Below are 55,551 nucleotides of genomic sequence, written 5' to 3' on the forward strand. Positions count from 1 at the left end.
TTGATTTTCCAACACATCTTGACATCCACTTTGTAGTTCAATCCTACCCACCAGAAATAGAAAAATACTCTACATGAGCTGGTTTAAGACATAAAAGACTATGACTTTTATCAATATTTGAGCATCAATGCTTGTGGTACTTCAGTTCTCCAGGATGACGCACAAATAAATCACCATGACTATTTGCCTTAATTATTTAGAGTACATGTAGTGAACAAAAAATAACCAGATGTTTCATCTTCTTTCTTTGAAAATTGTTATATATGGCAAAGATTATAAACTGATTAACAACTGATAATAAATGAATATGTAGATCTAATTATCAGTATTTACATATAGGAAAGATTAAGTGTAGTTTTCATTGTAACATCTCAGTTGGTTAACATAAGAAAACATAAAATATATTTGTCTGAGAAAAAGCTTAAAATTTGTGAATTTGTTTCAAGAACAATGTCTAAATACATTTCACAATGATACATTTCAGTGTTATAACAAACAGGTATAGCATTACAGTGACAATCTTACAGGCAGTCAACATCATTGATCAGCATATGTCATAAGCAGCTGTTGCTTGAAAGTTTTTCTTATTCACATGCTTCAGCATTTCATAACACAGTCACAGTACACAAATATTACATTCTTAGAATACTACAAATATAAATTAGGTACAATATGTGATACCAAATTTTAGCAATCAGTTGACCATTTTCTTCTCTTCATTTCAGTTGAATACAATCAACCTCCTCTGTTACAGGCATGGAACATGTCCTCACATCCATCTCATCCACACTTTTCCTGGGAGTGTATGTTGACCTCCAGTGAAGCAGTACAATTTTTTTCAGGTACTTCACCGTGTTGTTCTTGACACTGACGAAACAGAAGGTATTGATCATGCTGTTGCTCATGGCGATGCACTCAATGATGTAGAAGGCCACCAGAGAGTTCCTCTGGCGGGAGATGAGAGTCGGGTGAAAATCCCGCAGGATGGTAAAGCCATAATACGGTGCCCAGCATAATATATATGCCATCAAGATTCCAATTAGGACCATCACTGTCTTACGCCGACAACGCAACCTCTTCCTGATCTGTTCCGTCTGGAAACCCGGTACACTCTTAAACCATAGCTCACGAGAAATTTGGGCATAACACATTGCCATGACAATCACTGGAGCAACAAACTCCACAGCAAAAATAAACAAGAAGTAGGACCTGTAGTAGGCTTGCTGGTCCACAGGCCAGATCTGGGCACAGAAAACTTTGTGAGTGTTTGGGGTGCCACTGTGAGGGTACATGGTTTCAGAGGCGAAGTACGCAGAGGGAATTGATATGAGAATGGGAACAATCCATATCCCTGTTATCAAGCAATATGCAGTTTGGTACTTCATTCTAGGCTTCAGGGGATGAACTATAGCCATGTACCTGAAAGAGCAAAGATATGATATTACATCAAGGAGGCAGGGAAGGAATCTTTATAATGATGCAGGGTGCTATGTGAAGTCCACTTCAGACACCTATGAAAGATTAAAGTTCAATACACCGTGTTGCATTAACAAGTGATTTAAATTTTTCATATTGGTAGAAGGCCATTTTCATAGATTATTTTTTGCTGGTCTGGAGGTGACAAATGGGGCTGTCCATGGCTGACTACAACAGTGATGAAGTAACCTATCTGGTCTGATCCAGTGTTAGTGTTTCTCTATTAACCATTCTTCTTTCAAAAGTGATTGTTCACAAAGATCTTCTATTAAATAGCTGGCTGGACAAAATAAGCTATCAGAACTTGTAGTTTTTATTTATTTATATTTTCCTCCTTTTTATTTTTAAATGTATAGAAATATCAATTCAATTTATAAGTGTGTCTTGTTTATATTACTCTGATTCCAGAATCAATATACATTTGCAATAGACAATTTGACCTTGGTCTATTAGTTCAATGTGAACACATTACCAGAGTGACTGTTGCCATTACATAACCATCAGGGGCTAGTTTTAACATCAAAAATGTAATTGTTCTGTTTCAAGAAAAAAAACCCACTTAATTTAACAAACATGAAAACAAAATGAAAATTATACATGGATTCTACTTGCAAACATCTATCAATGTTAGCTGTGACCTCACTGGTGATGTCAACAACACAGCTAGCCAATGTAATCACCAAATGGATAGCCTTCCACTTTCAGTTTGTTTAATAAATAAATTATCTGATCTGGAGCAATACACATCCTCTGGATCTTCTTCTTCTCCTTTCGGTTTTTCTCTTCAGGGGTCACCACAGCGAATCAGTTGCCTCCATCTAACCCTGTCTTCTGCATCCTCTTCTCTCACACCAATTACCTTCATGTCGTCTTCCACTACATCCATAAACCTCCTCTTTGGTCTTCCTCTAGGCCTCCTGCCTGGCAGTTCAAAACTCATCACCTGTCAATAGACTTCCATCCCTATCCTTACTCACCCAAACCTGTCCTTCCCATCTCTGTCTCTCTGTCTTGCCAACCTGTATAGATCAGTCTCTCCCTCCTTACTGTGTGCTCCCACCACCACTCCTATAGGTCACCCTATGTTCCTGCCTCTTCTGGAAGAAAGTATTCACTACAGCCATTTCCATCCTTTTTTCAAAGTCAACTACCATCTGTCCTTCTGCATTCCTCTCCTGGATACCAAACCTGCCTATCACCTCCTCATCACCTCTGTTTCCTACACCAACATGTCCATTGAAGTCTGCACCAACAACAACTCACTTCTAGGCATGCTCTGCATCACTTCATCAAAGTCCAACCGGAATTTCTCCTTCTCCTACAGCTCACATCCTACCTGTGGAGCATACCCACTAAGAACATTGAACATCACACCTTCGATTTCTACCTTCAGACTCATCACTCTATCCAACACTCTTTTTACCTTCAGGACATTCCTAACAAACTCCTTCAAGATAACCCCTACTCCATTTCTCTTTCCATCTACACCATGATAGAACAACTTGAACCCTGCTCCTGAACTTCTAACCTTGTTACCTTTCCACCTGGTCTCCTGGACACAGAGTACATCTACCTTCCTCTGCTGCATCATGTCAACCAACTCTCAGATATTTTTGTCTTTTCATAACAAGAAAAGCACAGGTGTTCTTAACATCATTAAAGATTCTAGTAACATGACAATGTAACAGCGAAGAATAGTAAATCAGCATGAAGAAAAGTAAAGGCATTTGTTATATCCTGCTTCAAAGCTGTGATGTATTGTAATTGTCAGTGTTCGTGTGTTCGTCCGTCCATCCATCCGTTTGCGGTCCACCAAATATCTTCGCAACCATTGCAGATTGAAAGATGAAACAAAAAGCACATTACTCGGGCGACAAAGGGGATGAAAAGGAGATGATGGCCTTGACCTTGAAAAACTAGGTCAAGGTCAAATTTCAACTTTTGTACAATCAAGAAGCCAGATAAGACAGAAAGACAAATGGAAAAAGCAAGTGTAAGACCATAGATTAAAGCTAGTGCTTTGATCTATGAAAGTAGGTCAGTTAACTAGCTTTGATCTTTAACCTATGCAAGTAGGGCATGGTCAAATTTAGAATTCAGGGGTGTCGCGGGATGTTGCAGTTTATGAGTGCCTTGGTTCTTGTTTGTTTATGCACAATAAGAGTATGATCCGCTATGATTTAATTTCTAATCAAAATCACTAAAACTGTACTATATATATATATATATATATATATATATATATATATATATATATATATATATATATATATATATAAACCTCACTTCTTGTGAGGTTGAAAATTCTGTTGTTCTGAAAGAATTTGCTGGATTTCTCTGTTGAATAAAGTGACCTGCAATTTCACATATAACTTGTACCCCAGACATACCTTGTCCTGATTATGTTCCTAGTCCTACTTTTCTCAGTGTTATATAGCACTTCTCATTCCTCTGTTTTATGTCTTTTTCGTCTCCTCTATCCTTCACCTATCTTTCCTCAGACCTTGCAATTGATAATAAATGCCATCTTAAGACTTCTCACTGTTGGTTGATTTTTTTTTTTGAACAATGAAGTGCCTTGTCAAATAAATGCTTGAAGGGACACACTCACAGGTGCATAAAATATGAAAGAAATAAAGTATCGACTCACCTGTCAACTGCAATGGCAAGCAATGCATTGGTGGACACGTACAGTGACACAGTCCGGAGATAGTTGACAGATGCACACAGGACCAATCCATGATCCCAGGAAAGCTGTTTCACCACATAGTAGTCCACCAGAAATGGGCAACATACCATGGCCACAATAAAGTCCGAGATTGCCAAGTTAGCAATGAGCAAGTTGGTGAGGTTGCGAAACTTTTTGTATCGTGTCAAAGTGGCAATGAATATGAAGTTCCCCAACCCACAGACAAGCATGATGCATACAAGAACCAGGCCAATAACAATTGTGGCCACGTAGAAGGCTTGGCCTTGTGTAGTGTCAGGGATCTCATCAGGAGGGACGCCATAATCCATATCGTAGCTGTAATGATTCAGCTTGTCTGTTAGGAGGCTCTCTTGCATATCTGTATCAGCTACTACTGTGTGGCTGATGTTGGAGCCCTCCATGTCTTCTCTTATTTTTGGATTTCAACAATCTTGTGTATGATTATTTAATTCAACAAGCGTAGTGTTTTTTGTTTTTTCGTTTGTTTGTTATTTGAGTCTGGTTTTAATTACTTTACAATGCCAATTTAATTATTATGTTGTTTGTGTGAAGTCAAACATTTGAACAGGATGAAATCTTTTTGTGGATTCATTATAAGAGCACTTTTACCTGGAAGAGAAAAATTGCATTATTCATAGAGTCGGGTTCCATGACAGCAGGATATGAAAATCAAGAGACATTACATGATGGCAGTGCTCCAGGCACCGTCGTGACACGAAGGATGTTTGTGTCATGATGTGCCATGTCTGTGACTGTATTTCATTGGTTGAAGTCACTGTATTTACTGGCCTTTATGTGATGTATTACAACCTTGTCACTTTAAGTCAGCATCAGTGCACTCAGCGTGATGTCAGGTTTAAAGTAATCACTGCTGTGCCATGAGGTAATGCAAACCTATCATTTCGAATAATTTCCAAGTAGAAACGAGAAATTATCCTAATATATATCAAGAATTTTAAAGACATTACACATGATTGCCAAACAGTGCACACATACTGGAAATGTGAAAGCGATAGCAAGATATGGTAATAATTCAGTTATATATTCTGTTAGTAATTCTCTTTAAAAAATAAATGTAATGAATGCTTAAGTAGACAGCCATTCTATTTATAATTAAGTTCAAAACAGAACGTCTGTAGAAATTGAACGACACAAGAATCAGGCTCTATTCCCTTGTAAAATGAAGTGTGAAGCTCTAATAACTACTCGCAGTCTGAAGAAGGACACTGACAGTGAATTTAAATTAAATGGAATAAAAGAAAAATACTTCACAAGTGAAATCTGAAACATTTCTTTCACAAGTCCATAAAAACATGAGAAAATAAAAAAATCACTGAATTAAAACAAAATACATACCAGCGAGCGTGGCAGAAAGTTCCTCCACTTTTCAGATCAGAAAGACAAAAACGGGGCTCTGAATAGTCGAAAAATCCCGGCGGTGCAGACGGAACGTTTTCCCACCAGCTTTCCTGAACAGTGTCTGCGACGACAGTCCGCTCCACTCGCGTTTATTCTAACGAAGAAAAGTTACCTCCGTTTCTTCTGATCTTCGATTGAGGAAACAACGCGCGATGGAGAAAACAAATGGATTGTCTTTCGGGCGTGAGAGAGGAAGATCCGAAAAATGAGCACATGTCTTGCCAATAAATGAATGTATGTACATTCAGTGTACGCATTACGTACTGCGTAAAAAAATCTTCAAGACAGGAGGATTAAAGTAGTGATGCAGCGAACGCCTACTGGTTTATGTTACATTCAGGGGTGATAAATTATTCACTAAATTTGTTAATTTTAGCCATCAAAGTGTTTGCTGACCAGACCTCTGCTTTGATCACACTATGTGTTCCTAATATATCAAGTCTGCTGAACTTAATTAGAAATAAGTCATGCTTCTAATTAGAATGGCAGCACAAATGAATAACTGAAGAACTCTTGGCACATCTATTTTTACAGCAAATGTACAAGAGCGCAATGGGAATAAATTTAATTCTGCTTGTCAAAGGGGTGAAAAATTAATTTAGTTATTTTTTAAATTCTTTTTAAAAGAATATACTTCTTTGAGACAATCATTTATAATAATAATAAAAATTGAAATAATATTTATTCAGTTATGATCACCATATATTTTTACAGAAGACAACTATTATTTACAGCGCAGTCAAGTACAAATATTTTTATATAGATTAAGAATGTCACAATTAACCAGACTCCTCGTGGATCAGCAAACCTAAACTGTACGTCATCTCACAAAACTTTATGAGTATAGACACCATCCATCTACCTTTATAGAAAATTAAAAAGGAATACAAACAGAAAAGAATAGGACAGCTGTACTGATCATAAAGGAGGAGAAAACAAACCCAAACTAAATGCAGCATACAAAACTGAAAGTAGGAGTGGAGAAAGAGACATCTCGTATTGATTTTTTCCCTTAATCCGCCCTGACCATTTGTATTCGAAGAGGTAGCAGAGGGCATTCTGAGTCAGCCACATGTGCACATCATTAAAAGCAGAGTGAACACTATCATTGTGTTTACAATGTACTGTTGTATCCAATAGTTGTGAGTAGAGGGTGACTAAAGTTGTATTTAAACCAATTACTAATTTACAGTTAGCATACATTGGCCCTCATGAAAGCAACCAGTCACAAACTATTTTTAAGAATACCCATAATATGTATTCAGCAAAAATTTTCAATCTCTGCAGTGACTGTCAGCATATTATCTTAGTTTCCATTTTAATAAACCTTTCCTTGAAAATGTAAGATTGTGAATCAATGCCATATTGTGATAGAAACCACAGTGTTTTTTTTCAGAACAGCATTACTTATTTCTTCAATAGCTGTGAGATGGCTCTTTAGGTCACTTCACAATGAGTGTGTTCAACTGCCAGAAATGGTCATAAGAAATATAAGTGAGGCAACAAACATTCTCTTCCATCATCTAAAACAGACACAGAATCCTTCTTCCCAAGATAATGAATGTACTGGGGTGTCCCAAGCTCACAAGAGATACAAAATCTGCTTTTTCATATCCTTTTAGGTTTTATTATTCTTTAAATATTAGCAAGTCTTGTTCAGCCTTGCTTGCATCAGTCACAGGAGCCCAGAGGGCGTGACCAGCAGAATAAAGACCAGCCTGTCATTTCCAACTCTCTCTGGACAGTTTTCTAATCTCGCCCAGACCTGGGATTTACTACCACTCGTACCCAATGCATATACATAAAAAAAGAAAAAGAAGGAGAAAAAAGGAGAAGGGGGGTGTGACTCTGGTGTTTCATCTGTGAAAAGGACACGCATAAGACCTGTGATCTACGGCTTCAGCATGTGGGTGGACAGAATGTTACCAATTTTTATTGGTGATAACATTTTGGTGGAATAAGTTGCAATGGCAGGAAATCCATATAAATATATCAACGTCTGAGCAGTGGCAGTGGTTTTTCTAACACTTCAACAGCTTGGGACATATAAGTATTGCAACTTCAAATACTCTGACAGTGTTTGATCACATAGTTATTGAGCTACTTAAACTCTTTATCTGTATTTTCTGTTGTTTATCTTGTTCTGTTCTCATCAGATGCCCTTTTCTAACTAGCTATCAAGCATTAGCTGGTGGATTCACTTCAGAATTAATTGGGCACCGTTGGAAAAAATATTCATTATTTTTTCTTAAACATTAGCATCCAAATTAATATTAATGTTAGTGCTGAACTGATTGCATCACATCAGCAAACATGAATATTTTCCTAAAATTTAAAGTGTTTTGTGTATTTTTGACATCATAAATTGAATCACAATTACTACCTAGCGAAAAACCATTCTCCACAGGCCACGCAAACAGCCCGACAAACAGCTCAACACAATTTTTCCTGTCTGTTCTGGACCACCATCCTATCTGTACTGAACCAGGATCTATAAAGCAGCTGACTAAGAGTCAAAATAATGGTGTGTGACAACCCAGTGCTTTTGCAGCCTAGTCAGTTGTTTGTTTTTGTGGTTCTGCTTTGTCATCAACACCGGGGCTTTTCTAATCTCTGTCACAAAGAAAAGAATATCCTCTGGAAGGCCCCAGGCTCACAACCTGAACATTCACAGCCAGGGGGAGTTCTGTGGGGCTATTTCGCCACCAGTGTGGTGCAGCATTTAGTCTACCATGAGAGAGCCAAGGGTAAGCACCCAAGTTTTCACACAATAAAGGAACAGAAGACAACCAAGTAGTCTGGGGACACCATTGACCCACAAGCGAGAAACCCATCACCATGTTCAAGACCAGATACTTGCGCGAGGTGCGCAAGGAAAAATTTGAGCGCTCAGATCTTTTTGATGAGGAACCTGAGGACTCCGAGTCTTCCGCAGGAATCTCAGCCATCCATGGCTGGGAGAGCCTTCAGGAGCTCAACGGCCGCTTTGCTCGGTACATCAACAGGGCAAGAGTCCTTGAGCAGCGTAATGCAGTGTTCCGCAAGCAGCTAGAGACGCTGCAGCGGATGGAAGAGGCCAGTGGCCTAGAGCAAGCCTTCACAGAGCAGATTGAGGTCAACAGGCAGCGCATCCGAGAGCTCTTCACTGAGCGAGCCAAGCTGGAGCGAGAGCTGAGAGATGCTTGCCGCATGTTGGATGAATACACCACCAAGTAAGAGAGTAGTCGGTCTTTTATGTGTGGAAGGTCAAATTTAGAAGTGTGTGAAGTGTAAAGGTTTCAATTTTTATTATTCATTGTAAAATAAGGCAAAAAAAAAGAAAAGAAAAAATTGCTCTGGGCAAATCGGTGACTTGCAGCAAGAAGGTCCTGGGTTTGATTCCATCCAGGACATTTCTATGAGAACGTTCCTTGTTCTCCCTGTGTCTTCATGGGTTCTCTCCAGGATTTCTGGATTCTTTCCACCCCCAAAAACATGAAACTTGGGTGAATTGGACATGCTAAGTTTTCCATTGGTCTGAATGCAAGCATGAATATTCGTTTGTCTATATGAGGCGACTTGTTCAACCTCTCGCCTTATCTTGGATAAACGGTTGAAGACAAGGCAATCATGATCATCCCATCTTCATAAAAAAGATGAATTATTGGTAATTAATTACTGTAGTTCTTCCCGCATTAGCTTCTAGTTTGTGTTTAATCCGTATCCGCACTTTGTCAAGCCAACTTTATTGATTTAATACAAGATTTAATCAGGTAATCATAAAAGTACTTGAAATAAATGCATTCGGAATATTGTAATATTGTAATATTTAAATCAATGATCAGGTCAGTCAAACAGAAAGGAAATGCCTGTGTTAAATACAAAAGAGGTAAAGGAACTTATAATTGCAATGCTAATGTCAGCAGCATTGAAAGACTGAAGACAAACAGCATTTCTTTTCAGAAATATTCATCATGTTCTTCTGAATATTCTAGAAAACACAAAGGCCACCAGTTCAAGAGAGGTTATTTGCTCAGCAGACTGCAGCAATGGTTAAAACAGTTCAGGCCAATACAACTTATGCTGCAGCACACCAGAACATGACTCCCTTTCACTTCAGCCACAGTGAAATGGTGGTAGGACTCATCTAGGCCAAACACCAGAATTTTAGGAAGATAGGGGAACCATTTATTTCACCTATCAATTAAAAAATCAATTATTAATAGTCAGTTGTCGGCAGGCAGTGATGCTTTGTTAGATTACTGATGTGTTGAGAAATTTGTTGAGAGAATTGACTGGTTGTATCAACCGGTGAAGAAAGCTGGATTTCTAATTTTGTAGTTTCTGTGCAGGTAATACAAACAAATAAATGAGTTTGATCAACTCATTTATTCGCCCACAACACAAACTCATAATCAGACTCAGGTTGTTGAAGAAATGCATTAATGCACCGAAAGACTAGTTTAATACCTATTCTTGATTTATATGAGAATGTTATTGAGATGTTTTATGTTTCAGATATAGGAATGAATGTGATTATCAAGAACAGCTGCGCGGCACCTTGGAACACTTAAACAAGGTATTGTATGAACATGTGATACAATGATATAGCTGTCAAATATGTACACGGACATTTAAATACAAAATTATTTCTAAACTAATTTTTAAAAAGCTTTGAGTGAATTAATAGTATATTTTACTTCTCTTTATTTCACACACATTGATTTCAGGAATACAAGAAAAGTAAATTTTAATTTTATTGTATAATTGTCAAAAAAATGTCTCAATAATTCAAAATATCACTCAGTAGATACATCTCAGTTCTCTTTTTGTCTCGTCTCGTCTCGTCTCGTCTCTTCTCTTCTCTTCTCTTCTCGTCTCTTCTCTTCTCTCCTCTTCTCTTCTCTTCTCTTCTCTTCTCTTCTCTTCTCTTCTCTTCTCTTCTCTTCTCTTCTCTTCTCTTCTCTTCTCTTCTCTTCTCTTTCATTCAATTCCATTCTATTATATTCCCCTACAGGAGGCTGACGGTACTTTGTTGAGAAATTTAGAGTACCAAATCCAATCACAGTTCCTGCAAGATGACATCAACTCCACCAAAGAACGACACAAGAAAGTCAGTGGTGCTCATGATCTGTCTGTCTGTTTGTCTCTCTGTCTGTCTGTCTACGTGTTGTTTCTACTTATATATCTCTGTGTTGTGCTTGCTGGTGAAACAAGTCTCCCTTTTGAGTTGTTTATAGCAGTACTCTTATGTGATAATTAAATTCAATCTTAAATTGAGAATACGACATACATATAACATAAAATGTTACATATTACAGAAATCATTTTTTGTCTGTGGACGTGGGGAGAGTGTTGTGGAGATCATCAGAGTAATGAAATCAATATGGGATTAAGCTGGAGGAGACTGAACAACTACAGTATATTGATGCTCACATAATTCTTTTTAATGGCTTTTGGTCTTTAGGAAGTAAAACACACAGACTGCTTTAAAGTCTTGTCATAATTGTAGATTATGTAAATGGAAGTTTGATCTAAATTGTTTAATTTTGACATCTTTTACCAGCACAGTATGTCATGTCTATTAGTGATCCCCGGCCACTACTGCTAAAACAATGTAGAACAAAAATATGACATCCCTGAAAGATTCATACAGCAATGATTAAATTCAATTGATAAACAAAATTCAGACTGTCCTATATGACATGAAGAGTACTTTATATTCTTTTTTTTTTAAATATTTGATCTCACCAAAATATCGGACTTGTGGTCAGTGGAGCTTTGAGGTAAACCTCTGGAGGAAGTAAGTTCATCTTCTCGTTATAGTCCTAGGTCAGGATTGTAAACATTTAAGATACAAAACTCAATTGTTTTGTGCCATTTATCAATGTATTGTAGCTAAATGAAATCATTTCACTGGATGTTTTCATTCTCTGTCAGGCTTCAATTAGAAATACAAAGCATTGAATAATTTGTGAGCTGACTGTGAAAGATGAAAATGTCTGCATAATGGAATAAGTATAATTTACTTTGGTTTAACTTTCCCCCCTACAGAACCTTGCAGAGATCCAGACCTATGTAAACATTTTGCAGCAAATCAACCAGACACTTCCTCTTGTTCCCAATGTGTCACTGGGCATTTCTGAGGTAAAGGTCATGATTAATGTCTCGGCATGTGTGTGCGTGCGTGTTTGTGTGTCCTGTTTCTAGGGAGGAAAATTCTTAACATGCATGTACTGTAGGTCTGGGATAGATGAGATCACTGGCCTTTCGGTCCAGTTGGCCACCTGAACCTGAACCATTAATCTGTCTCTGGTGTGAGTGTGAATGTTCAAAAAGCGCAGCAGTCGAGCGGTCTAGTATCAGGACAGGGTGAATGACAATGAAGCCTATTCTGGGAAGAACATTTTTGTATACAAAATTATAACAACAATGATGCATTACATTGCTACCTGTGCTCAGTAATGACAAACTAAGCAGCTTAGCCAGGAAAACTTAACAACACAGCTAAGGACAATATCATTAAAGTTTATATCCCACCCTAGGGGGATACGTTGTAGTTCATCAGAAATAAAATAGTCTCTGTGTGATAGTTGGGGGGGTTTTTTGGAATTGGGAGAGGTTGGCATTTTTAACACCTTGAGTAAACTGCTGTCAAGTCACTTCACACTTCAGACAACACATTTTTTTTGCTAACAACATCAGAATGTGCTAATTTTTTTACGTGAAAGGGGTGTATATATATTTGTTTTTAAATGTACATCAGTTAAATTCAGAAAAATTGAAATCATTTTAACAATTTATAATAATTTTAATAATTTTCATTTCTTTTGAGAATTATATATACACCAGCTCTTTAGAAAGATCCAGGAAATCTGTTAGTTATTGCATTAATTATTTAAAAGTGCCAGAAGCATGCCTGCAAATTGGGAATTTCATTTCAACTTCATTAACATGGATTATGTGATACTGAATACATTTTGATATGACAGCTTCATGATTTGGACTAAATTTGAATATAGAGTTCAATTAGCACTAATGCTACATCTCAAAATGTTGATAATTAAAATTATGAGAATATAAAGCTATCATTAGCATATTAATTTAAATTCTTCCAAAGAAAGTCTCTGCTCTGAACAAATGTGCTTTCAACTAGCAGGTGCAATATGTGAATTTAAGAACAGTCCCTCATGTCAAAATCTTTGTATGATTTCATGGACTTTGTGTTGGTTTCATAAAGGAGCAAGAGAGGCTGCTGGCCCAGAGGAAAGTGCCTGGGCTGCAGAGTCAGCTGGAGGAATACAAGAGTGCCCTCTGTCAGCTGCAGGCCCAGAAACAACGGCTGAAGACTGAGGTGGGACTTGCTGTTGCCAAGACAACAAACAAGCTATTACATTTAGATTGCATACTGGACATTTTAAATTTCTATGTTTTAAAGTTGTATCAAAATTTTAACATTTGCTTAATTTTTTCTTCCTCTGGCTGCTTTGAGTCCACAAATATGAACAAAAGACATAACTGTTGTATTCACATATGTGCAATAATGCGTTCCACTGATTAGGATTTTCTATATATCGGTCATAAACCGTATTTAAACTGTGTAACTGCTTAAAATGTAATATATATTATGCATTTTCAGCTGCTTAAAATGTGATATGTAATATGTATGTATAATATGTATTTATATATGTATTATGTATTTTGATATGTATTATGCATTTTTAATCAATCAACATTTTTATACTTATTTGTACCTTGTACAGTATATTTAAGTGATTCTCAAGTCAAGTGTAAAAATTAAAAAGCTTTGTTTTTGTCTGGCTTTCAGACCTCAGTGTTGGAACAAACAATTAAGAACACACAGGACGGTTACGATGATGAGATTCAAATGCACAACGAGCAGATTGAATGTCTGAGGAAGGAGATTGAGGACGCTGAGAGATCCCTGGAGAAGTACACCACCGAATGTCGCCACCTGGCCATGTACCAGACATCTCTTGAGAATGAACTGGAGAGATATAAGAGGATCATCGAGAGTGAAGACAACAGGTAGGCTGCCGGGAAAACGACACACGTAAAAAATAAACAAAGACGTTTATTTGAACGTCGCTTCAGTGAGATACCTGCTGAGGAATGGAGTTCTATACTGAAGGTTTGGGTCGATTCTGTTTGTTTGTTTATTTGTTGGTTGGTTGTTGTTGTTGTTGTTTTTTTGTTGGTTTATTTGTATGTTTGATTGATTAACTTTTTAGATGTATTTTATATTTGTAAAAGCAATTTATATGCCTCTTGTATGGCCAAATTTGATGTATAAATGGACTTGATCATCATATCAGCTGCAGAAAAATTAGAAATAGTTTCAGAATTTGCTTTGTTCACAATGTCCCTCGTGCCAACGTTTCATTGTCAGTTGTCAAAATAATTTAAAGAAATTCACTTTCTTAATTTACCTTTAAAAAATGCCAAACATTATTTAGGTGCCATTATAGAATTTATGCTCGCTACATTTCCAAAACTCCAACCTGATTCATTTTAAATGAAAGCAATGCACAGTTCAAACCAGTAGATGGCACTGTGTAGCAAAAAATGTTTTCCATCCACTGTACTGCTCGAAACAAGCAGTTGATTGGTATTTTGATGTCAGAGTATCTGCAGTTTATTTCTTTGAAACATATCTGTCATTAATCTGTTCCATCTTTGACAAGAGCGAGCTGTCAGTTTCCTTCGCAGACGCGTTTTCATGACATAGCTGCTTCTTGGGTAACATTTGCTCTCTTTTCTCCAGGTTGAACTCAGCAATAATTGGCACTCCTATCACCCTGTTAACGACAAATTATCGCTACATTCACACACCCACTGCATCTAGCAGGGGAAGAGGTAAGCATACAGCTGGATTACATTAAGAATGACTATGGAGAGCAAATACAATCAGCTGCCATTCTTCAGGCAACTATGCTCAGGATTGCAAATCCAAAAAAAATCCTGGCCCGTCAAAAAATGTCTACTGCATTTTCATAGGTGCCAATTTCATTTTTCTATTTCCTCAGCTTACCACTTATAATTAAATCTTTGTCCAGATATCACTCAGACCATCCAGGATATCACCAGCATCAAGCCTCGCCAGAAGATTCTGACTAAGAAAGTCCTGAAGAAAAAAGAGCTTACCCCAAAAGATGTGATGGACAGTGGTCAGGAGGAGAGAGCTGGGGGAGTGACTGCAGAGACTCAAGATGATGAAGCAAAGAGAATTTCTGAGGAAGTGCATGAGGATGGGGTCAAGAGCAAAGAGCAGAGATCTGTCCTCACAGGAGTGTCTCCACAGGATGTTCCGGATGGTGCTCAGATCAGCAAAGCATTCGACACTCTTTGTAACATTGTCAGAGACAGAATGAGGAAGTACAAGAAACCAGAGCCAATTGCTGACTTCTACACCAAAGGCCGCTATGTCCTTGTCACTGGGGATGGCAGCTACCCAGATCCCTGCTTCTGCACCTCTACACCATCTGCCGGTCACATCTTTGTTACTATCAGAGATGGAATGATGCCTCCCTTTGAAATGTACAGGCACAAAACACCCTCTCCCCAACCTCCTCAGCCCATCATAGACCCAAGGCCTCTCAGTCCCACCCTGCCTTCTGATGGAGGAGCAGGAAAGGACGATAATAAGGGTGGAGGGGGTAAAAATGGCAATGGAGGGAAAGATAGGTTTAAAAATGGAGAGCATCACCATCACTCTAAGGAACCTAGCCCAGTCCCTCCACCTTCTGGCCCCAAAGATCCCACCCCAGGTTCCAGTCATCCGAAAAAAAGAAGGGATGACAATGGACCAAGTGGAGTGACTCCAAAACCTTCACCTCGTGGTGCCAGCACCAGCTCTAGCTCCAGCTCCAGTTCTGGCAGCTTCAGCCCAGATGCCATGAGTTACGAGAAGGTAGAGGTGGTGGAATCTGTGGAAAAGTTCTCCAATGACCGCAAGGTTAAAGGTTATGAGGAGACTTCTATGGTGATGGAGACCATGATTGAAAAGTCAAGCAAGAAGAAACACTGAAACCACTTCACCTGACAAGGGTTCAGATCTAGTCAGAGGACATTACAGATGTTGATCACACTTTAGAATGATTCAAACTACTGTAATAAGAACATTGCTTATGCGTCTCAGGCCAACCATGTCTCAAGACCAACACATTCCTGCTCTGATATACTCTGGTCTTCCATTTGCTTGCGGTCTTTGGTCTTCAAACCAGAACATATGGTTTGATAAGTACTGCCATTTTTGTTCGACTTGACACCCAGTGCTCATGACATGAGTCCTTTATTGTCTGAAAACTTGAGAGAATGAGAAACAAAGTGCCACAAATAATTAAAAAAAAACCCATAAGAATTTAAAAAAAAAAAAAACAGTTGTGCAACCCTTTGAACTGTCTTAGAACTCAGACTCTCCCCTCTAACTCATTTGTTTAATTAGATGCCATTACCTGCCCCAAGCACAATTCTGCTGTGCATTAATTTGGTTTGATACATTCAACAATAAATAAAAGATTTTTATCATCAATTGATGCCTCATATTTTAAGACAAATGCTGCATACCATGTACATCTCTCTCTCACACACACACACACACGCACACACGCACACACGCACACACGCACACACGCACACACACACACACACACACACACACACACACACACACACACACACACACACACACACACACACACACACACATTTAATGACTCATGAAGTATGATTCAATCTGTCTCCAGAACAGATAACCAAAAGAAAATCTAAAGAAAAGGTCTTGGGTGCAGAATGAGCAAGTAATGAGCTTTCATCTGAATGTATTAAGATATATAATACAAAAGACAATATAGGCCTATATGTGAATAATATATAAATACATTCTAAATATATTTAAAAATATAAGAATATTGGTGGGAATACATGTTGTTCCAATCACGTCCAGGACCACAAACACTTGCAAAAGAATGGGTCGCTCTCAGGAGTTCAGCGAATATTAATGTGGAATTGATAGGAAACCTGTGCAACAAATCCAGTCATGACATGTCCTCGCAACCGACAGCTGAGGACCGCAGTAGATTTAAAGCAACATAAGGAAAGACTGAAACTGTGCAAGTTATGTTCGGGATGGGTTCTGTTTATGCTCCACATTTCAGAATATGTTTTGCTTGAAAAGTCATCTCTGATCTCTGTCTAACTTAAATTATTTATCATTTTATCACTGCTTTTGAGTTTAACAAAGATTGGGGACTGGCATGTTACTATTAGTCAGCATGGTCAGTAGTGTATTGGTAATTACTCAAGTGCTTTAATAAATTGAATGGATTTATTACATCATACATCAAGGATTATGAAAGATAAGATGAGGACCACAGGCTGATAAAATGAGTCACATGTTTCTTTCCTTGTTTATATAAATGTTGAATATCACACAAAATATAAACCGAAAGAAATATCACTGCTCTGTTTTGCAAGATATTAAACTTTAAGTAGAATGACACAGAAAATCATTTACAGTCACAAACAGTTGAACAGCTGACAGATGGGACATGGGTAGTTAAAGCAAGAACATGAAAGAGTGGATTATATTTGGTTTATGTACAATTCTGTAGAGTGTAAAAATTCAGTTAATATAGTTTGCTCTCTCTATATAGAATGGATTTTTATTAAATGTTGTACTTTTGTGATGATTAGATTACAAGAAACATTCATTGAAGGTCAGGGGCTAATTGATACACCTCATAATAAAAAGCAGAGAAACGAGGGGGAAAGAGGTGGACAAAGGATAGGATAAGAAGAGAAGAACTGAAGAAATGCTGTGGGTGTTAGAGAAGGATAGAGCGAAGTTGCAGATGTAGAGAAAGATAAGAGAAGGTGACAGATTTGGCAACATGCAGATGGAATTTTAGTTGTTTTTACTCAGTAAGCTCTTCAGACTTCTCTCCACCGCCTCATCCAGCTCCTCTTCAAGCTCCTCCTTTTTGGACATCGCAAGTTTGGACTTATAATCACGCACAATCTGGTCTATATAAGGGGCACTTTGTGTTCCATGCAGCATGAGAGTCCACTCCTTCAGGACTCCGCGCTGTGGCTCCTCACCTCGAAATCCCACCTCCAGGACCCAGGTACCACGGGGGTCCTCACCCCAAGTGTGGGTTGTCATGAAGGGCCACTTGTCAAAGCCCACCTTGGAGTCATCGTCACGTGGCCTTCGACTAAGCAGGATGGATTTTGTGCCCATGGGTGAGGTCATGTTAATGTTGAGGTCACCACGGCGGCTGGCGTTGACAGTGACGACAGCCTGAACATGCTCCAGGTAGCGGACAAAGTTGTCCTTGTTCTGGCAGGCCTCAGTGTTAATGGTCAGCACCAGCTTGTTGCCAGACTGGATTTTACTGGAGAAGGAAAAACAGGTACAATGGGTCATATATGTGAGACCACATTAACAAAAACTAAAAACAATGAATAGATATGAAATTCCATAGTTGGATGGATTTGGGCTATCATTATCAATTAATTGGGCAGATATTTTTCAATAATTTCTTTTATTTAAGCTTTAAATTATTTCCAAACATCTATAAAGAGCTTATACTGTATTTTCCAAGTTTGAACAACTGCAGAATAATTTAGAATAATTTATAAATTGGACTGTTCCTATACTGTACAATGTATTATTACAGAAAACTGTCTAAAATCAGTTATCAATAATCTATATGTGTGCCATGTTATATACTGAACAAAATCTGAATTCTGGCTCCCTTTTAGTGTAAGAACTTTTATTTTCTTCATTTGTTTAGGCCAAACTGGCTTTTTTTCTGTACAGTGTGAAAGCCAGTCTCGGTAATATTGTTGCATTGTAGCCAGGAAGGCATCCAGCTGTTCATCTCCTTGGGTGATGGAAAGAATGATTGAGAACACAGCGGGGTAGGGGTGGTGCCAAAGGTTACGGGAAGGTTTAATAACATCATAAGAGGCTGAGGCTGCACCACTGGATGTCGGAACAGCGACAAGACAAAGAGAGTGATAGAGACAATTGGAAAGCATTCAGCTCCAAAGATGATTAACAGAGCACCATAGTGAGGACATTAGAGATTAGTACAGGGGTGAACATCTATTCGCTGATAAAGCAAATTACAGGCCCCAAAAAACAGAGTGATTCACACCCTACAATACATCATGAGAAATTTGACATAACCAAATATTAAACAGTTTTCCCATTGACAGCATGGATATGTGTGTGAAGTTTGTTTTAGAAAATTTTCATTTACTGCCTAAGTTTTCTATGATCATTATTCATTTTTAGGATTAATAATTACATAAATAATAGTACAATAATTAATCATTCCTCCCTCTACATTAATATTTTTTCTTATGTCTATGTAAGACTGCAAGCACAAATAAATCAGGAGTAACTGCACTCAGATCTCACTTTTGACCCCAAAACGATTTTGCTCGCAGCTGAGTCTCACAGATAGTGTAAGCAATTAGATCAGTTGGTCATAGAGCGGGGAGAGGGATGCCTCTGAAGGGCATGACCAGCAGAGATTAAAAAGAACCCCACAGCCCATTGGGGCGTTGTGTGCCAGCTCTGATAGTGAGAAGTTCTCTTGCAGATAAGTAAACTGCTGCCTACCAGAGAAGCGATCAGATCAATGATGAGCATCCTGTTTCTAAGGTATGCCTATGTACTGTAGGTGTTCATGACTTTTTTTCTGAAGACACACTAGCAACAGAGGTGGGCTTGTTGTAATTATAACCATAGTGTAATAGAGGCGACAAACGCCTTGTAGCAGCAACAGCTTTGACAGAAAGTTGTAGGAAGACTGTAGGACGAAAGACAGATAATGCTTCTCCCTCTTATCTACAGTATTCTATTAACAAGCAGTTATTCTTACACATGTTCTTATATGTCAGAGAATGTCTAAAGCCACACCCACACTGCATCTTCTTCACCATTTGTATGTGATGGGATGCAATAAATGCCATATGACTCTTGATGGATGCCCCATATTTACCTGGCAGTGCTTTCAAAAGAGACAAAATACAAGAACACTTTCACACCATATCATTGTGACTCCATGGCCTGTGGAGCACTGATTAGAGACTTAAATAAGGAATAAGTGGTGGGAAAAAAATGCACAGATGCATTTTGATCACTGCTTTTTTTTAATCTATATCCACAGACTGGTTCTTTCACAATGCACGTGGAAAAACATGCACATTAACACACATCGGTATCTCCACTTGGATTCCCTTCCAATCTGTACCAGTGTTTCCAGGACATGCTGGGTCATTTGTAGTCCTCTAAATGGAGCAAATACAAAAAGCACCAGCCATCAAACCTACAAGCCTAACAAGGTGGACACATTTTTCACTTTTTTTCCACCACCCCCTCAGTTCACCTGCTTCTTACCACAATGTGGCTACATGTGACAGTTATATTATAAAGAAAAATGATAATGTAACTTTCATCAATAATGCAACAGTAGTGAAGAGGAGTCATAACCTCAACAGAGTGATTCACATATTGTCATCCTACAGCATGGATTACTGAATATTTGCTAGCATCATCTAACATTATCCACCACAAGCTTTGTGTCACACCTGATAGAATTAGGATTTGATAACATTTATTATGTTATTCTATTGAGCATAAACTATTCATGAATCAATGAGTTTGTAGTTTTGTTTCAAGGTGAGCACACAAAATGAATGTAGCCTTTTATTTAGTGAACTATTCAATATTTTGAAGAGCATTAAAAATGTCTTTAAATTTAAAAGAAAATGACACTATTGGTTTTGGGGGGTTAAAAACTGAAATAGAAATGCATTAACCAACTAGAGGCAGTCAGAGATTGCATCATCCCGCAACTTACCCTGACCTACTTTCAGGGTAGGTCACATGAAAGTCGTACCTGGAAATTTTTGTCAAGGTCAAGGTCATAATCTCATTTTCATTCCCTGAGTAATGAGCTTTTTGTTTCATCTTTCTATCTGCAACAGTTGCGAAGATATTTGGTGGACATACTAACAAACAGACAGACGGATGGAGATGAACGAACGGACGAACACATGAACACTGACAACTACAATACATCAACACTTTGAAGCGGGATGTAACAATGAGCTGTCAGGATATCATCCTATGTCAATATTAATGAGCAGGATCATCAGACAAATGGAGCTAATCTAAATATTACGATGTTATGAAGTGGACTCTCCCATCACAGATGTTTTATTGAATTTGGCCTCATTGGAAGTGCCCACTAATTAGATGAGCTTGTCTCTTGGTCTCAGCAGTGTTTTGTTTCCACCATATTGGTGAGGGCATTTTGATCCTGTAGACTGTGTGGTGACTATATTTAGTAAGCTGTTGATATGAAATATGAACTAAAATGTGACTCACTGGGTCTCCTGGAGGGATCCAGCAACACAGTGGAAACGCTCCGGCACGGTTTTCCATTCCCTGGCCATTTTCACCATTCCTCCAGCATCTAGTACACCATAGCCAAACAGATGGTTAAACTCAAGACCCACACCATTCCTCCTCCACTGGTGGACCTCATCATGGAGCTGGTTCCTCTTGGAGGTCAGGACTGAAAGGTGCTGCATGTCTCTCCATGTCAGGCTGGGACTGAGATGGAAAAACAAAAAGGTCAGATATTAGACAGGCTTAGAGGAAACTATTGATATTTAATTTTAAGAGCAAATGCATGTCTGACTGATGGTTTCATTCTACTTACACACTTACTCAATTATCTAAACATTAGGCTGTATGTACTTTGAGACAGGTGATTGCCTTTGTTTGATTCTCTAGCTCTGTGAGAGGATGGCTTGGCTCTGGTTGACTCACTGACTCCACCATTGCGTGATTCAAGTGTGTCTAGGCAGTAAAAAGGACGTGTACTCGTTCTAACAGCCTCGTGGGTTATTTGCCGCCGGACAGAGTGAACATCCGCTGCTCCCAACAGAAACATCATTATTGTGTGTGCAAAGCAAACAGTGTTTCTTTACTCAGCTCCTTTCACTGGTGTCAGTTAATGGCAGGAGAATCTTGCCAGCCTCTAATGTGAGAAATGGAGCATCTGAGGGAAAGGAAACCCTCCTCTGGGATTTGAGAAGCAGTCAATCTCCATATTTTAGATGTTATGCTAGTTTAACTGCTGGTTAATAAATTAAGTTGTAAATATTAACATTGGAATATTAAAGCTTTCTTAACTGCCAAGAACTGTACTATTTCAATATTCAACATTGTGTCTCTGCAACTGTTATGTATTATATGAATATAAAATTTATATTCATACAATAAGTTGAAGTACTGACCATCTTAACAGTATCTAAGCTATACTGTATGTAATTCAGAAATGCACAGAGATATTAAGAGCACTAAACAAAACAGGACCGGTGTTCTTATGGTGAGAAAGTGTGCCATGTTTGAGTTCTCGTTCGATTCACTGCTTTGACAAACAAGCAGTGAACTCTTAGAAAGTTCAACACAGATGGAGAAGATTTCCATGAATTATATGAGATCCGAGAATAGACGATGACAAAAAACATACATATAATGTAAATGGTCAGCGTTGCTTTTCCAGAGAAATAGCAGCTCTTTCATTAAAGACAGCTGAGGGCAAGTTATTTTGAAACTATACAACCTGGCCATCGCTGTAAGTAGAGAGAAATTACTCATTATTTTTTGTACATAATTATTTTACTTACTTAGCCTCAAGCGCCAGAGCAAAGACACCGGCTGCCTCCGGGGCTGCTGCTGATGTTCCAGAGTGACGCAGTGTGCAGTTTCCATAGAGGTCTGTGGTGGCCTGAACCAAGTCACCAAAACATAGAACAAGGATGCACCATTTATAATGTACTAAAGAAACTATGGTATCACATATTAATCCTCCCACTCCTCCAATAATCAATGTTATAAAAATTTGTGTGCATTACAAAAGCCCCTGAATTAAATTGTGTACATTTGCATAATGATTATCACTTGTTACTGATGATTCAAAGCAAAAATAAACCATGATAAATAAGAGGGCAGAGAGTACATTGGCTGTGTCATATAAACACATTAGGAAACAAAATATGTTTATATTCACTGAATAAGCACCTAATTGTTTAATTTGCTGCTTAATTAGAAATGATAACAGATTGACTGAAATTACAGGGGAAACACTGGGGAATATCAGCGGCTCTGTCAACAGCCACAGGTGATTTGCATAATCACAAACACAAACACTGCTGTCCTTGTGCAAAGGGAAAGGATTTTTGCACTGGAGAACCGGTACATTACAGAATATCTGTGTATGTTCTCCATTCACTAAGATAAAAGAACGTTAACATCAACATCACGTTCAGGTATTTTCCACAAGTAAACTAAATAGCTGCCATCTCCAGAGACTCAGCTGACTCTTTAAAGATGGTATAGTCATTCGGTCGGTTTGATTGATTTGATTTGTCAATAAATGTATTTTGGAGTCTCTCTTCTTCAATTTTCTACCTAAATCTATGATATAGAGAAGCAAGACTTAAACAGTAAAGCATTTTGTTAAAAAGAGACGCTCGTCTGATGAAAATGTAATTTCTTACTAGAATAGCACACAGTCAAGCGTAACCTCCACCGAGGCCCAACAGTCCCCTTTAATTCAATCAAGCCTTAACTGAAAAAGCTCCGTTTCCATGAAGGTAAGGTTGCTGGATTTGTTACAGCCAACCATAGAAAAACAGAGATGACAATCTCTTAATTATTCATGCACATAATTATGCATAAGATTCATGCATGATTCCTTGAGGAAAAAAATCTATCTTGGATATCTCCCAACCTCTGTATTTGAATAAGCTCACTTCAAAAAGTCTCATGCTATCAAGCTGTCACCAACTCCACCAACTACCTGTCAATTAAGCCCCCAACCAATCACGGCACAACTGCCAGAGGGAATCACGTGAACAATGTGGCGTAAGGCATCTGCTATGTTAGCAGAAGAAATAAGTATACATGAACTTCCCAGTTAACATAATTTTATAATGTCATAACTACTACAGATGCAGTATTTGCTTTGAGGATGTTGATAGAGAAGTACAGAGAAGGCCAGAGGGAGCTGCATTGTGTTTTTGTAGATCTGGAGAAAGCTTATGACAGGGTGCCCAGAGAGGAACTGTGGTATTGTATGAGAAAGTCTGGAGTGGCAGAGAAGCATGTTAGAGCAGTGCAGGACATGTATGAGGACTGTATGACAGGGGTGAGGTGTGCTGTAGGTGTGACAGAGGAGTTCAAGGTGGAGGTGGGACTGCATCAGGGATCAGCTCTGAGCCCCTTCTTGTTCGCTATGGTGATGGACAGACTGACAGACGAGGTTAGACAGGAATCTCCATGGACTATGATGTTTGCAGATGATATTGTGATCTGTAGTGAGAGCAGGGAACAGGTGGAGGAGAAGCTAGAGAGGAGGAGGTTTGTCCTGGGAAGGAGAGGAATGAAGGTTAGCCTCAGTAAGACAGAGTACATGTGTGTGAATGAGAGGGACCCAAGTGGAAGAGTGAGGTTAGAGGGAGAAGAGATCAAGAAGGTGGAGGATTTTAAGTACTTAGGGTCAACAGTCCAGAGCAATAGAGAGTGTGGAACAGAGGTGAAGAAGCGTGTCAGGTGTGATGTGTGATAGAAGAGTTTCAGCTAAAATGAAAGGAAAGGTGTACAAAACTGTGGTGAGACCAGAGATGTTGTTTGGTCTAGAGACAGTGTCACTGAGGAAAAGACAGGAGACAGAGCTGGAGGTAGCAGAGATGAAGATGCTGAGGTTCTCTCTGGGAGTGACCAGGAAGGATAGGATCAGGAATGATGATTTTTTGCAAAAACACTTCAATCACATTCAAACATTTTACAATTTTTCATTAGATGAATTAATGAAAATGCTTCAAAAACACTACAAACCAATAAATAAAAGGAAATGTGATTTAAAAATTTGTGCATTATATCAGGAAGTTTGCAAAAGTGAGGTGATCATCAACTTAAGTGCATAGGACATTTTTGTGACACCAGATGTTCCTAAAGTTATTTAGGTCTTTTAACATTTTATAGAAACCAAATTGTAGTTTTAAGCGACATCTGACGTTACAGCAAAAAACAACAGCTGCTTCTTGAACAGTATTGTTTTCAATTCTCCTCTTCCTGGTCACATAAATTGCAAGTTTTGCCTCTCCAGAGATAAAATTTAAAAGCTGCCACTTTCTTTGATTCGATTTATTGTACCCAGCACTGTAGATGAATTTCCTGATACTAAAATTTTCACTGAACAAATTAAAAACATTCGTTAGAAGACTGAAGAGCACTGCAAGTCTCCCACACTCACTAAAAGCATGAAAGACTGTCTCACGAAGGGGACAGAAGGGACACTGGCTGGACACAGCAGGGTTAAAAACAGAGACAAAGGCATTGGAACCAATGGCATCGTGGATTGGCAGTAAATGTTATTGGGGCTTCTTCTAGCTCAAAACCAATCTAATCCAATTTTTCCTGCTCGGCAGAATGAGAAGAATATCGTCACAGCCCAATCCATGAAAGAAGAAGCATCTTTGAGTGACATTGAACGGGCTAATATTGAGTCATTTTCGAAAGCTTCCGTGCACATGCCTCCTGGCACTTCAGTGAGCCATGGAATTTCAACAAAACATTTGAGGTCTTGGTAGAATAATTAATTACACACTCACAACACCAGCTTCCGGGTTCCTCTTGCGTCCATTGCTGAAAGTAGATGCTAGGGTGGAGGAGCAACTCTCATCATACAGGGCTGTGCGTCCATCATTGATGGCTGAGTTAATGGAGATTGTCCACATGCTTGAGGCATATCCATCACAGTTGCAGTCGTCATAGCTACCGCCATCTCCTGATGCCCACACATAGATGCTGCCTTTTCCTCTGCGACCCTAAAGTGTCATCGTTAAGATGAGAAAAAATGTCATTAGTTCTCTGTATTACTACTGGGACTGAGACGGATTGGGAATTGGGAGTATTGAGATTTTTAACCGACTACAACTCTACGGTGTACAATCCTAGTGGATGTTATGGTAATACATTTGCAATTACAAATATGAAAATTTAATTGTAAGGCTGTAGTATCAAAATGCTGATACTATTTTCATGAAATTCAGCTCATCCTATGGATAAATCTTTTATTCATGTGCTTGTATGTAGATAATGCTTTCAGGAAAAAATTGAGAATGTTGTGAATATTTAGTTAATTTCCCTGACGGAACCTCCTTAACGGATCAATAAAGTTCTACTCTTCTCTTTCTCTTTATATTTTGAAATTGAAATTGATTTAAAAATCTGTCTATAATAAATCAATATCAATTTATTAAGAACTTTGCAAGATGCAGCAGAGTTGCACATCTTTTTTAGCTATACCAGATAATTAGAATGCAGGAGAGGCCAAAAAATTCCCTTCTATATGTCATTCTTTATCAAAATCCATACTCTTAATCATGTAATTATTATTTACAGGACATTATCTGAAAACATATTGAAATCCAACAGGTCCAGGGGTGAAGATTTTGCAGTGGATTAATTATGTGTCCCCGTGTACAAACACTCCAGTCCTTGCACACTGATTTGGGTTTGGGTTTGATTCCTGCTGACAGCTGTTTGTCTCATGTCAAGCCTCTCATTCTTTGTCTACATTTCCTGTGAAACTAAATTAATAAAATTAAATGAAATTAAGTTCTATGAGTTAGTCCTTGAGAATATTGAAAAAAATTTAAGAAAAAAAAGTGAAAATCCATTTATGGGCATTTGTAATAGCATAAAACAACAAGGTCTCACACATTTTGTTAATTTAATACTGTTTATATCTTTGTGTCAAATAAAGTGAATTGGAACATGACACAAGTAGCTGTAACACCCTTTAAAACATATGCTACACCTGTTTCTGCAAAAGGCCAACCGATTCCCCACAGAGCTAATGTTGAATGGGAGGAGTGGCTTGCCCCTCCAATCACAATGCTTATTAATGTGTCTCTCTGTTTGATTTGCAAAGGCAGCTCTGAGCATTGTTGTGCTCACCTAAAAGCTGTGGGGCTGCTGCCTTCTGTCTCCTGTGTAATCCAAACAAAGTGCTTTAATTTTGCACAGCACACACTGCCATTATTTCAATTATCACTGACAATTTGGAAAAACACACTGACGTGGTTAAGATGTTAAACCAAGCCACTCAGTCTGACTCAATTCTGAAAATCACATAATGTGCTTCTTCATTTTAAATGTTCCTTTTTTGCACATCACACATCATTTCCATGTTCATCCTACATACTAGATTATTTGAGTAATCACTCAAATCTAAGAGGCAGAGGCAGAGTGGCTACTTGATTAGTTGATCAACGATTAAATACAGTTTCACTCTGGTTTAAGGATAAATGCTTCTGACACGCACATGCACACGCACGCACACACCCACACACACACACACATACACACACACACACACACACACACACACACACACGTATGCATACATATCATATGCCATACTAAAAGTGCCAGGTACCTCTACACACAGCGTTCCTCTACAATAAACTTTTTTCAATCAGAGCAACTAGTAAGAGCATTGTTAGTCATGAGAGAGTGCTCACCTTGGCGAAATGAGATTCCAGGAGGCCCAAAAGTCCAGTGTGCCTTTTTTGGCAGCTATGGTTATTCACGTTATATAATGCTATGATGATGTATTGACTGCTTGATTTATTTTTTTGCTTCTAAACTGGCAAAACTGTTTGTGAGATTAATGTAAACCCAGGGAAAAGAGCAACATCAGTGTGTTTCATTAATATAGATAGACTAAAAGATAAGCAATACTGTACAGCTTTGATTGGGCTTTTTGCTGAGATCTGACATTAGAATGTTAACATGCCCACAACCACATTGCTCTACCAATGCTACTCATGGTATAACGTTAAGCATCGCATCCTTCACTTGATTGGGGACTACAGGTTGTTCATAAGTAAATCTGCTTGCTAACATTTACTAAAAGTGCATACCAAATAGTAATACAACTGATTGACAGGAACAAATTTTGTCGCTGCTAGTCTTTAATGTGAGGACACATTGAACTCAACACACTAATGTTAAAGTTTGCAGGGTTGGACACTGTGAATGGAGATGCTTCCCTTGACAGTTGAAACTATTACAAGTGTTATAACGAAAACATGACCACCAAAGTCATGAGGATTCGACTCCAGACAAATAGAATGAAAGCCCTTCAAATAAGGTAAAATTTCTACGCAAATGGAAGCACATTAACCACATGTCAACACAAGCCTTAATACAACTGGCTTTGAATAACTACATTCACATCAGTCCGCTCTGTGTATTATTAGAAAACCCTGGACACAGCTGGATAAATGTTACTTTACCTTGTTGACACCATCAGCCATAGCTTGCAGCGTGAGTTCTCGAGGTCCGTCTACTGTCTTTCCATCATCGGTCGGTCCCCAACTGGCACTGTAGATGTCAATTACCTGAGGCATGTGGCTTATGGACGACGCTTCAATGATGTCAGTCATAAAGGGCTGGTCCAACATCCTGATACCTGGAGGAGCAACATCTCCATGAGTCGTTTGTAATGTTTAACTTTATTCCATTTTTAACTTTCTTAGCACTTTGTGCTTTGCAAGCAAATTACACAAGAATCAAATTTCTTGTTTAAGTCCACAGACCTGGTCAATAAAGCTGATTTTGATCATATTTTTATAATGTTGTTTAACAACACTTAAAAAGACACTGGGAACAGAAAATATTACTTGTTCTGATCATTATCATATAAAAATCAGCTCTTTAGATACAATAGCAAGACAGTGAAACAAAAGTTATATGTAGCATCAAATCCCATCATGACACCAGCTCATGATAACAGCTTCATCATTATCAACTTTCATTTTTTAACATCACTGCAGCTTATTGTTATTTCTCTTACTGTCCATGAATAGCAGGTTTTAATATTTCTCTTACCTGCCACCTTGGAGTTGTAGGCAACTCCCACACCACATATGTTGTTGTTGGCTGCTGCAGACACCTCTCCAGCACATCGTGTGCCATGACTGATGAGCAGAAAGCAAAAATATATATTTTTTACAGGATTTACTAGAATTTACATTTATGGGTTACGATTGAGAAGATATTTCCCAGGTAACATGTGGCTCCAGTTTATGTTGTCTTTGTGTTGTCTTTGTAAGGCACCTGAAATAAAGGAGATTTTACAGGAGTATTTTCTTTATCAATAAATAAATTACAATGAGCATAAACAGTGTAATTCTGTGATCAGAAGAACATTAGCTCAGGCAGACGCAATAACATTTATCCATTAATTTATCCTTAATGCATACAATGTGTTTGTGTATTAGCGCTTTATGTTCACCATGTGATGTGTGTCTATCTCTCCATCCTTCTGCTCCCAAAAGGGACACTGCAGAGAGTCAACCTCCCACTCCCAGCATGCTTTGCTACAGACAGGCAGCTATTTATAACAACCAGCTGATTAGCCAGCGAGTTGTGCACAACAGTCAGCAACTGCTACAGTGGCAAGCCCAAACACTCCCTTCTCACTCACATACACACACACGCAAACGTACTGATATATGTGAACAGATGGAGGCAAGGTGGAGGAGGACAGGCAAGGAAAGAATACATTTCTCTTTTTTTCTTCTCCTCGACATGCGTTGCAGTGGGGAGTAGATCACCCGTTGTGATTGACAGATGGGGGATAGATAAAGCATTATTAGACAGTGGGTCATCACTGTGAACACTATGACCCTCACAAGAGACGGGTGCTTGTCTCCCTTTATCTAGACATGCATTATCTCATCCAAGTGAGCAGATGATCCAAGCATTGTGTCCCCCTTTATGTTGTGTCAGACAACCGCATTGGTTATTTTGCACCATTACGTCTTATGTGGAGAGTAAATCAATACAACTCAGATACCAGACACATGAACAAACAAGAACATGTATGTGTGTATATACACAGTGGTCTGCTGGGAGAGCTTCACCTGTTGAACCAGTCGTCTGTGTAGCGTGGAAATGGGAATGGGTCATTGCTGCTGAAGTCATAGCTGGCATCAGCATTCTGAAAAGACAAAATGGATGCATTTTCAAAAACAACAATATCCAGAAAGAAAGGCAAAAGGAAAGCTGAGAGAATGATTTCATAGTGAAATGCTGACCTTATTTTTGCCAGCTCTTTTGTCTTTATGGATCGGTTGGGAATCATTTTGTTTCCCAAACATGACATATTGTGTTGTTCTATAACAATTATCATCTGGCAGCGCAATGTAATAATTTGACATTTTGAGAAGCATTCTGTTTTTGAAAAGTGTTTGTGACTACAGAACTTCATAATTACATTATTTACAGGAATGCACTGTAAATGAAGTTCAGGATATGTCATGAATGTACAAATGCAGTTTAGTGTGCTAACTTTATTATATAGTAATTTATCGACAAAACTGTGATCAGTGTTTTGATATACAGTATATTTAAGAGTACATTATGAACTGAATAAAAATTTGTAATTATATTTATATGTTTACATAGTGTAGCCGCAAGAGGGCACAGGCCAGTGTCTTATTGTGATGGTCCCAAGCCCGGATAAATACAGAGGGTTGTGTCAGGGAGAGCATCCAATGTAAAACTTTTGCCAAATCAAATATGCTAATCAAGTCTATGACTTCCATACCGGATCAGTCGAGGCCCGGGTTAAGAACAACCACCATCGGTACTGTTCACCTACAGAGTGCCAGTGGAAATTGAACTATTGTTGGTCGAAGAAGGAGAGGATGAAAGTGTGTTCATAGGAAGAGAATGGGGATGTTTACATCTCTGTTTGGCGTCAAATTAGGAAACAGTTAGAAACAGCTACTCTTTTAAAGGCAATAAAAATGCCAGAAACAAAGGTAGCTTAATCCTTGAATTTGTATCATGTTCCTCTCTGTCTTTATGGTGAACTAAATTAACTTGCTGCTCCCTGTATTGTTGATCTACTCCCACAACTCCTGTTTACAATGTCAATAAGATTTTAAAAAATTCAACTTAGCTGCAGCAAGGGCAGTTTACAGTGTGTTTGCCTATTTGTTTAGGGTTTTGTTTGTTTGTTTGTTTGTTTGTTTGTTTGTTTTTCTCTTCTGAAGCTGTTAACTCCTTCCAGAAACACATGTAAGTCTAAAGAAACATTATCTACAGATATTATATTGTGTGGTCACAGCAGGGATTTCAAGCTGAGAAAATTATGGTCCAATCATTGCCAGAATTTAATTCCATATGTCCGAAAGTAATAGGATCACAAGGAACAGCAGCGGAACCGCAGTGAAAAAACTCAGGAGACACATCTGTCAGAGGTATTAATTCAGTCAACATAATTACCAGGAAAGCCATGTCTGAGTGACAATGTACATGTGCACAGAGAAAGAAAATGAAATGAGATTGTCTTTCTGCTTATTGCTGCTGCTGTTACACATTTTTCAAAGCATGTTTATTATTTCTCCTTGTTGCTTCTGTTTTGCTCTGTGTGCTCAGAGAAAATAGATAAACTGTCTATGACCCGATTTCCATGTTGAAGCAGAGAGGCTGATAGGTGTGTAATTGTAATGTTAAATAGGACATTAATTTACGTAATAAGCTCTGTTCAAAGCATTTCTTTGTGTTGCTACCTTTGTTCATTCTTTGCCTCTGTGTAACAGACAAGTTAGTCTGGGTTTAATATATTTTTAATTATCATTTTATTCTATTATATTCTAATATTTTATTTTAATCACAGGCTGCACCATCTCTGTAACTTAGTTTGCCCTGGCGATGAATATGATTGTGAAGTCGGCGGAGCCAGAGTGCAGAGGCCCATGGACCTAAACAGGAATACACCAACCCCCAATCAGGGCTTCATGGATGCCCTGACAGTCACCACGGAGTCACTACCAGGGTGCAGGTGGATTTTCCAAGGGCTGGAAAGGCTCATCCATTCGGCTCAAATGGGATTCAAACTAACCAAGTCCAGGCCGCTGGTGATGAAGAGGGGCAAGGTCAAGGACAGGTTCAGGTTCAACATCAAAGGGTCAATGATACTATCACTCTCAGAAAAGCCCGTGAGGAGCTTGGGAAAGGTCTTTGACAGCAGCCTCAAAGACTCTACGTCAGTCCAGTCAACCTGCCAGGAACTGAACAGCTGGCTGAGAGCAGTACACAGATCTGGCCTCCCAGGCAAGTTTAAGGCATGGATATACTTGCATGATATTTTACCAAGGATACTCTGGCCACTGCTTGTCTATGAGGTCCCCATCTCTGCTGTGGAGACCTTGGAGAAGAAGGTCAGTACCTGTCTCAGAAGATGGTTGGGTTGCCCAGGAGCCTCAGTAACATTTCCGTCTATGGGAACACCACAAACCTCCTGTTGCCCTTAAAGTCTCTGGAGGAGGAGTTCAAGGTGACTCGGCCGACAGAGGTGCTGCTCTACAAAGACTCAAAGGACCCAAAAGTGGCCCAGGCAGGAGTCGTAGTGAAGACTGGGAGGAAGTGGAGTGCCCAGTCTGCTGTGCTGGATGCAGAGGCAAGACTGCGCCACAGAGATCTCGTGGGAGTATTGGCCACAGCAGAGCAGCTCTGAGGATGTTCACAACCCCACCTCAACACAGGAAGATAAAAGGGAAGGAAACTGAAGGCAAATACAGGAGGTCAGGACTGCAGTGGAGGAAGGGAGGACAGGCAGAGTGGCTGGTCTCTGGCAGCAGGGGGCCATGAACAGATGGGAGCACACCATGGACTGGAAAGTAACCTGGACGCACCTGTGGGCGGCTGACCCACATCGTCTCAGCTTCCTAATCCGAGCAGTCTACAACATCCTACCCACCCAGGCAAATTTTCACTTTGGGGAAGGCAGAGCCCCTAAACTGCCAGCTGTGCTCAGGGAGAGGAAAGCTGGAACATGTACTGAGCTTTGGCCCAACAGCACTCGGCCAGGGCTGGTACACCTGGTGCAACAACCAGATGTTGAAGCATCAGCAGGGGTATCAGCAGCTGCAGCTGGGTGCACCACGCCACCAACACCATCACTTTTGTCAAAGCAGGATTTAGCCAAAGGCAGGTGGCAAGAAGGCACCAGTAACAATTCTGGCAACTGCCCAAGATTGGTAGCTCTCGGTAGACCTAGAGAAGCAGCTACGGTTCCCCCAGCATGTCATCAGTAACACTCTGAGGCCAGACATCCTTCTGGTTTCACAGAGCACCAAGAACGTCGTGGCGGTGCCGTGAGAGGACCGCTTGGGGGAAACCCAGGAAAGGAAGAAGACCAAGTATGAATATCTGGTGATCGAATGTTGTCAACAGGGCTGGAAGGCACAATGTATGCCCATCAAAGTTGGCATCAGGGGATTTGAGGGGCACTCGCTCCACAAGGCCCTGACTGTGTTGGGCATTACGGGGACAGCAAGGAGCAGAGTCATCAAGAACAGCTCCGAGGTAGCTGAGAAAGCCTCAAGATGGCACTGGATCCAGAGAGGAGAACCATGAGGGTAGGTGAATGCCATCTGAACACAAGCCACGGCTTGATCAACCGTGGCTGGGTGAGGGTGTATAATGTTGCAAGACCTGAAAACACCCTATGAACCTATATATAATACGTATCAATGTGTTACAAGCTAGCTCATTTAACTGTGTATATAGTTAATATACTTAAAGTTATATCATAGGTTATACACTAAAAGTAACATACAACACCTATAGTAATGTTGAAACTAAGGCTGTCAGTTTAACGCGTTAATTAGATTTATAAATTACGCTGCAAATTAATGAGCTATAAAAATTAACGCAATTAATCGTGAGTGGCAAGTCAATGCGCAAATATTTTAAATTTGGCCCATACCTGCGCCACTAGTCAAAAGCAGGATGACTGACAACAGAGATGGATGCGAAACAGGAGAGCGAGGCAAGCCCACTCGGACATTTGGGCGGAAAGTTTAGATTATAAAAAGAACAAAGACGGGACTATCAACAAAAACGCAGAAATTTGTACCTTTTGTAAAAGAGAATTTTCATATCACCAAAGCAACTCCAGCCTAACGTATCATTTAAATGGGGTTCGGTACCCCATACTCCCGAAGCACCCCTGAAAGAACCCCCCGAGGAACACGGTCGAACGCCTTCTCCAAGTCCACAAAACACATGTAGACTGGTTGGGTGAACTCCCATGCCCCCTCAAGGACCCTGCGGAGGGTGTAGAGATGGTCCACTGTTCCACGGCCAGGACGAAAACCACACTGCTCCTCCTGAATCCGAGATTCGACTTCTCGAGGGACCCTCCTCTCCAGAACCCCTGAATAGACCTTGCCAGGGAGGCTGAGGAGTGTGATCCCCCTGTAGTTGGAAGTTGGTAGTACTCGTCCTCCAAGGCCTCACCGAACTCCTCCCACACCCGAGTTTTTGCCTCAGCAACCACCAAAGCTGCATTCCGCTTGGCCAGCCGGTACCCATTAGCTGCCTCAGGAGTCCCACAGGCCAAAAAGGCCCGATAGGACTCCTTCTTCAGCTTGACGGCATCCCTTACCGCCCATGTCCACCAACGGGTTCTGGGGTTGCCGCCACGACAGTCACCGACCACCTTGCGGCCACAGCTGCGGTCTGCCGCCTCGACAATGGAGGCGCAGAACATGGTCCACTCAGACTCAATGTCCCCCACCTCCCCCGGAATGTGGGTGAAGTTCTGCCGGAGGTGGGAGTTGAAACTCCTTCTGACAGGGGATTCCACCAGGCGTTCCCAGCAGACCCTCACTATACGTTTGGGTCTGCCAGGTCGGACCGGCATCTTCCCCCATCGGAGCCAACACACCACCAGGTGGTGATCGGTTGACAGCTCCGCCTCTCTCTTCACCCGAGTGTCCAAGATATGCGGCCGCAAGTTCGATGACACGGTCACAAAGTCGATCATAATAACAGAAGACCACTTGGGTTCTGATAGGGGGGGGGCGTTCCTCCCAATCACACCCTTCCAGGTCTCACTGTCATTGCCCACGTGAGCATTGAAGTCCCCCAGCAGACCGATGGAATCCCCAGTGGGAACGCTCTCCAGCACCCCCTCCAAGGACTCCAAAAAGGGTGGGTACTCTGAACTGCTGTTTGGTGCATAAGCACAAACAACAGTCAGGACCCGTCCACCCACCGGAAGGCGGAGGGAGGCTACTCTCTCGTCCACCGGGGTGAACCCCAATGTACAGGCGCCAAGCCGCGGGGCTATAAATATACCCACACCTGCTTGGCTTTTCTCACCATAGGCAACTCCAGAGTGGAAGAGAGTCCAACCCCTCTCAAGAGGACTTACACCAGAGCCCAAGCTGTGTGTGGAGGTGAGCCCGACTACATCTAGTCGGAACTTCTCGACCTCACACACCAGCTCGGGCTCCTTCCCTGCCAGAGAGGTGACATTCCACGTTCCAAAAGCCAGCTTCTGTAGCCGGGGATCAGATCGCCAAGGTCTCCGCCTTCGGCCACCGCCTTTGGCCACCGCCCAGCTCACAATGTACCTGACCCCTATGGCCCCTCCCACAGATTTTGAGCCCATGTATTGCATTTTTCAGAAATGCACCTGGCCTAATTGGTTTGCTGATGTGCTTGGCCTCTTTTCTTTTGAATTTCATTTATAAAGCACACTTAACCAATAAAAATGTGGATTTCAAATCTTCTCTTGGTGATTTCTATTGATTAGTCATGCACTACAATTTTGTAATGTCCTATAATTCAAATTCTTTATATGGGGGCCTTTAGCAGGTATGAGATTAAAATGCAATTACCTAGATTAATTGATTACAAATCCTGTAATTAATTAGATTAATTTTCTTAATCGCCTGACAGCACTAGTTGAAACCAACTACATACATCTTTTACTATACTACACTTCATTGATGGGGCGGCAGTGGCTCAGCGTTAGAGCATGCGCCCTTGGATCAGAGATCGGCGGATCGATTCCCACTCCCATCCAGTTACCCGGAGTGTGGGCCGACAATGGGAGGTGTCGGCTAACCTCCCGGCCACTGTCAAGATGCCCTTGAGCAATGCGCCGTCCCCCTTACAAGTTGCTCAATTGGGGCACACCCCGAAAGTCGCTGCTCGTCACTCTGCCTCCCCATGTACTGATTGATGTTGTGTGTACTAATTGCATGCTTACAGGCCACTTGTGTGCTGCGGTTGTGTTTCAGGGGCCTGTACACACACACTGTAACTAACACAAAAATGTACATCTGAGTGGAAAAGTAATTTTCCCATCTGGGGGTCAACAAAGTATACTTTCTTTATTTCTTTCGTTCTATTTAATATATTTACCGTTCCCAGTTCCCTGCTAGTAGCAGCTATAGTTATTAGCCATGGCTCACTCTGGTTGTTCAAACCTCATGGATACCTAGTAGTGACTTTTTATGAACTCTTTTGCTGTGCATGTCAAACTCCTTTTTTCTGTTACCAATCAGACTCTAGTTTTCCTCTGATGTCCTGGGTGACCAAGGTCATAATAATCCATTTTGCTGAGTTGCAGTCAACTCATTCCCTGACAGAATGGAACTCAGGCCCAATGACTCAAAGCTGTTGTGGTTGAAGGTCAGAATGCCCTGTAGTTCTTGTTTTGGTGCAATGTTTGCCTTAATTACTATATTGATGAACAACTGATGAATATTTCTTCTTAACTTGAATCACACACACACACACACACACGCACACGCACACGCACACAAACACACACACACACACACACACACACACACACTTTTAAAAGGATCACAATGTGTACTTGTCCAGTTTCTTTGTTGAAAATTTACGAAGAAACAGATGGCAGTCCATAAATGACAAGAATTTTCAAAAGATTCTTGATTTTGTAAAAGAGTAATAAACCATAGATATGCTTAAATGGGATTTTTGAGGTCAACAAGGATGACTCACTCACCTTGGTTTCTCCAGAAGGTTTTCATTCATACATCCTTGTATTTCAAGATAACAACTTATGCAAACTTAATAATCAAATCAAACTAAGCTCTTTGAATGCCCTAGTTCTATTTAGCAATCCCTCATGTCCTTTAAGGTTTATCAGTATTCTGGAGATAGAGGTTTTGCATTATGCAGTGCCAACTACCCTGGCATTATCCATGTTTGTGACAGATCAGCCTGCCATTTTGCCTGGAACAGTGTAGCTTGCATTAACATTAAACAGCTTGGATGGCTGTCTGCCTCTCTCTGCTTATTCCAGGAATACTATGAGATTCTGCAGCCATGAATGCAACTTGGAAAGTAAATGTCAATGCTGATGGAATGACATGCAATACTAGTAAAATCCACCATTGGATCCCCTACTTCTGATAACAACAGTACTACAATTGAAGAGGAATTTCAGTCATTTTAAATACTCACATAATTTGATGCCAGATCTGGATGCAGGTAGTCGATGCCTGAAATTTAATTTTGATATTAATCAGTGATACACAGGTGCATTAGAACGAGTGATTTAGACAACATAGCATGACTATGAATGTCTTGCTGTTATTGCACAACAGTAATGTATTTACAGTATTTAGTTTTTTGATGACAAAGTAATATAAATGTTAAACTGAACAAATAACAGATGTTAAAAGAACATGTCCATTAATTTAAAATTCTAAAAATCAATTATTTGTTATTTCATTATATTTTCAAGATAATGAGGTTTAAATTTCTAATAATTTTCCCGACACTAGTTATTGATGTACATAGTCCACCTACCTACAATAATTTTTTTAAATTGTCTACCAGACAGGAAGTAGCTAAAATCTATGTCCACATTGGTGTAATGTCTTGCTACAGTTTTTTGAAATTTTACATCGTACAGCGTCACTGACTATGTAATCTTCTTAATATACAGTAAAATTAATTATATGTTAATCATATGTTCACCTGTTCTTGAGAGGGTGAGCTGATAAAGATGTGTTCAAACACACACGTCTATTGGATTGAATGGACGATTCAAAACAACAACGTACCAAAATCAAATAATTTAAATGTGATATGTAATGTATGAATTTGGTTGATGATGTGTTGTAATGAGAGAGATGTTGTTGATTGAGGAGAGAGGAATTTTACAAGCCAATGGCTTCTACCCATTAACCCTTTTTTTTCTTTTCAGATATTGTTGTTGATGTCCCAAAAGTGATGAAAGTGAAGTCTGCTGTAATAACATGTCTGGAAAGAAAAAAATAAACTGACTAAATAAAAGAAACAAAAACATTTGTTTTGTTTTTTCAAATGGAATATTCTGACATTTTTAGGTACGTAAGGTTCATTGCATATTGATATTGTAAATTCTTCACAATTAATTATACAAGTGTCAGTGGCCACAATCATACAAATTACAGTAATATAAAATTGCATGCTACTGTAATTTAAAGAGGTAAGGACAAAATAAAAAAGGGCAATTGTGTGATTCCAAAGCATAACTAAGCCAATCAGCATAGCATGTTATACTCACCATCGTCCATAATTGCGATTGTAACATCTTTTCCTGTGTAGCCCAGTTGCCAAGCTTCAGCCACATTAAGATCTAGGCCAGGGGTCCCATCTGCCTGGCCTGTGTTTATCTAATCATTCAGACAATACAGACAACATCCATGACTCATGGTACCAGAGTGAGCCACCACTGCAAAATCAGTGAATATGGCAAATGTGCACGTGGATGGCGGGGGGGGGGGGGTTTGATCACGACAGCTTGGGGGCAGGAGAATAAAGGTGATCAGCCAACACAGTATATGAATGTGCAGTCAAGGATGCCAGCTACAGTATGTGGTATAAATGCGGTAATGAGAATGCATGAGTGGATTGGGTAGGCTAATTAAACAATGAATAGCAATGTTGATTCAGGAAGTACAGAGAAATATGCCTGACTCTGACTGATTAAGGGGGAAGAATGTGGGTTAGTTGGAAAGGTCATGCAGCATGCACACCCTTTTTTGGCTTATTACTCACCAAATACCACTGTTTGTTGAATAGAGGGTCGCTCATGTTAACTTCAATATCATTGATATTTCTGTAGCCTCGCTTCTGACGGCTAAAACCTTCCAGCTCAAAGACATTTTTCACCTGTGGAAGAAATGAAAAGAAATAGTAGCTCATGGTCAGTGAAGAGTCTGTAATGATCTCACATTTAATAAAAAATCATACAAAGAGCTAAAGGAAATCCTGGTGCATAACAAGTGCCCGGCACTGGAAGAAAAGATAAAAACAGGATTTCTAATGACGAGTGAGAGGCAAGCGTGTGTTGGTGTGGGTGCAGGAAATCAGTAAACCCAGCTGTGCTCTACTGTACCATGAAGGCTGAACATCATGTAAATGAAAAAGGATGTTCTTGTTTTCCTATTCAGAGGGGCTATAGATTGTGCAAAGGCTTCCGCGCTCACCTGCCACACAAGAAACAGCCTTTGTGAAGTAATTACACTCCCAAAAATGCCTGTGTCTCTTTGAACCATCATCATCATTTGAAAGCTGCCACAATGCTGTGTATCAAGAAGATAACATAGAAAAGAGCACATAAATGGTGGGGGGTAGGTGTCTCTGACAAAATGCAGGGCCTTTATAATTTGGTGGCTGTCATCAAATTGCACATCTTTGACAATAATGTTGTACTTTCGTTTCTGCTGTGTTTTGAAATCATGACAAAGAGCAAACAACATGTCACTGCCCTCATCTCAGTAGGTATTTGTGAGGACAACAGTGAGGTTTTCTGTGGGGTTTAATCATATTGTCTCCAAAATTTTTGTACCTCTCTATCTTTCATTCAGAGAAACACTGGAAACTGGAAAGGCAAGAAAAACCATACAAATGTATTTACACCCTAAATGAGCTTTATTTTCTTTCTATGCAAATAATGATCCTTAAACCAAATGTGTTATTTCACAATTACATTAATCGTTTGCATTCATTCACTTACTAAAAGTTAGATTTTCAAAACACTGCAGGTTGGTATGCCTATTCAGCTCGTACTTATTATGGCCCTCTGAGAGAACAGACGTTGTACAGCATGTTTACCACCACAGATAAGAAAGGTCAGCCCTAAAGATGGCCTTTCAAATGGCTAAAGGGTCTTCAATTATTGATCAAAGGTAGAAAAAAGATTTTGTTTCTTTTTGAATCTGCCACATTTTACCTTTATCACATGATTTTCAGTAACAATCCAAGAATTTATTACAACCTATCATTCATATTCCACCACTCGGCAGAAGAGCTGGTATCTCCCCCAAGACAGCATACCGTGCAGCCCACACACAACATCAAACAGTAACCATTCACAGCTGCATCACAACACCTCAGTTCACCTTAAATCAAAGAACACTGCTGCCTCTCTTCTGTCCTCATTTCATTCCTGGCTTTCCCAGCCGTGTCTTTCAGGGTCACAAGTCTTTCAGGGTCACGAGATGACTCACAATAATTGTAAAGTGTTCTCGTTTTCAATTTTGATTACTTCACCCCCACTTCATATAATTATATAATTCCTCAATTGGATTTTAGATGTGTTTGTCTCATTTACATAAAGCACAAAAGGGAAGGAACCATGGATGGATGATAAAATAATGAATGCGTAATCAGAGAAATAAGATGTAGAATGACAAGAGAAGGACAAGGATAAGAAAGCACAAAGCGTGGTGGAGAGGTAGACGAGGAAAAGATGATGGAGTGAGTCAGAAGTAGGTCAACACAATCCAGTGCTGTCCAAATTCTGGAAAAGGATTCCTGGAACACTAAGAAATACAGCCAGTGACATATGCAGTACATCCAGGGCTGCGTCTTAAAATGACAAGGTGCTGAATGTGAGAGAAATTTCTCATTAAAAATGATAGAACAGGCCGTTACAAAACACAACACCTTCTTTGACCTTTAAAATATTGTATCGGTTTTTTGTTGGGATTTTTTTCTTTGTATGATAGTTTCTTCAGAAATATCCTGTCTTTGCCAGAAATACAGAGATATTCTCAAAAGAATGTGTTAGAATATGTGAAGAAAAAGACAGAATGATTTACAGGCGACATTAAATTAGACTAGCTGAGCAAAGGAATCAATTGCTGCAGTGTCTCTGAGCATGCGAAGGATCTGATTAAAACCCAGCATCTGGAATGTGGACCTGCCCATGTTATTGCTGTCACACATGTATTAGCTGTATTAGCTTGGTGGGCTGGCTCACATTTATTTTCATTAGCACGTCTCACAATCGTAATTAGAGAGGTTAGCTGATTATCTGCAGCAGGTTCTCCACTTTCTCTACTTGCAGCAATGGACAGACCTAGACAAGGCAACTTCAGAACATGGATATAACTGTTACTGGCATGGAGAACATTTTGTTCTACATTTTGATTTAAAGCTACAACACATTGTCATTTGGCTGTTTGGCTTCATCCTCTAAAATATGAACATTTTCTCCTTTCCTTGTCGTACATTACTGTGAAATAAATAGCTAATGGTTTCATGCTGTTTGTTAAGATGAAGAAAGTAATTGCAGCATGTCACCTTGAGCTCTAGAGCATTGTGACTGACATTTACTGCCTGACCTTGTAGACCAAACAATCTACTGCTAATCAAGAAAATAACCAGCAAATTAGTTGCTGATGAAAATAATTCACAGAAAGCACTGTCGTCGGGAAAATACAACATACTAAATTAAAGTAGTCATTAATGTTAATCTCTCATTACTGCTTAATGGTTTGTCCAAAAATAGAGATATATAATGGGAAATGTGTTATTGCAGCATATAATGTAGAGAAACTCTGCTTAAAATGGAATTCTATCCTGTAATAGCATTTTACAATACAGCTCTATAATTTGCTGTCATGCTTCTTTTGTACTTGAATGTGGTACCAATGCTGAAATTTCTGTTTCAACTAAGCCTGTTTTATTATCAAGGTATATAACACAAATTATAAAAACCAAATTGTAAAATATAAAGCTGAACAGAACTAGGGAATATATTCAAACCATATTGAGGAAAACTCATTGAGAAAAAAGGAAAGTTAGAAATGAGCAACACTTTTTGGCCATGGTGCAGAATATCTGAATTGAAACAGTTTTGTACACTGATTTAATGATTTCATCTACAGCTTGACGTGATGTTATAAATCACTGGCTTGGGATATGATCAGTGCTCCTGACATCATCTTTGTATACCAGAATATTTTATTAGCATATAAAATGCTTACAAAGTTCTCACAGAGTTCTCATAAAGTAATTATCCATTAACAGAACATTAACATTAACCAACTCATAATTAAAAGGGTACCAGTTACATCATAAATACTGGATACTCAGCAGCAGGCAATACAAATCAGTTTAAAACAACACATGCCCTCTGTAAAAAGTTGGCCACAACATATCACTTCTTAGAGTGTGCGCTATACCTTTTACCAGTGTACGATTTGTCAAAACAGATCTATCTAATTCTTTTTTTAGGTTAAAAGTGGGCCCTATGAGCCTAAATACTGAACAGTTCAACATTCATAACAATAGAGCTTAAAAAGACATGAAACATTTCATTTTCTGTGCCAGCCACAATGCAGAAGATGGCCTAATTACACTCTAGGAACATGAATAAGGTTCAACAAAGCCAACATGGCAAAAGGATTAACCGTAACGGTCTGTATCACATAACATTAACAGCCCATGGATTAAGATTTCACATGTAATGTCAAAATTACTCAATAAATGTAAGACTAAGTGAACAGTTTGCTCTAATGTCGGACTTCATGTCGTTGTTTCGGCTTTCCTGTTGGTGCGTCATCTGCAGCATTTTGTTCTTCTTTTTTCCGCAGTTTCGCAAACTTCTCAGCAGGAAACACATGCAACAAATTGCACCCTGCTATAAATACTGCATTTTAGAAGAAATAAAAACATGGTGATGTGACTAGACCTGCTGGCTAAAGAAAAACTTTAATTATGCATGATCAGTGAAACAATTAGGGATTAAATTATTTTTAAGAAGGATGGCTGCCGGAAGCTCCATCCAGACAACAGATCAAAGGCTGCATGGCCTGATTGACTGGGGTTAGACGTTATTTTCTCCATTTTATGAGGAGGTCGTCATTAATAAATGTCTGGTAGGTTCAAATTGGTACCTAGCAGTTTGCAGTCACATCCTCACAGGAGTTTCATAAGCATGTATTCAAGATCATCTGTGAACAGTTTAACCAGATCGGAACAATTAATCCAAGCATCGAGTATTCATGGATCCTGACTTCATAGAAATGATCCACGTTGTAAGGCTGCATAATCCCTATTGAGTCATTTTTTTCTTGTACTATTTCTCAATTTGTACCTGTTTTTCAAATTTGTGACAATGTTGTATAGCTTATCCACGGCTGGACTACATACCCAATAATGATCCCTTGTAAGGTTTATTATTCCTGTATCTTCTGATGTCAGACCATCAACACGTAAGCTATTATGTAAGCTAAAAATATGTATCTTGATTTCTACATGATAGATATTTGGACCTTGACATTGACAAGTACTATACAACCAGACATTTATGTCCTTTGCACTGGATGCTACAGGAACACTATTCTCAAAGTAACCATTATCAAGCTAAATGAATGGTTGCCATACTACTCTGGGTGTGTGTATATAGGAAACAAAGCATGCTTTTCTCAGTGTTCACAACTTACCCGGTGGTCTTTTTGGAGTCGCTCTGTGCTGTGGACACTTCTTTTGCTCCGCCTCTTTGAAGTGTCCTGAGGATAGAAGTGAAAAAGGCCCTCTCCCATGGAAAGCTGTGTTAAAAAAAGGCAATTGAAAAAAATGGATCAGTAACCAAAGTGTAGGTGAAATGATTCCACAGAGCCAACGGTCAGAAAGTGTGTGAATGGAAAACAGAAAGAAAGAATAATAGATGATAAATTTTGCAGAGGGACAGCAGGTCATACTCCAGGTGGCAACAGTGACACTGATTCCCTGGCTTTGACTGGGCTCTATTTTAAGACACTGAAGAATAGTGCTGGAATAAACCGTAATAAATCACAAGGGCAGTCAAATGATACGCATCACCCAGAGCTTTTCTTCTGGCACTGAGTACAGATTAAAGACCCCATTATGCTTTAGTAACAGCTCGGCTATAGGTCAATCCTCAGAATAAATGTTTTCAGATGTGCTTGTCAGAAGAAATGCGGAAATGAAATTCTGATGGAATTTCATTTCCATGGATTAGGTCCCACTATTCTTTAATTTTTCTGTTGTTTACCAAAACAAACCGATAAAGTCTCATCTATGTGATAGAAACGAAAAATTCCTCCCATGCACTGCATTTACACTGAAGCCCCTCTCAGTGATTCAGGTTGATTTGAATATTGACAAATATCTCTTTCTTCTCTGTTATATCTCTCTGTGCTCAAATTTGTATCTGCATTGGTTCTGGGTCCTGGTCTAGTTAATTAAACAACAATAGAAGACAATTCAAACAATATAGACATTGTTTAATGACGCACATCCCATTTAGACAAATATAGTCACTGATTACATAACGTGGGAGGCAGGGAGGCAGAAGATGGGGGACACCTAGTGCCTACAGTGAAAGGAACTCACAATCATAGAGCCGGTTCACATTCGCCAAGAAGAAATCATAAAAGGATGAGTCAGGGATTGAAACTGTGTTTTTTTGGGGGGGGGGGTTGTGTTTGGAAGGGCAAGAAGAAGAAACTAGTCATTTGGGGAACCTCGGACACCTCTCTGATCAGCACTATGCCTCACCTAGCAATGGCTACAGACATTTTAACCCATACATTTATTTTGACACATGATGAGACAAACATACTGTCCAGGAATAATTTTCAATAAAGCGCTCTTAACCTTTTGACATGCTGTGATGTGTGCTGAATCTATCTTGCTATTTTGCAAATAATATTGTCTCAGGTGGAAAAACAAGCCATGGCTTGAGGAGCTAAGGCCACATATATGTTTTGTGAATACCTTGTGAGTCTTCACAATACATATATTGTGAAGGTGTAAATGGGTACCCAAATTAAATTGAAGAAAAATTATTTTCATCATCCAGGGACTGAATTTAGTGACAGAAAATGTCATACATCCATTATTAGGTCAAAGACAAGAGAATAAGCTCTAATTTTATGAAGCTCCTGCTGATATAATGGTCACATTCTCTTAAAGAAAATCTGTTACTTGCTCTGTAGTACATTGAAACTGAATGAGTCTGAAGATATAAATTATTTAAGCCTTGGAGGTTAACAATCCTTGGGAGCACATATAGCATGGACAACCTAACCACGGGCTTTGTTTCATGAATATGACGTCAAATTAAGGGTAAGTGCTGTGAAGTCAAACCAAAACGAAACCTTGAAAAGCCTCTCAGCATCTTTTGAGCTTTTGTTGAGAAAAAAAAGAAAAGAAAAGAAAAGAAAAAGCAAAAAAAAAAAAAAAAAAGCACAATTTAATCATGCTTAAAATGATAGGGGAGATAAACGTTGCCAAATAGATTTAAGGTAGTTCAACTAAATATTTTTGATTAGGAACAATAAAGATTTATTAAGTTTGAGTTTGATTTACTTCAGATAAAAACGAAAGGACTGCTCACACAGCCGGCTGAATGACATTTCATCTGAGTATCCCTACCTTTCGGGCACTCTGGAACCCATGTTGTGCTGCAAGTTGATGCGCTTCATCCTGTGCGTCCTCCTGCAACTGAACCAGGAGATGGTCCGTTACAACTCCTTCTGCAGCTTGTGTCGCAAGCAGCAGCGCGTTGAGAAGCACCATAAATCCCACGGTTGTCCCATGTCGGGGAGATCCACGCATCTTGTCTGGTTTTGTATCAGTCCGCCTGTCTGCCTGCCCGTGAGTCAAAAATCACTGTACGGGATGCTTCTAGCTAGAGATGGGAGGCGAGGAGGAGGAGGAGGAGGAGGAGGAGGAGGAGGAAGAAGAAGAGGAGGAGGAGGAGGAGGAGGGTGCAAAGGGGTTGAATTAAATATTTTGGAGATGCATCTCCTCGTCGTCACCTGGTGAGACCAGTGGAAGTTAAATTTCACCGAGGTGTAGTCGTTCGTGATGGTTGGATTGAGTAGGGGGGGTGCTGGAGTGTATCTTCAGCTTTCTGTCGTCGTTCCTCCTCCTCCTCATGCTTTCATAATTCATGTACCTTTACCCGATCGAGTACTTTGTGAGCGTGACGTTGTACCAATGGGCTCAAGCGGGTGTGTCCGTTCTTTCCTTCCCGGATCCTTCTCGGGGGGGTCACTTTTCAGCGCCTTAGAGAATTCCTCGTCGTCCTCGGAGTTGACAAATATGTGATTATTTAATGTTGGTCCCATCGACATTAAAAACGCACGACGCGCGCATAAGGATGAGCGTGCAGCGCACAGCGCGCTGACTTTTATCATGGATAACGTCATCAATGTTTATATTTATGTAGAAATCCTGTAGGTGGATTAATAAAAGTCCATTTTTACGACATGCTCATCCTGTAGGTTCCTTTTTTAAAGACTTCTCTTACTGCATAGCTCCATTCTGATCAACCTGACCTTCTTTGTGTAGTGAAATGTAAGAGTAGTCCCACACGAGGCTATAATTGGTTATTTCGATGTAAAGTGGGTTGTTACAAAGACGCATGAAAAAAGACTGCTATTGTAAGGCATCATTAAAGCACTGTAGCTCATCTGCTGCTGGATGCTACATGAATGGGCTGAATATGCTCTTGGCTGATGTAGCAGTGAAGCGTTAGAGGAGAGGAAGAAAAAAAAAAAAAGCTCTATTAAGTGGGATATTATAAATTCCCCTTATACAGGCAGCAATCTGTGAACATTAACATATGTTTCCTCCAGCTGCATGTTGTTACTGCTGTGGTGTTCACAGTTCATTGTTCTTGCCTGATTCAAACTGTCCCTGCTCCCCCTTCATTTAATGGCTTATTAAAAATCAGTACACTGACTAATAAAACTCTATGTATGTATGTATTTTTGCATGAGAGGGAGCTTGTGTGGAGTTGTTGAATAATAATCATCTATTGTATTAAACTGTGCCAAACCTTAAAACCCTCATTGAATTTTAGTGTGGATCCATCCTTCATCTAGCTATCTCAAAATTGTTCTTGATGAAGAGATAAAAGCAAGATTTTTTTTAAACAAATATATTTCTCTTCTCGCTGTTGTCATATTTGAGGTGTACAAAATTTCATACAAATTGAGAAGCAACTGCATAGCAGCTTAAACTGTGACCTCAGAGATGAGAATGGATTTTATTGCTTCATTTAATTCATGTGGTCAGAGATAAAAAGCGCTGAGATAAAAATAAGTAAAACTTTGAAACTGTATTTGTAACATTTGTATTTTTGCAAATTTGTGGACTTTCATATTTAAAGTGTCCATAACTGCTAATCTATCAGCACAATATTGTGCTGTAACTGCTGCACAATATTAAGAGAAAGGTGAGCTAACAAGGGAGAGCACTAGCACATGCACGGATCAATTATCAGAGAAGTCTGAATGAATAAGAAAGGAGGATTTTCTATAAACGGATCCACTTTACTAATCGCTGTTCCCAAGCTCCCTACAAACCTCCTCCCACACTCCTGCAATTCTGCAGCCTGGAGATGATTTATTTAGCTTGGGTAAGCCTGCATATATCCTTTCACCATAAATGCATATTTTTTCACAGCTTTTCCCTTCTTGACCGATCCACATTCCTGTTTTAATTGACATCTCTTCTTCACCACCACATACGGTCAGGGAATCCTATTTTTAGACAGGTAGGAGGTGGACATTATCTGACTTTTTCAATTTACCCACGTATTCAGAGGAACGAGCTTCTGTATGCCTTTTGAAGACTTTGTGTAAGGTAATACTCAGACAATGAGGCATCTGTTTTCGCCAGGTGTACCTGTAATTGTCACAGAAGGAAATAATCTCCATTTGACATGGTGAAATAATTTCAATTAGTTTACACATTGTTACTAATCATGTCCTCGCTGGTGTTTTGTTCTAAAAAACTAAATTAAATGCATGTTGTCTAATGAAAATGAAAAATCTGTCATTTTATAATAATTTTCTTTTACATTTTCATTATTGGGATTCTGATGTCAACAAATAATGAAGTAATTTAAGACAAAAGTAAAATATTGTGTTATTTGCTTCAGCCATCTGTTTTAATCATCTTGAATGAAGCTTCTGGGAGATGAATTACATTTCAAATTATAATTCTTGTGAGAGTTTATGAGTTATGGAAATAAGTAACGCTGTCCAAACAAACTGATTGAATTGACTGAAGTCAGAATGATAGATTTAAGAGCAAAATCAGAGTTAACTTGATATTAACTCTCTAATAATGCACTGTTGAAGTCAGTAAATATGTTTTAATGACCATTGTGAATGTTAATCACCTGAGCTTTTTTCCCCCATGCACAAAGAACAACACTGTCATTATTGTGCAACAAGATTAAGATAAAGTGAAGTGCCATAATTGCCATGACTTGAATGGTGAGGTCCAACGTGTGTTTTAAAGCTGTCAGTCTTTTTTTCCTGTATCAGGCAGATTAATAAAGACATTTTAGCAAGGACAACCTTACAAATATTAAAAACAACCAAGGCAGTCAGAGACTACAACATCCCGCGACTTACCTCGACCTACTTCCAGGTCAGGGTACCCTGAAAGTAGTACCTGACAAGTGCATAGCTTTGACCTTCAGGGTAGATCACAGCTTTTCAGTACCTTTGACCATAGATCAAGGTTAGTGCAAAGGTGGATCACAGCACTAGCTTTGATCTATGGTCTTACTCACACTGGCCTTCTTTCTACTGTATGTTATCTTGTTCCTGAGTATACAAAAGTTGAAATTCAACCTTGATCTATTTTTCCCAAGGTCAACGTCAACCCCTTTGCCGCCCAAGTAATCTGCTTTTTGTTTCATCTTTCTATCTGCAACGGTTGTGAAAATATTTGGCGGACATACTAACGGACGAACAGATGGACACTGACATTTACAATACATTACCGCTTTGAAGCGGGATGTAAAAAGATTTCAGGGGAAACATACTGTATTTTCATTAGAACACAGGTGGAAAGCCACTTAATTTTTTTTATAATTCTGATCATGAAACTTGTTCACCTTTTGTTTTTATTTCATGATCAATAAATATTATTGCATCCTGCTTCAAAGCAGTGATGTATTGTAATTGTCAGAGATTGTGTGTTCGTTCGTCCTTTTGTATGTTCACCAAACATCTTTGCAACTGTTGCAGATAGAAAGATGAAACAAAAACACATTACTCTGGCGACAAAGGGGATGAAAATGAGATGATGACCTTTACCTTGAGAATAGTAGGTCAAGATCAAATTTCAACTTTTGTACACTCAGGAACCGGATAAGATAGAAAGACGAGGGAGAAGGCCAGTGTGAGTAAGACCATAGATCAAAGCTAGTGATTTGATTAATGACAGTAGGTCAGAGCACTACCTTTGATCTTTGACCTATGCAAGTAGGTCAGGGTAAAATTTTGAATTCAGGGGTGTCGCGGGATGTTGTAGTCTGTGACTGCCTTGTTGAATATTGTTTTTGAAGTGTTTTTAGATATTATAGGGATAGAAACCTGATTTTCTAGTTCAACATCCTGTGATTTTTTTAGTCCTTTCTTTATCCTGTTTTTCTCCTCAGCCATTTAACATTTAATTTTTCATCATTATTTTTAATTCCAAATGGAATAATGAATGGATTAAATATATTCAGTGGGTTAGTGTCTATGAGTGTGTGTGATTTTTATGCTGGTCCAAATGAGTTTAATTTTTAGGTTAGGCTTGTTTGAATTAAAGTAGGTTGGGTCATTATGAAAATAGACAAGATTTCATAATGACTACAGAATCTTGAGGTATACTTTTAAAACCCTTTAGGTTCCAAGTGCAATTCTACACTGAACTGTTTGTCTTTTGTAATTTAAAACCTTCAGCCCTTAATATTTGCATTACTGTGTTCATAAGTACTCAATGTTATAAATAAGCTTCAGGATTTATTTATGTAATCAGTTTATTTTTTTCTTTCCAGACATGTTATTACAGAAGACTTCACATTCATCAGTTTTGCAACATCAACAAAACATCTGAAAAGAAAAAAAAAGGGTTGATGGGTAGAAGCCATTGGCTTGTAAAATTCCCGTCGCCAGAATCAACAACATCTCTCTTATTACAGCACATCATCAACCAAATTCATACATTACATATCACCTTTAAAATCAAACTGGATCAAACACTCAAAATTATATTCCTCACAAAAATACATATTTAACTGGACAGCACTTATTTGAGGGAAAAGGCCATCTGTCCTCTTTAATTCAATCAAGTGTTATCCAAAACGAAATACATTCTTATAACGATATTTTTAATTGTAAATGTATTTAAAGTTGGACAGACCAGATTTCTTTCTGTTATAATCTTTACCAAATTGAACACATTCAAGCTCTCTACAAATCCTTCGTAGGTCTGATTTCTTTCCATTAGTCATTATTCATGAAAAACTTCATGAAAAACACCTATTCTCCCAATTTTAAAGAGAGAGAGAAAGAAAATCCTGGATTAGCTCCTTTGTTATGATGTGTACTAAAATTTAACAGGGTGGATTCGGGCACAAGAACCATGTGTCCACCAAGTTTCACAAAGTTGTGTACAGCATTTATTTCCAGAAACCCCTTGAAAATTCAAACGACCAGTGAATGACATGACGAAAGCATGACTCTCTTGGCAGAAAATAAATATTGTATGTCAACTGTGTAGAGAACTGTAAAAGTACATGGATTTACTGCAGTGTTGGAGGAGGAGCTGAATCACTTGTATCTTTAATTTTTCATACTCACCGAAAACCAGTGTGGATGCAGGCTGCCTGTCAATGTTTCTGTCCTGAGTTTCAGTAAAAACAAGCAAGATCAGAGTTTCCAGTGCCAGTTTATACTCAGCAGATAATCACAGAGTGCGCACACACACACACACACACACACACACACACACACACACACACACACACACACACACACACACACACACACACACACACACACACACACACACACACACACACACAAAGATTACAGATCTTCTGCCACCAACTTTTTCAACCGGATTTGAAGTGTCTGCTAAGCCTCCCAGACGAGAATATTGATCTGTCATCCAATATTCTTGTAAGCTAAGTTGAATTTTTCCTGCTAAACAAATCAACAAAGAAACGCCAAATAAATCTGTAAGTAAGTTAACAGATTTCATTTATTTTTAATGCAATTCATGAATACTTTATAACTATAGAAAGATCCTATTCCTCTACTCTCAATGAGATGCTGATTTAACCATTCATTCATAAATTAATTCATCTTCCTATCTGCTTCTTCCACTTTTGCAGGGTACAGTGGTTGCTGGAGCCTATCCCAGAAGATCAATGGGCGAAAGGCAGGTGACACTCTCGACGCAAAACCAGTGCACCACTGAGCCACAAGAAAGACAAACAACCACTCATGTACACACACACACACACACACACACACACACACACACGCACACACACACACACACACACACAAATTGGAACCGACCAATTCACCTGAAGTGCATGTTTTTGGAGGTGGGAGGAGGCTAAAGAACCCACGCAGACACGGAGAGAACATACAAACACCATCCAGAACAGTCTTGCTGTGAGGTGGTAGCCTCTGTGCCACCTGCTCATTTAACCAATAAACTGAAAACGTAGACATTCACTAAAAAAGTTTCATTTCATGTCAAGACCAACAAATTCACCTGTGAGAATACAGTTTCTGGTTTCCTTCTCTGTCAACATCGTGGTATATGTGGGACGGCTGTGTGGGAATTTTGGCTGCTGGATGTGCAGTGATTTCAGTGCTGATTGTGTCAGGACACACACTCCTAATAGCTTCATTTGCCTTCTCACTCGTATCTATTTTGGTATCTCCCTGTTCCACTTTCTCTGTATCATAGAATGCTACTGTCTGCCTCTGGCTCTGTGAGATAAGACACTAGTCTTCACAGGTAGACAGACATCAAAACAGACAGACAACAAGAGTCTTTATAATAGCATAGGGTTGAGAAGTCATGACATATACTGTAATTACCCTGTCTCTCTTAATTTAGATTACAGTAATTGCAAAGTTCCAGTACCAATCCTAACTGTGATATTTCAAAAATATAAAATTTATGTAGTCGTAAAAATACACATGTGAATATTGTGTAGACAGTCCAATGTAGATGTACATGCTTGTGAATCTTGCAATGGTAGCTCTTATTTCCACTTCTTAAAAAGTGTGACCATTGTTTCTTTTATGTTTTAAACTCTTTTGACCTGCAAAAAAGGATTTTGAGTGTGACCCACTTGTACAAAAACAGACAAAACACATATTAAACATTGTTAAGGATGACCTTGACTGATAGTATTTTCTTTTTTAAATTCTATTATGCATACCACAGTGATGTACTTGACTGGTTTGATCAAGTGATGAAAATCTGACATTTTCTATTTTCTGATCATTCAGTTTAGTTTGAATGGCCTCTATTATTTCACCTACAGTATTTTCCGCACTATAAACCGGATAGGATCAGGAATGAGTACATCAGAGGGACAGCACATGTTAGAGGTTTTGGAGATAAAGTCAGAGAGGCCAGACTGAGATGGTTTGGACATGTCCAGAGGAGAGATAGTGAATATATTGGTAGAAGGATGCTGAGTTTTGAACTGCCAGGCAAGAGACCTAGAAGAAGACCAAAGAGGAGGTTTAAAAAGGTAGTTGGAGTGAGAGAAGAGGATGCAGAAGACAGGGTTAGATCGAGGCAACTGATTTGCTGTGGGGACCCCTGAAGGGAAAAGCCGAAAGGAGAAGAAGATTTTATTGTTATCAAAGTGCTGTTTGGTGCATATGTGAAATATCACACTGCTTATATGTGACTCTTTTGCTTGCTACTTTTCTGAAATTACACACTGGAGGGATGTTAAGCCTCCAATGTTCTGTTCATTTTAAACAAATTGCTGAACTTGGAGATGGCCACAGACCCAGTTCTGTCCAGGACATTGGCTATTAGTGGCACTTTCAGATGAGAGTGTATACACGTTGTTTTTGATGAAGCATATTTATACGATAAAAGTTTGATACAATTGTACCATGAAATTTAACCAATGCAAAGTATCTTTGAGTACCTAGACAGGTGTTGCGATTGTTAATGTTGTCATTTCTGTTGTTGGACGTAGAATAAAATAGCATAATGAGACAACATAATTGTCTGTATGACAGGCATCAGATAAATATGTAATGATTTCGTGGTTGGTTTGGCAACTCTTGTGAGGTTTATCACCTCTATGAACATTTTCATACAGTATGTAGTCATTATTATGAGGTATATTCTGGCAGCCCCGGTTGTGTAATTTGAGCATAACAGCAGCAGCATTGAAAGCTTAGTATTGCCTGCAACAACCATTCACTGTCGCAGAGAACATCTGTGTTGATACAGTTCCCTTTAAGAACATACACAGCAGTGGTGGTGGTCATTGTTCTGGTACATCATCATGTTTTTTCGGACAGACGTATCAAGATCTTCTTGACACAATCACATTTAACATTGATATGCATATAGATCTAAAAGGCAATAAGTAAATTTGCAGCCTGTCCTGTTTTTTGCCTAGATGTTTTATCTAAAAAATGTAAAGAAAATTATGCTCAATACACCAGGGAGCTCCCAGCTCCCTCTATAAATGAAATGCAAATTAAACTTAAACACATACTGTGTTAGAATGTTTTTTTTTTTTTAAACCTTAGCGTCACCATAGGGAAAAACATTCTATGCTATCAATCATCTCTTGAAAAACAATCTGCCATCGTAGCCTGTAGCAGTGCAATCCTCAAATACTGAAAACACCAGATAAGGTGTTTTGAGAGCAACGGTTCAGGCTACTGTATTATTCAAAGTATATTATGACTACAAATTTACTTTAATAGGAAAAGAAAAACAACAAGATGGCCAAGATTATGCATAATCATTATAATTGCTTACCTCTGTGTATTACGTATTTTGAGATGACAATTCTGTGCTGCCTAATGAATGCACTACCCATGATGAAAAAAAGGACATTCAAATTAATGTCAGAGATAATTCACATTTATTGAGAAAGTGAGGAAGAAAAACATTGTCTGATTTGATTAATTAGCAAATTCATTTCATAAGCAAACAGAATCTTGCTGCTGGAAAATATTCAATGTATGTATTAAAACATGTGAGCATCTACAGGAACATTTCAAGATTGTTACCTATTCTTTTTTGGCTGAGGGCATTTCATCAGACTCTGGTAAATCTGTAGCACTCAAATTAGTGAATCAGGTAGTACACGTATGTAATGAAATGTGCCCAAACAATGGCCCAGGCTATTTAAACTGCCATCACTAATCAGTTTCTCACTTTCTATCTTTCTATTAGTAGCTACTGCACAATGTCACAAGGTTTACTAAAAGTGTCATTGAGGTTCAAGCCTTGGTTACCCCTAACATGTGTCGGTGTCCTGATTCGCGTCAGAAAATCAGTCAGAAGATCATTTTTGTACCTATTTAACTATTTTTACAGGGGTAGATTGAAATCCTTCAAGGCTTTTGTTGTTGCCATACTAATTGACGTCCCAATCAGTCTCTGAACCCTCAAATAAAAACCAAGACATGCTGAAGCTTCAAACATCCGTGGTTAAATGTTACTGAAGTTCCGAACAACAGAAACAGGTATTCAGGCGGTCATGTCAGGTGTAGTTTAACTTTTAGGTAGCTCGCTGTAGGCAGGCAATAAGTATAAACATTAGGTTTGTTTGTTCCCCCTTGATACCTCTACAAACCAATTTAAGTTTCTTAATTGAGATGATGAGGTGAAGAGGCATTGTTTGCTTTCAAAGAATTTTATCATTACAGAAAACACATTATGTTTCTATTCTCATAAGCACGAGTGTAGCTGAAGTGTTTGAACTGATCCTGATTCTCTCTGAGCCCCGGATACCATAATATGGCAATTTAGTGGTAATTGTTAAAAAGGGGCATCATTCTATCTTGTCCATTTTTTGCAGTGGTTATAGAGATGCTTAGATACGCTCTATATAAACCCATTGGTGACTGACGTTTGCATGACCAAGATCTTCACATATGTGATGCATTTTTGCATCAAATGGGTCAGGAATCGTCATTTGGATTTGCATGGTTGGGTAGTCCATTTTTCTGTTTTTGCAAAAGTTACTAAATTTATTGGAACAATAAAGGAAATGTGGCCTTTTAAACAGATCATGCATTTGTCTAACTTAACAATAATGAAGATGTATCTATAGCTTTAGAGATTAAGAGTGTCTTTAGGACACAACAATTCTCTTCTCTAAATCGAGCACAATTAAAACATTATGTAGATGTCATGAATGGTTTAATTGTCATCATCATATCATATTGGGTGCTCCTCAAAATGCCAGAATCTAAAACCTCAAATGCATTTGCTGCTGATGAATTTGACTCAAAGCTAATCAATCTACTCAAGTCTCCTGAGCTGGACCCCGTCCTTGACTAATCACAGTCCTGCCAACTTCCCATTTCCTTTCATATGCTCATTAAGTCATCAGAAAAATCTGCCACCTCCAGCCTGATCTCTGAGCGACTTCAGTCAGGCTGTGATGTTTGATATTGCATGCCTTCTTAATTATCTGATGTAACAGCCTGACCTTTGAAACAAAATGGGAAATAATCTCCATGGAGCTCTGGGTCCTCTTCCCTGAATAAATGTGCAAGGAAACTTGACTCACTGGGAAATTGTAGGATGAATTAAGAGGTAATCCTTTCCATACTTTTCAGTTGCAGTTGTTAACAGAGACGAAAATTTCAAATTAGAAGAGCATATATTTACTGTGCCTCAACAACTGGCTCAATAAACACAAGCAACCCAG

General features: G+C 39.1%; 3 protein-coding genes across 3 annotated transcripts; 1 reads left to right on the forward strand and 2 right to left on the reverse strand.

Moving 5' to 3' along the window:
- Positions 1-362: 362 nt before the first annotated feature.
- Positions 363-4,581, reverse strand: prokr1b (prokineticin receptor 1b). Its single transcript, XM_068328065.1, has 2 exons — positions 4,127-4,581; positions 363-1,419 (listed from the first exon to the last, which is right to left on the reverse strand). Exons 1-2 carry the CDS (start codon positions 4,540-4,542, stop codon positions 717-719), a joined length of 1,119 nt encoding a protein of 372 aa, XP_068184166.1. The 5' UTR covers positions 4,543-4,581; the 3' UTR covers positions 363-716.
- Positions 4,582-8,284: 3,703 nt separating this feature from the next.
- Positions 8,285-16,093, forward strand: LOC137603806 (filensin). Its single transcript, XM_068327578.1, has 8 exons — positions 8,285-8,817; positions 10,103-10,163; positions 10,602-10,697; positions 11,639-11,731; positions 12,825-12,938; positions 13,413-13,633; positions 14,370-14,461; positions 14,662-16,093. Exons 1-8 carry the CDS (start codon positions 8,444-8,446, stop codon positions 15,630-15,632), a joined length of 2,022 nt encoding a protein of 673 aa, XP_068183679.1. The 5' UTR covers positions 8,285-8,443; the 3' UTR covers positions 15,633-16,093.
- Positions 16,094-16,918: 825 nt separating this feature from the next.
- Positions 16,919-45,701, reverse strand: pcsk2 (proprotein convertase subtilisin/kexin type 2). The gene is made up of 12 exons (XM_068327316.1): positions 45,237-45,701; positions 43,280-43,384; positions 38,601-38,714; positions 38,107-38,215; positions 37,017-37,054; positions 29,636-29,712; positions 28,599-28,687; positions 28,004-28,179; positions 25,310-25,525; positions 22,322-22,422; positions 21,012-21,239; positions 16,919-18,000 (listed from the first exon to the last, which is right to left on the reverse strand). The coding sequence occupies exons 1-12, from the start codon at positions 45,417-45,419 to the stop codon at positions 17,511-17,513; spliced, it is 1,926 nt and encodes a 641-aa protein (XP_068183417.1). The 5' UTR covers positions 45,420-45,701; the 3' UTR covers positions 16,919-17,510.
- Positions 45,702-55,551: the final 9,850 nt, after the last annotated feature.

This window comes from Antennarius striatus, chromosome 11 (assembly GCF_040054535.1).
Source record: "Antennarius striatus isolate MH-2024 chromosome 11, ASM4005453v1, whole genome shotgun sequence".
Classification (NCBI taxonomy): Eukaryota; Metazoa; Chordata; class Actinopteri; order Lophiiformes; family Antennariidae; genus Antennarius; species Antennarius striatus.

What these genes read in the sequence shown, in the direction of transcription:
- pcsk2 (XM_068327316.1), bottom strand. Translation starts at nt 45,419, where the DNA reads ATGCGTGGATCTCCCCGACATGGGACAACCGTGGGATTTATGGTGCTT. An exon ending in GGAACCCGGAAGCTGGTGTT is followed by an intron (nt 22,423 to 25,309) that starts GTGAGTGTGTAA and finishes GACTTGGTTCAG; the next exon opens with GCCACCACAGACCTCTATGG. An exon ending in GGATCCCTCCAGGAGACCCA is followed by an intron (nt 18,001 to 21,011) that starts GTGAGTCACATT and finishes TTCCTTCTCCAG; the next exon opens with TAAAATCCAGTCTGGCAACA.
- prokr1b (XM_068328065.1), bottom strand. Translation starts at nt 4,542, where the DNA reads ATGCAAGAGAGCCTCCTAACAGACAAGCTGAATCATTACAGCTACGAT. An exon ending in CTTGCCATTGCAGTTGACAG is followed by an intron (nt 1,420 to 4,126) that starts GTGAGTCGATAC and finishes TTGCTCTTTCAG; the next exon opens with GTACATGGCTATAGTTCATC.
- LOC137603806 (XM_068327578.1), top strand. Translation starts at nt 8,444, where the DNA reads ATGTTCAAGACCAGATACTTGCGCGAGGTGCGCAAGGAAAAATTTGAG. An exon ending in TGTCACTGGGCATTTCTGAG is followed by an intron (nt 11,732 to 12,824) that starts GTAAAGGTCATG and finishes GGTTTCATAAAG; the next exon opens with GAGCAAGAGAGGCTGCTGGC. An exon ending in AACAACGGCTGAAGACTGAG is followed by an intron (nt 12,939 to 13,412) that starts GTGGGACTTGCT and finishes TCTGGCTTTCAG; the next exon opens with ACCTCAGTGTTGGAACAAAC.